Source organism: Oryza sativa, chromosome 8 (assembly GCF_034140825.1).
Source record: "Oryza sativa Japonica Group chromosome 8, ASM3414082v1".
In the NCBI taxonomy this organism is placed as follows: Eukaryota; Viridiplantae; Streptophyta; class Magnoliopsida; order Poales; family Poaceae; genus Oryza; species Oryza sativa.
Window position 1 is genome coordinate 21,053,392 of NC_089042.1, and position 57,749 is coordinate 21,111,140.

At 45.5% G+C, this 57,749-nt stretch overlaps 3 protein-coding genes across 3 annotated transcripts; 2 read left to right on the plus strand and 1 right to left on the minus strand.

Annotated features, from left to right (window-relative positions):
* Positions 1 to 15,134: 15,134 nt before the first annotated feature.
* Positions 15,135 to 16,493, plus strand: LOC107277536 (transcription factor TB1). The gene has a single exon (XM_026027486.2). The coding sequence runs from the start codon at positions 15,333 to 15,335 to the stop codon at positions 16,221 to 16,223; it is 891 nt and encodes a 296-aa protein (XP_025883271.1). The 5' UTR covers positions 15,135 to 15,332; the 3' UTR covers positions 16,224 to 16,493.
* A 12,715-nt stretch (positions 16,494 to 29,208) lies between these two features.
* On the minus strand, positions 29,209 to 32,171 carry LOC4345646 (ATP-dependent Clp protease adapter protein CLPS1, chloroplastic). Its single transcript, XM_015793115.3, has 3 exons — positions 31,896 to 32,171; positions 31,158 to 31,308; positions 29,209 to 29,746 (listed from the first exon to the last, which is right to left on the minus strand). The coding sequence occupies exons 1-3, from the start codon at positions 31,969 to 31,971 to the stop codon at positions 29,485 to 29,487; spliced, it is 489 nt and encodes a 162-aa protein (XP_015648601.1). The 5' UTR covers positions 31,972 to 32,171; the 3' UTR covers positions 29,209 to 29,484.
* Positions 32,172 to 33,432: 1,261 nt separating this feature from the next.
* Positions 33,433 to 36,157, plus strand: LOC136351328 (uncharacterized). The gene is made up of 2 exons (XM_066303325.1): positions 33,433 to 35,086; positions 35,179 to 36,157. Exons 1-2 carry the CDS (start codon positions 33,746 to 33,748, stop codon positions 35,827 to 35,829), a joined length of 1,992 nt encoding a protein of 663 aa, XP_066159422.1. The 5' UTR covers positions 33,433 to 33,745; the 3' UTR covers positions 35,830 to 36,157.
* The last annotated feature ends 21,592 nt before the right edge of the window (positions 36,158 to 57,749 follow it).

Sequence of the window (57,749 nt, forward strand, 5' to 3'; positions counted from 1 at the left end):
TTCCTCCTGCAATGGTGAGCCCGTCAGGAAACCGTAGCAGCTGCGCCTCAACGGGGCAGGTAGGATCGCAGAGCATGGACGCCATGCAAACACTGGACGAATCGACCTGTCCCGTTGATGACATCACTCAGCGGACACCATGTGAGCTGCATATTCCTTTCAAGAACTTATCAATAAAGGTAAGATTTAGCCATTCCGCTAGTTCCTGCTTATATATGTTGATTACTAATAAATAATCTCTCACAACATGAAGGTGGCGTCGGGCATGGCCATCCCAACGGACCCTTCAGGTACTTACCACTGCAGGCCGATTCCAGCAGGATACTCGAAGGTCGAAGTTGAGTTGGTCGAAGGCGCGTACGAGGACCTCGAGCTGGATTACCCTGGAGGAGACGGTGAGACGCATCTACGAGACACAAGCCATGCCATTATTCTATGGCGCAGGCGGTACATCATCCTCCCTGGGCGACAAGCGGCGTCTCGTGCACCATCTCCTCCGGCTCCGCCATCTCCTCCTCATGATCCTGCACCGTCTCCTCCTCATGCTCCGCCAGCACCGTCTCCACCTCAGGCTCCAGCATCGACTCCTCCTCAGGATCCTGCACCGACTCCTCCTCGTGCTCCTACACCTACTCCCCCGCAAGCTCCTCTTCCGGCACCTTCAAAGTCAAGGGCCCCCCCAGCTGCACCGCCTGCCCACACAAGGGCAACGAAGAAGGCGAAAGTTGACGCCGCCAAGAACAAGGACCCGGGGTACGATTGCACGCAAGAGGAGCTTGACGCTTACGTTGCATCAGAAGTCAAGAGACAATTCAAGCCTCGAAGTCCAGAAAAGAAGATTCCTATAGACCCCAGTGTCAGGAACTTCTTCAGGGGTATGTCTGCATCTGTCAAGGAGGCCATCAAGCTATCGGACTATGAGCGAACGCTGAAGAAAGCATCTTCTGGAAAGTCCAAACCAGTCCCTCAGCTTGGAGAGCAACCAAACCAGGAGATCGAGCCGTTGGTGACCGGTAAAGAAATGACGATAGAACAATTTATTACTGACACCGGTCTAACTACGGGTCAATTGCTAGGAGTCGCACCAATCGAAAAGGCGGAAGTGAAATACATGTACGAACTCGGTAAACCGCTTGTCAAGCCTGAGCTGCTGCAGTCCCTACCCACACAAATGTACAAGTTCCATCAGCTGTACATGGAGATGAGCGCCTCCGGTAGAGAGATGATCGGAGCGAGGATCAGGGACACGGACTTCTTGCAAGGAGATGACATTCTCTGGATCAATTTCACACATATCTACGAACTATACCAGCTGGACGCCGTCGACGTCTCTATTATGAGTTGCTGGATTTTGTAAGTATATCGTCCAGTTCGATTTCTTACTATACGTCTCCTTTAATTAATTAGGTCCTTGTATATAAGTAGACTATAGAAAATAATATACTCCCTTTTATCGTTGTAGAATGGAGATTCAAAGGGCCCGACGGCGGAGGGTTTTCGATACTGGATTCATCGACCCTCGGAGAGTAAACGTCGCAATGCTCGACCAATATCCACAAGAAACAGAGGACAATCTCGTCCATCTCCTGAAGGCGCAGCATTACAAGACGTTCATACTGTTGCCGTACAACACAGAGTTAGTTTAATTTTACTGTCTTCCTACATACCAAATTTCATTCCCGTACGAACTTGCTAAGTGTTTCATATGTAATGCATCCCACGCACATTGCAGATTCCACTGGGTGCTTTTACTCTTCGACCTGGAGGCCTGCACCGTCAACGTATATGACTCAATGGATAAAAAAGAGTCTACGTTTGACAAGGTTTTCGAACTTATAGACAGGTACCGTCATAAGTTCCTTTGTTAATTAAGAAAATCTTGTTAATTATGTTAATTGCTATTACGAATCATAGCTTTAAACTCCATGTAGGGCTTGGTATCGGTTCCGTCATTTGGTCCGCGGCAAATGGAGAGAAAGACTTAGGCGGAAGTTCAAATTTCCTGTGAGTACACATGCTCTACATTTATATTTCTCCGATTCAAATACATACAAGTGTATATTAATTAGATCTCTCGTTGTTTGTCATTTATTTGTAGTGCGCAAAGCAAAAGCAGGGAAATAACTTGTGCGGCTATTACGTGTGCGAGTATTGCCACTGCCTTGCAAACCAAATCATCACCACAAGAGAGCTCGATGTACGTACAAATAAATTCAAAATTTCAGTACGTAGCGATTTCTTGTTTTATTACTAATCAATTTCATACATTCATATAGTTTATTCGCATGAGGGATAACCTGACCACACACAAGGAATTTATCGCGGCGGTTCAAGAACAACTCATGGGATTCATCAACGAAGAAATCCTTGATCCCAAGGGTGAATTCTACTACGACGGAAACACAATTCACCGGTCCTTAGCTTCTGAGCTAGCAGCGAGTACTACTACTCGCTAGCTAGGACATATAATGGATTGTAATTAATACATGACTACATCTGTTTCTATATGCATGTGTACACATTTTCTACAATGTAAATATATTTTGGTCATATATTTCTATATACATATGCATTTGCATAACATATATATGTATAAATACATATATATTATGCATGTATATATATACATATAATATAATATAATATATATATATACATATATATATGTATGCATATATATGTATTGAAACATATATATGCATGGTTTATATATATATATAAACCATGCAGCAACAGGGCCATGCAAAAAAAAAAAAGGTCAGCTAGATCTTTAGTCCCGGTTGGTAACACCAACCGGGACTAAAGATGGCTCAGCCGGCCACGTGGCTGAGCCATCTTTAGTCCCGGTTGGTGTTACCAACCGGGACTAAAGATCGATCTTTAGTCCCGGTTATCTCACCCGGGACTAAAGATAACGATCTTTAGTCCCGGATTGGTACTCCCGGTTTGGAAACCGGGACTAAAAGGGGGTTACGAACCGGGACTACAAAGGGTTTCTCCACCAGTGCTTGTCCCAAATTAAAAACATTTTACTTATTTAGTATTCATGTACCGGTTCAATTTCTATCTTGGTTGATGCTTCTATTCTTGATGTGAACTTTTTTACCCTTAAAAAGCATATATGGTAAAACGTACTACATGTTACAATTAGACTTGAGTACCTAACAACAATTTACTTTAAATTATACTTGTTTTTTAGATGCATTTAAATTAAGATAGTGGCAGAGCCAGCGGCGTCGTCAAGCCCCGGCGACTAATAGTGTTTTACGATGATTGATTAATTTTTATAGGTGTCAACGGCTATGGACAGTGGAGATGGCAGCGACTCGGACGGTTGCCCGACTTGTCCGGGAGGTGGCTCCGCCACTAAATTAATAGGACTTTTATGATATAATTTACCGATAATATGCCTTGCTAGTATTAATAAGTACACTTTAAAAATTTGCAAAAAATTTAAATAGAAAAACAATTTTAATTTTATATTAAATTCTATTTAATTTAAGTGAGAGGACAAATCAATATAAATATTTGGATCATTTATGCTAGTAGTATATATTGCTTGTAAATTATAAGGTAAACGTTATCAAATTGAGATGCTAATTTAATTAGTCAAACAACCTACTATGTGTTTCCTTTCGCTACCTAGGACGGAAGGATTGGTCTAAACAACTGTGCTGGTAGGTACAGCAGCAAGTGTTTAATTTATAGGGCTTAAGCTGAGTTTGTTTGAGCATATTGGCTAGGCTAAATACTTACATGCAAAACAAAAAAAAAGTAATTAGTATATGATTAATTAAATATTAAATGTTATAAATTAAAAAACAGATTTATTTGGTTAGAAAACTTGTATATAGAAAGTTTTTTTTTTAAAAAAATCACCATTTAATAGTTCACGGAGTGTACTAACAGGTTGAAGCTAGTTGCTCTTTAGAACTGGGCCTATTACGTACTCCATCCGTTTGAGGCTATTTGACGTTTTGACTTTGGTTAGAGTTAAATTGTTTTAAGTTTGACTAAGTTTATAGACAAATATAGTAATATTTATAATACTAAATTAGTTTCATCAAATCAATAATTGAATATATTTTCATAATAAATCTGTCTTAGGTTAAAAATGTTACTACTTTTTTCTATAAACTTAGTCAAACTTAAAGCAGTTTGACTTTGTCTAAAGTCAGAATGTTTTATAATCTGAAACGAAGGTAGTATATATATACACAGGGCTTCGCTTTAATTAATTTGTAAGTAAAAATAGCAATGTCCAGTTCCTTACTCATTACTAATTTGCTTATAAAGCGAAGATATGTAAATTGGGATAACTAGCACATGCACGTTGAATATTACCAGTCATGCCATGAAAGTAAAGAAGGTTTAAGTACGTGTCCTTAATCCACCTTAGAGAATCTGAATAATGTATTTATCGTATTTATATTTTTTTGCAGGGTATTCATAATTTATATAATAATAATCAATCACTACGTAAAAGTATAACAAGTCATGACGCAATATATGCCTTAACCCAAAATCTCTCAGCTTGAACATGGCCAAACGCATGCGTATCTCTGAGCTATACAAACCACCAAACCACATGAACAAGGGCATATATGCCTTTTTACCGTGAAGTTAATACTATTAAGTTGACTTAACGGAATAGAGATAAACTTATGATTTGGTTAAAAGAAAAGCGAGGACAAAATCATAAAGTTGATGCGAAGTGGGTATAGCTCAATTGTTTAGGTTCCTTGTGGTAGAACCAACCCACTCGGGGTCAAGTCCTAGATTTGACACGGGTTATCGTATTTACGACTATTTTTCTTTCAGTGGTAGACGACGTGCTCTTCGACTGCGAGATGTCTGTGGTAAAAAAAAAATCTCCCAATTGCCATGCATATATCATCTAGCTATATTCATATATAACAATAACAAATCTATATATGTTCTATATTCATATATAACAATGACAGAAATTAATTAAAGCTCATTTTTTACAGCTTTTAGACGGAAAACTTCAACCATTACAATGGAGAGATAAGGGTTTAGTGATCACCATATATATAGATGCGGTTGACCAGCTCATCAATATCGGTCATTAAGTTACTTATCATTGCCATTTCTCAAAACATTGCTGAAAAGGTATCTTTTAAATGATTTTAGCCCTTTGTTTTGTTTATCCTATATCGTGATTCGTGGGGATATGTGGTCCATTATTGATTTGTCGTCTAGTTCATATGCATGTGAGGAAACCACTATATTATATCTCTCTCAGGTGAAGTCAATAATACTTCTGAAGTCCAATTCGTAACCGTGAAGCAAGACAATTCAATTTAGTATAATTAAATTAATCACTTGATTTTAAGCATGCGAAATAGTGTATATATTACGTAAACTTAATTACTTGTTTGGGCTTGTCAGTCAAGCTAAAAAGATGAAGTCCAAACAAACAGATAAGTTTTCGATTGGGATTTTCATAACCATAAACTCACTCTCTTTTCCTATTTAAGCTAAAAGCTAGATTTTAATAACTTTTTTTCTTATGTGGATTAGATTAGCTAGAATACTATCCTTGAACTTTTGAGGGGCTTAAAATCTACTGGCTTATGCACCATAAAAACCGAAAAATCAGCTTAAAATCTTAAGCTAATAAGTCTAAATCTAAAGGTGCCTTACTCTAACTTTAAGTTTTGTTCATATATCAAAAGAAACCATCATAGTTAGCGTCTCATATATAAAAGGGTTAATTGGATCCATGCCATTGTAAATTTGCCTATTAGAAGAATGCTATTATAATTCGTCTATTTGGAACCGTGCCACTGGAATTTTACAAAATTAGAACCGTGCCACTACCGTCACGTTTTCCATCCATCTCTTCCTTTTCCATCTTCTTCCTTCTTTCTCCCGTCTTCTTCCCTAGCCTCCTCCGCCGCCAGCCGCACCCTTCCTCACCGGCGGTTGTCACCTCTCCTATTGTCTGGGCACAGCGAGAGTGAGAGCGACGGTGGCTTGCAACGATGAGTTTCGATGGATGAATCGGCACCGGAGGAGGAGGAGGGCGCGCATCCACTCTGCACAAGCACGAGAGGATCCATGGAGCCCGAGCACAAGCCGCACTACATCTCATTCCCCCGCTCCAAACCCTAGCCGCCACCAGCTACTCTTCCGCCCGGGCAAGTCGACGCCCTTCAAGCACTCCTTCGCTCGCCCGCCTGTCCGCCGAGGAGGACGCAGACGAGCAAACACCTGTCCACCGGAGTAGGCCACTGCGTCGGAGTCCACACCGCTAGATCTGAGCCATAGTAGCATTACCCTCGTGCCGTCCAGCGTTTGCTGATCCTCCTCGCGTCGTTGGTGTCGTCCAGTCGTCCTCCTCGTGTCGCCGCTACAATCCGCTCTCCATCCTCGAGCTGCCGGCGGGAGCCCGTCCATCCTGCTCGTGTAGTCGCCGTCGTCCACTTGCCATCGGAGGAGGAGGAGGAGGAGCTCCAGTGGAGGCCTGGGCTTCACTGGACATGAGAGGGGAAAAATAAGAAGGAAGAAAAGGAAAGAGGAAGAAGAGGAAGATGGAGGAAGAAGAAGAAAACAAAAAAAAGAACAAGAGATGGATGGAAAATGCGACGGCAGTGGCACGGTTCTAATTTTGTAAAATTCCAGTGGCATGGTTACGAATAGACGAATTGTAATGACAATTTTCTAAATAGGCAAATTTGCAATGGCATGGATCCTGGTGGTCCTCCTCGCGTCGTTGGCGTCGTCTGGTCATCCTCCTCGTGTCAGCACCACTGTCCTCTCTCCATCCTCGAGCTGGGAGCCCATCCGTCCTGCTCGCGTCGTCGCTATCGTCCACTTGCCATCAGAGGAGGAGGAGGAGGAGGTCTAGTGGAGGCTTGGCTTCACTGGACATGAGAGGGGAAGAATGAGAAGGAGGAAAAGGAAAGAGGAAGAAGACGAAGACGGAGGAAGAAGAAGAAAACTGAAAAAAAAAATGAAGAGATGGATGGAAAACATGACGGCAGTGGCACGGTTCTAATTTTGTAAAATTCTAGTGGCACGGTTACGAATAGACTAATTGTAATGGTATTTTTCTGAATAAGCAAATTTGCAATAGCATGGATCCAATTAACCTATATAATGCCATCGAAATTGTGCAGTTGAAGCATCTGAATTTTTTTTGTGGGGAAGAAGCATCTGAATTTTGACCAAGGCCAACTGATGATGGGAGCCTAGTTAACATAATTTCTCCAACCAACCACTGTGCATTTCGAAATTTAGCCATGGCTACATCATAGCTCATCGCGTGGTAGGCTGGTAAGTGGCGGTGAGTGCATTTTACAATGTAGTAATTTGCTTCGATGTGTAGCCTCAAGGGTCCTAGGATAGGATTGCAGGAATAGGATGAAACCATACTTAAGCCACTCTCCTCTTCCAACGTATGCCTTTAGTTCTGATAAAGGATTTTTTTAGTCCCTAAAATTTTCTAGTCCGCTCCGCACAATGTTCCAATTTATAGGTAAATTCAGAATCTATCTATTACTCTCTCCGTTTCATACTATAAGTCGTTTGACTTTTTCTCTATGTCAAACTTCTTTAAGTTCGACCAAGTTTATAGAAAAATATAGTAGTATTTTCAACACAAAACAAATATATTATCAAACTATATTCAATGTTAAGTTTAATAAAACTAATTGGATATTTTAGATGTTATTAAATTTTATAAAAACTTAGTTAAACTTTTCGATCGGACGGCCGAGCACCGAGATCGAGGCAACGAAACCTTAGCCCGACCTTGGTTGCCACCGAAACCCTAGCCACTTCTCCTCCCTCCCTCGCCGGAGCGGGAGCGCCGGTGAAAGTGGCGGCACCGCCGCACACCCCCTCGCCGGTGTGTGCACTCGCCCGAGGGTGAGTGCGCCACCGTCGAGCAGCCGTGCCGCGGAGCTCCGGAGCCGCCGTGACCGCGTGCCCCTCACGGTGTCGGTGATGTCCGGTGGCGGTAGACTTTCCGCGTGCATCGGCCGGCAATGACCGACAGCTGCGGTTGGACTTCCCGCGTGCGTCGGCGATGGCCGACAGCGGCGGATTTCCCGCACGGCGTCGGTGGACTTCCCGCACAACGTCTAATAACAACAAAAATACTAATCATAAAAAAATTTCAAATAAAACGAACGGTCAAATATTGGATATGCAGAACTATACTTATATTCGGACGGAGGGAGTAAGTTTTAAACTTTTAACATGATTAAAGTGGTTCGGACTAATAATTGATAATAATTGTAGTATGAGTAGTTTAATGGTAAAGTCACCGTTATAAGTATGGGTTGTTATAATAAGGACAAAATTTAAACAATATAAGATGTTATATTTTAGGATAGAGGGTGTAAGGCAGAGGCTATATGATTAGTTTGAGGGCTACCTAGTTTTCAGCCAATTGAAAATACCCCAAATTTCAGTCAATTTTTTTGAACGGCCAAGGTTGCATCGAGATATTTGTGTGAACAGTAAATCTTATCATCTCCTCTTCCCTTTCCACTCCACAACTGCATTCAAGCTCAGGAGCTCCATGCACTCGAGCTCGCTAACACCACCCTTTTTCCATCGCTTGATCATGTTGTCCCTAGCCTCACCAGCAAGCTAGAAGATCACGTCAATGGTGCTGGCGAGCCCTGCCAAACTGGGATCCTCCCCCTTACAACTCCTCGCCTTCCTCCCTAAGCCAGCAGTGACACCATCCCCTCCCCCCCAACCCAGCCATCCACTCTCTTCCTCATCTCTGGAGGCTTGCGTTGTCGGATTCGCTGCCACTGACTGCCACATCCTAACCCATAGCCTCCCTCTCTTCCACTGCCAACCCTGCCCACCGTCAGCCCATCTCCATGGCTCCGGTGGCACCCCTACCGCCTCACCACCTATCCGTCGACACCATCCACCACTGTTCTAGCCACTGCCCAAGGCCATCCCTCTAAACCTGGGGAAACCCTTCTTAGCCCCCCTCCTAACCTGACCTCGGCCACAAACCCTAAACTCTAAACTCACCATCACTGCCACATTGTCAACGGAGAAGAGGAGCTCGCTGTTGCTGTCGCCACCGCTAGGAAGTCATCCTCGGGTGAGTCTCTCCTCCGGCTTCTCCTTCCTCCACTGGCTGAAGCTTTAAGACGTATGATTCTCTGATCGTTGGATTTCAATCTAATGGCTAGGAAGCATTGACTAAGAATTGGGGGAATCACAGTCACCTGAGGAGTATTAGTTTTATTTTTTTACATGGCATGCATGCAATATTATATTTTAACTATTATTTTCTTAAAATTATATGAAAGTAGTTTCAAACACAAATTCAATTGTGTTACATACTAATTATATATAAATATATATATTGTTAACTAAATTATTATTGGTCAGAATCTAGAAATGTTGATTTCTTAGTAAAAACATGCACGGCTTATATTTTAAACTACCCTAATCTTCTTCATAGCGGACTTGTCTCCCACCTCCGCACTGTAGTAGCATTTGATGATTTAATCGTCATGATGAACAATTGTCAAAGGTGAGTGTTTGTTGAAAATATAGTGAATAGTGTTTTTGGTTTGAGAACGATGTTGTCCACTCTGGGAGGCAGTTCAGACCGGACGGGTACCACCGGTCAGACCGGTGGTGATTGGGTGGTCTGACTGGATAGTCCGACAGTCAAACTAGTAGACTCCAGGAGGAAGTTGGTTTCGGGTTGTCTTCGTGGATTGTCTAGATTGCTTTATGTTTATGACTTCTAGATGGTATCTATTTGTATGTGATACTATTGTGTGCTAATGTGAGTGATCAAGTTGGTGCAAACTTATACTCGGATATGGAGTTTCTTTGTTGTTCATGTGCAGGTGTTGCTTGAGGCCATGGGAGTATAGCCAGCGATGGATCGGGACTAGCCACTAGGCTTGGGATAAATTGTGGTCTAGACGGTCAAGGATAGCACACGGGATGCTCAGTCTATAGAACAATGCATGTGGAGATGAATGTTTCCATATGGCATACACGTGGTATTGTGTGCACATGGAAAGATGAGTCAAATTTGGATTGGAGTCCAAGTTTGGAAAGATTGGAGTATGGAGTTGTATGGGGATGTTGTTTCCCTTGTTTGGTAGGTTTCCTATGTGATTAGGAGTCCTAGTTCTAGTTGGATTCGTGGATAGGGGCAATCACATTGAGGGTATAAATAGATGAGGGGTTGAGATGGGAAGATATCGATTTTTTCGGAGAGAAAAGTTAGGGTTTGCCTCAAGGTTTCAACCCTAGTTCGTCAGTTGAGAGAGGAGTGCTTTAGATGCACTTGTAGACACATATTGATGGAATAAAGTTGATCTACTCACAAGAGTTTCGTCAATACGTGTTTTTCTGGATCCCGATGGTTTAGACTGGCTAGGAGGCAGCGGTTAGACTGGCGAGACACCGACGGTTAGACCGGTGACATCAATCTGGTCAAACCGGCAGCGGCAACAGCAGATGACAATAGCTATAAGGGTGGTTGAAATGGTGCATCTACTTCAATCAGACCAGTGGCAAGGGCACGATCAGACCAGAGGAATCACACCGGTCAGACCGATCTCCATTTGCTATACGAAGGTAACTTTTAATTGCACAAAAAGTTTTAGGTTTTTGGTGTTCCAATCATTCAACCCCCTCTCTGGTTGGCTTGATTCTTGTATTCGATCCTTCACGCACCTCCCACCGAGCCTACTTGTCCTTGTCCCACTGAGCGCACCTGTTCTCGGCCATGTCCTTGCCTTCCTCCTCGTTTTGCTGTCGCGTCATTGTCCTTATCATTATTGCCATCGTCCTTGTTGTCCCCATCATCGGAGTCCTTCAGCGGTGGGGAATCGTTAAAAAAACCACTTGTCATCTGAGTCCCACTCATCCCTGAGCAATGGCAGCAAAGAGGGGAGGTCATCGGAAGACGACACCGGTGCCTTCTCCGATGATGGCGAGCTGCTTGTCTTCTAATCCTTGTCTAGAAAGGAGCGATGGTTTGGAGAGGAAAGGATTGCACTGTGTTTTAGGGCTGGCGTCGTTCGCCGCATCTCAACTAACAAAGAAGAGTAGGAGATGAAGCGGCGCATGATCACTGAAGTGGCGCTACAATAAGCTGCGAGAAGATGAAGATTTCTAGAGAACACACGTGGTTATGCAAGGCTCTTGTGAAAATGTGGTTCCAGAGGCAGTCAGCTATGACCTATGGAAATACAACCATTAGTGAAACCGCTTTGCAAAAGCTATTTTCACACTCGGTTGTCGTAAGTAACTACCTTCACTAATGGAACATTAGTGCATGCGGAATTCTTATGTAGCCATGTGTGAAAATGTGAAAAATTACCTGAAGCCTGTACCAATTGTTTCTGTAGCAGTTACAGGTCTTATAAACATCTACAAACCAAGAATACCATATCTACATGCAGTTTTGATGCAGTAAAAAAAAAAGCAACGGGATTGAAATAAGCATGGTGTAGGCTCTTCTCTTCTACTCTGGATGGCTGGTCTTAAACCATTCCAAAATGTTCCATCTGGTTTGCTTGGTGGCTACGTACCTCCTAGTCAAATCTAATAGCTCTTTCTTGGGATTATGTTGTCTAAGTAAAATTGGCGGATTAGATCTGGAGTGACGCTATGTCAAATGGTGCATGACAACCTAGTCTCGCAAACCAAATGATGTAAAAGTCTCTTTGAAAGATAATTTGCTCGAAAGAGAAAGTGACACATTTTATTTGTTTCATACCCGATAAGCAATAGAAGTAAATAACAACCTAAGGGAGTGCTAGTTTTTGAAGATAAATTAACTATTTGCCACTCCTATAATGGGCCACTGATCTCTAGCCAATTGCCACGGTTACATTTGTCACTATATATTTATCACTGGAGAGAGAACTTTTTTTAAAATGTTGTGCCTCTTTCATCCATATGGAGTGACATGCATACATGCCGATATGAACTATTGGTGCAAAATGTCCATTTTGCCCCTAGCCCACATATGTTCCTCTACTTTCATGATGCTATCCACTAAAATGAGTTCTTCATCCAGGGACGCGATGGCTCCAGCACGCCAACCGAGAATAGTAAGAAAGAGACATCGGCCCAACGTCACGCTCTGCATATCAACATTCAAGGCCATTGATGACCTATATTTGCGAATTGCTCGACAAGGCCTGCAATAAGCATGTCATCTAATGCTCTGACATTGTCGCCCCATCATCGATAGTGACTCTGTGCACCTCATTGGAGGGTTGTCGACCAGTTAAAAGTGGCAAGAGGTGGGTAGGGGGGTGTTTCTTATTCGGAATGCTGGACAACGTTAGGGCCTTGTTGGCAGTGGAGTGGGATTTGATGAAGGCATGGAGGTGGCTGACATCCTTGGAGTAGAGCTATAGAGCCTTGATGCCCTACTCCATAGAGACAACCGCGCGCAACACCATTGTCCGCTATATTGCGGAAGGCTTCGGCTTGTGTGTGCTGCCAGCTTGGTGTCTCGATGGTTGGCATGACACCATAGTGCTAGAGGATGCTCCCTGTCGATAGTGTCCACTAGGTAGCACACCACCGCGTGTCGCGCCAGTTCTTTGGTGATCATCCATGGCAGATGCTTCTCGACTTCTGGCGAGTGAGATTGAGATGATAATGATATTAGTTCAAGGTGGAATGGGTATGGTTGCAGGTTGCTTATGCTAGTCCTACCCTTGTTAGTGCTCAAAGATAAAAACTTTCTGGACAAGATAAAGCGACAACAGAAGGAGCAGGGGCCAAATGGACATTCCACATCAGCAACGACACATTGGCACAACACTCTGTTACCGTTGCATGGACGAAAATAGCACAAAATTATAAAAAAAAGAATCATTCCCTCTCTTCGTAAACATTAGCGCAAAATTAAGAAACAGGGCCGATTCTGAGATTTTGGTGGCCTAGGACGAAATTAAAAAACATGGGCCCTTAATTTTACATCTAAACTCCCGCAAGAAAAAAATTACATCTAAATAATAATCAATATAGCGCTAAATAGCACACAACGTTTTACTTATGCATAAATATTTTTTTACCGCTACATATTTAATCTGCATCCAAAAGCAATACTTACAGAAAACATCATAAACATTTCTAGACGCAAAGTCATTATGATAGTATCCATATCAATCTCATCTAGTGGTGTCTCTTTTTTTTTTACGAAATCTAGCATTTCTTTGTCAATGTACAAAGTTGCCAAACCGTTTAACCATTTAATTTATCGACGACATGGTATGTAGAACAAGCTTAGACAATGAAAAGTTGGAATATTAGTGGTCAAACTCATATGGGTTACAAAACTTAGAAAGTGCATAGTTAATTCAAACAAATCTTTATTTGCAAATATGCAAAAGGATATATTAAAAAGAAATCAACATCATGATCAGTTGGAAGTCATCACAAAGAAGAGATCAGAAGCCGGGATAGCAGCAGACTCTTATAAAGAATTTAAACAAGGGGTTGTGGCTGGGCGGATGTATGATGGTAGATCTGTACTCGTTGGCTTGTCAAGCTCGTAGGCTGCCAGCAGGCTTGTGGCGGGATCGGGATTAGGTGCCCCTCCCCCCTCCCCCATATCCCGGGATCGGGATTAGGTGCCCCTCCCCCATACCCCGTGGCTCCATCCTCAGCACCAGGCAAATATTCTCTCTCTTCGCAAACATATTAGAACAAATACAAAAATGATTACAAACAGTTTAAAATTTTCCGTTTTAAAAGACCATATCCAAGCCACAAGGGTGACCTACTGATCGATTATCAACTTGTCCTACTCCGAATTTTTCTATCAGCCCCCTCCCAGATTTTGTAGGAGCATATGCCTCTCACCACGTGGACTTACAGTATCCCGTACCCTGCCCCCCTGCCCTCACGTAATAGGGCCTCAGTGCCTCACCATGATGCCCTTTATCATTCGCTCACCACTAGAGCACCTACACCTTTCCAGTGGGCCCACCACGCCCTGGACACTTGTTAACAGTTTATCAATGTACCATATCCATTTCATCAAATGCCATATCTGAGAGCGAGAGAGAGAGCATAAAGCTATGGGTATGGCCAATAATAAAGAGGCCAAGCAGCAGCTGGTGAAAGAAGAGACAAAATAGAGTACAGTGATGTAAATGTACATGAACACAGTGGAACAGCGACACACACACACACACCATGCACTTTGCTCAGCTTGTTTCAGAGCATCTATCAGCTCTGAGTCGTCTTGAGTCTTGACTACTACTCGTACTACCACTAGCTCTCTTGAGCTTGAGCACCAGCCCAGGCTCTACTGCAGCAGCTGCCATACATTTCTAGTAGCTGATTACATATCGTATACTTAATTAGCACTTTGCACTTGTGTACTAGTATGTGAATGTGACCATGAACACCCCCCCCCCCTCTCTCTCTCTCGCCTGCATCTCATCTCTTCTTTTACTACCTCTGTTTTTTAATATCTAACGTCAACGACGTTTTGGCAACGTTTAACCATTCATCTTATAAAACTTTTTTGCAAATATAAAAAAGTTTAGAGATTTTCTCCGGTCCAGCAAAAAGTACCTCGAGGTACCGGTACATTACGGTACTGAATCGTTTCCGATCGTTGGATCTAGCTGGACAGTATGGACATTGTTAGATCCAACAATCGAAAACGATTTGGTACCGTGAGGTACCGGTACCTCGAGGTACTTTTTATTGGACTATAGCAAATCTAAAAAAATTAAGTCATGTTTAGAAAACATTTGACGATAAATCAAGTCACAATAAATAAATGATAATTACATAAATTTTTTGAATAAAATGAATGATCAATCGTATCTCAAAAAGTCAATGATGTCATATATTAAAAAACAGATGGATTAAGGTTTAGTTTTGCCCCTTCCATTGATCTGGTCATACCACAACACACAATTGCACACATAGAATTAAGAAGAACAAGAAGACGTGTGTACAAGTGTAGTACTCCCTCCGTTTCGTAATGTAAGACTTTTGCTCATATTCATATATATGTTAATGAATCTAGACACATACATATGTCTAGATTTATTAACTTCTATATCTAGATTCATTAACATCTATATGAATGTGGGTAATGCTAGAAAGACTTACATTATGAAATGGAGGAAGTAGACTAGTAGTGACGGCAATGGTAGAATTATCACTATCAGTTATTGCATCCATATTACATGTACTATCACTATGTTGTGTACTTGAGCTAGGAAGAGCATAATTCAGTTTCTGCCTGATATAAAGACACACATAATCTCAAGTGGAGTTGTTATTGGTTGGGGTTAGTGCTATCTTCAGCTTCACTAATGATACCTCCTTACCCTAACAACAACCTTCACCATCACCACCACCATTGCAGCTCAAACCAAGAACCACACTTACCATTACATCCACCAGCTTTCCTCATGTCCGCGCCGTCGTCGTCGTCGTCGCCGTCGACGCTGGACGAGTACGACGCGCGCTTCTTCTTCCCCGGCGCCGACGCGTACACCGCCGGCCACCGGCAGGATGAGGAGACGCTGGAGGCCGTGCTGCGGCAGCCGGTGACGACGACGGCCGCGGCGGCGGCGGCGGTGGAGGGAGGTGGCGGCGGTGGAGGAGGAGGCGCCGGGGGATCCCCCGCGGCGGCGGCGGCGGCGACGCGGAGGCGGCCGTTCCGGACGGACCGGCACAGCAAGATCCGCACGGCGCAGGGCGTGCGGGACCGGCGGATGCGGCTGTCCGTCGGCGTCGCGCGCGACTTCTTCGCGCTGCAGGACAAGCTCGGCTTCGACAAGGCCAGCAGGACGGTGGAGTGGCTGCTCACCCAGTCCAAGCACGCCATCAACCGCCTCACCCTTCCCGACTCCGCCGACGCGGCGGCGGCGCCCGCGTTCGCCGCCGCTCCACCGCCGGCGGATCAGCATTCCTCGGCCATGGCCGCCGCCGCAGCATCGGCTGCGAAGGAGAAAGGGGAGGCGAGCTCGTCGAGCACCACCAATGCGTCGTCGGCGCGGGCGAGAAACAGAGACCACGACGGATCATCGCCGGTGGCGCCCATGGACGAGCGCGGGCGCCGCGGTGTCGAGCTCGACTGGACGGCGGCGGCGGCGGCGAGCACCGAGCAGCCGATGGACGGATTGGAGTACTACTTCCAATACTACAATCATCTGGAGGAGATAATGAGCTGCGACCCAACGACGACAACGGATGAGTAAAGCCAGTAAAGGTGATTTCTTGTGTTAAACAATCAAACAAAAATAGGTATGAAAACTTTGAAGGCTTTGTATTTATATGGCTTGGTTAATTTGGCCTTCCTCTGTCATGATATTTTGCTACTTAATTTGCTAGTTCACTTCTCTATGAATCAATTATCAATACCGGTTTGGCTTGTTATTTGTTGTTTTTTTTATTTTGAGAAAAGACTTGTTGATTTGTTGATAACTTGATATGCTAATTTCGAGTATTTGTTACTTCCGATTTTTGGATATGTGCTATAGTTTTTTTCTGGCTATATTTTCTGATTTTTGGTTTGTTTCTATGTGCTAGTTTTTGGCTGACTTAATTTTGGTTTGTCCATGTGCTAACTTTGAGATTTTTGAAGTTTCTCTAATTAGTTCTCCGGTGATCCGTGGTTGGCCATACGAGTACTCAATTCTTAGGAACATTTTGTATCGAAAGGTTTGAGCTAGAAATTTCAGGTGTAATCCCTGCACCCTAGAATTCTAGCTAGATAGAAGAAATTTAATACTCGATCTTGATGTTTTTATAACAGTAACAGCATGATGACAAACCAATATTTTGTCCTAAAAAATATACCATTGAACAGTAATTGATGTTGTAAAATCATTTCAGTTTCTCTGCTAATGAAAATTGAGGGTTCCTTCCTCGTCATTTTTCTAAAATAATGGTAAAATTTATTGTTTTGCATGAGAAGGATGTTTTTAACTTGCTAGCACTAGATCTGCAATCACCTGCATCAGGATCATAAGAACCATAAGTGCCTAAGTTGAGAAACTCAAAAGCATGCATAAATATATGATATATGATGATGTATGAAACATTTTATGAATTTGGTCATGGTCAGAAACTAACATCAACAGGTAAATGTATATCCTTTGTCCAAATTAAGTTTGGGGACAGAGGATGAACAAGCTAGTTACCTATGGTTTTGCAAGTAATTTCTACTATATAAAAGAACCTAGTGGTGGTGAATCTGCCATCCCCTCAAATAGAGATGAGGTCTTCTATGGATGAATAAATATATCTTTTGTGCATGTGGCTTGGACTTTTTGGATGGATGTTTGCTTGCTAATTCTATATATTTTTTTCCGAGAATATATAATTCTCAAGTTAAAAGATATGATATTTAAAAAAAATCATTGCAATGCATGTAATTTTTGAAACCTAGTACAACATAGGACATCATGAATACATTTAACATATATGTGTTATAGTTGCCTTCACAAATGATAGATGCTTTTGTAGTTGCAAAAGAGTGACTATAATATATACTCCTATATCTTTTTAGTTACCTTCACAAATGAAGTAATACACTGCCAATATAATAGCTTATTTCATCCTAATTCTTCAACAACATCAATACCATTATTTTTTTCAATGACATTAACCAATGCAGTCCTTATTTTAATTTTATTGCACGCACCATACATCCCGCAATGAAGATATAAATTGTGCCTTACTACGCATACCTGAATGCAGATATACAATCATGCTCTTTATATGATATGTACTAATAACTGCATATGTCCACATAAGAGTATAGAAAGCTTTTGTTACTTTCTTACAGACAAAAAGGGTAACTTGATCATGCTCCATTGATTGGTTAAGAATGGCAAATATCTCATATAGCTGTATCATACACAAAGCAGAGCAACACCAGCTGGTTTAGAGTAGGATAATTAATTTATCCCATGCATCAGCAAAATTTATCTAGGTGGTATAATCAGTTTTCTATCTTAAAGTGTATAATTTTTTTTATAACAGATAAATAAGCTTCGGACCACTTTTCATAAATGTTTTTTTTTATGTAGAGGCAGACCTAATTAACTTTAATTTTTGGGGTGTGATTTGGTATTCTTCCACCAGAAAACATTTGAATCTTAAATTGAAATATAAAATTTAAATATTTCCTGCATATTTATTACTGTACAGTATTGACTCTATATAATTTATTGCAATCACTTATGCAATGACAAGGACAAATTAAAAAGTATCTGGAGTCAATTAAATCAATTTCCTTTTTATTGCTCATGTATTTACATACTGCATTTCTGAATTATACAGACTAGCTATAGTAAACGTATGTGTAATTGTCATTTTCATGTCTATAAAATTATATGTATGAAAAGGATATGGTAAATTGAATTGTATTTATATATCATGGATTTTTTATGCATGCATTTTTTTATTCCAGTTCCATGAAATTATGTATTTTTTTGGTTGATTGCATGACAGCATGCAGGGAGGGAATTAAGGTCTTGTTTAGTTCACCCCCAACTTCCAAATTTCTATCACATCACATCACATCCAAAACTTTCCTACACACATAAACTCCTAATTTTTTTTCAAACTACCAACTTTCCCCAAACTTTCAACTTTTTTCAGGAACTAAACATAGCCTAAGACATGCATCCATATCAGTATATTATTATATACCTAATCTTACTGATCCCGCATATACATATAAGCAGGAGGAAATTAAAATTTTGTTTTGTTATTTGTTTTAGATATATCGGTGCTTACACTGAGATTTGTCTATGGTGCACTCTACAACAATTATTATTACTCTGTCAAACGGAACATAACTAAATGTTTGGATGCATTTGTAACTGACCTTTTTAGCTTCATTGATCAAGGTCTTGTGAATATAGAGATTAAAAAAATAACTCAGAATAAAACTAACGGGCTAGGTGCCAACTTTTTTAACTACTAGGTGAAACCTCGCACGTTGCTGCATGAGTTTAGTATGATAACAATAAGTAAAAATAATGTATAAGATAGCTAAACAACATAAACTTATATAAGCACTAAAATCAATTGATGTGATATGGCTTAATTAGAGAAGAGAGAAATAACATTAACGAAGTGAGGATGAACTTACATAGATTATAAAAAGTAATGAAGATATATATTGAAATATTATATGAATTATATGGGATAATGATTTAACATGCTTTCATTTTAAAAGCTCTAAAATGTAATAAATTTTAAATTATAGATAATATAGCATGTTTGTATGATATTAAATGTATTGACTGTTAGTGGATGATGATGTGGCATCTTTGCATGTTAAATTTTAGTAGTTAGTGGGTTATAACTTTATAGTAAGATAGGATTGCTCATCAAGAGTGTAATTAGCATGGATACATTATATTGAACTAGCAAAATCCTCATGCTTTGCTATGGGTAAAAGGAAATACATTATACTATGTCATAGCAAAAAAAATATTTTTTTATTAAATATGTTAGTATCACTTGTTTGCTTATTTAAATATATAGTATTAACTAGTTTGAATTAAATATTGGGCTATTCCATAATATTAATAATATCAAGTCATAATTTATATAGAAACTGCAGTAGTGGGAAGGCAGATTCACTGCCACTAGTAGTAGGTATAGACTATTTGATTTGGTTGTTCACCCTTGTATAAATTAATTAATGTAGGCTTATATCTATAGTACTTGAATATAATTTCAAGAGCTAGCATACTTTAATATGGAAATGATGGCTTAAATATTTCTCCGCTCTTATGGTATGCTCTTTGGCTTATCAGCTGCTACCAGAATTTTAAAACTCAATTTTAGAATTAATTTGATTTTTTTCCATCATATATAATTAATTTACTTTCCAGCATTGCTTTAAGTCACTAAAAACATACATAAAGTTTTACTCATAAATTATTTTTTAGACGTGTATTAGCGTTACAACTTAATTATAATCAATTGTAGGAGTAATGATGTGAATGGTACACTAGAGGTGATTCGATATAGCTAGCCAGCTTGCCATGTATAGCAAAGAAGTTCGGAATAATTCATTCTGTTGAGAGGAGTGTCATTGCATAACTAAATAACTATACAAATATTTCGAATCTTGAGGACATTCAAATTTCTAAAATTAACAACGTGAGTCAATATCTTAATTTCCCCCAACATATATATGTACATGATACTTTCTTTCGAAAAAAAAATATATGTACATGATACTGAAAAGAGATATGCATGTATGACGATGAAAATGCCCAGTGTGCATCTGAATGCTGCATGCATGTGGCATATTTTTTTTTTCGGTGTTCAGAAACTGAATAAATGATGAGTACAAGAAGAGGCAAGGAGGTTCATACATCACCATAGAATTTCGATTGTTATTACTCCCTCTTCTATAATTCTTACGATTTAGACAACGACACGGTTTTCTAAATATATCTTTGACTATATTTTTCTATTATATTATATACTATAAATAGATTTTTTTACTTTTTTTTAAGTACTTTGTAAAACAAATCTATATATGTTGTTCTAGTGCCTTTAAACTAAATGATTTTAAAGTTATTGCTAGTCAAAGTTATAAAAATTTAATTTAAATCTTGTCCAAAACGTCAAGAATTATGGAACTGGAGGGAGTAATTAGCAAGCATATGTGTGTGGCTACGAGAGATTTTGTTGAAGCAACCAACCAAAACAGAAAAGAGAATTTGCTGGCTAGTCTGATCAGTTCAGTGCTAATTAGCATACATTCTCATGAATGGAAGAAGCTAGCTGGTAAATAATTAACAGAGGGAAGATATCTTACAGGTTTAATTACTGTATGTTCAGAGGAGATCGAGGAACGGCCGGGACGATGCAGCTGATGGAGAAGAGCGATGTATACGATCGACCAAGCATATGATAAGAAGGGATGCAGAAAGCACATCGGCGAATTGAAGTTGTTCTTCCAGAGATATCTATCTATCTATATATGATGTAGGGAGAAGGGCTCCAGGTAGGGGCCTGGCCGTGCTAGCCATCTCACTATCTGCAAGCTGAGCTCCTGACAAAATGCTAAGTTTGCCAATGCCATTTGTTTTTTTTTTTCTACCGTGTCAGATCGAGAGCGTGATCGGTGTCAAGACAGGTCGTAGCAGCATGAGCACGTCGCTACCCGCCATAGCATCGTCCTCGTCACTAGGGGTGAAAATTAACGGAATCGGTAACATCTTTTCGAAAACAATGTTCGATCGACTGATAATGGATCATATTTATCATTTAAACTACTCAGTGCCAACATTAATACGATGAAAAATAAATTAGAAAAAATAAACTTTATAAATAGCTAAAACGGTACTCTTTATATACGGAAATAGCGCTCGGTTGATAGGGAATTTCTGTAACCGTTTTGGCCCGTAGTCCTCACGGCCTCACCCTACCCTTCTCTCTCTAAGATGAAGTTCGTGCGCTTGTCTTAATTTCTGATTGGATGCCAAGCTAGCGTGCAATCCACGGATGTTTCCTCTTTCGTGATCTCTCCGTGATTGATTTGGACGGCCACGGACGGTTCAGATCGATGTCCGGTATTACGCGTTTCTCGTTTCAGAATTTGGCTTAGGGCAGCACCAATAGTCCCCTAATCCATTCCCAAAACTGGTTTTGAGATATTTTAGTCCAGAAAACAGCTCCAACAGATCCCTACTCTCATGCCCAAGATTTGGAGTTCCCTCTCCTGAATTTGCCTCTCCCGCTCCCAGTCGTGTGCTCCTCACCTCTCTCTTCCCATTCCCGCGCTTGGGTGCGATCTCTTTCCACGCGGGAGGAAGAAAACGAAAATTTATGTTGGTACGTAGTTTATTTAATAGAAGGGTCCACTTTTAGTTTTTAGGAATTGAATTTAGGCTCTCTTTTAGAGGGAGTAATTTTTTCGCTTCCTATATTTTCAGTTTAGGAAATGAAAAATTAAATTTTGGGAAGCTAATCTATTGGTGATGCTCTTAGCTGGATTTACAGATGGTAGGGAATTCATTGGCTATCTTGGATGAGTAAATTTTGCTTTGCGCCACCCTTTATTATCGTTGTTTCGATTTGGTCCACCTTTTAATAAATAGTTTCACTTTGAACTGGGTAATTTATTTTTATAACAATTTGGACCACACTCAATGATTTTATCTATCTGCGGCTGTGTTTAGTTCGTGTGCCAAAATTTTTTTCAAGTATATGGACACACATTTGATGTATTAAACATCTTGTAAACCGCGAGACGAATCTATTAAGCCTAATTAATTTATCATTAGTAAATGTTTACTGTAGAACCATATTGTCAAATCATGGCGTAATTAAGCTCAAAAGATTCGTCTTGTGATTTACATGCAAATTGTGCAATTGATTTTTTCGTCCACCTTTAATGCTCTATGCATGTGTCCAAGCATTTAATGTGACGGAAAAGTTGAAAATTTGAAGAAAATAGTTTGAATCTAAACACGGCCTGCATCAACTTGTCATAATATAACTGTGGGAGTTTATTAGTGTGTAGGTGTTGACGTCGCACTTTAAATCATTAGTATGCTTGAGAAATGAGTTGGGATGATCCTAAAATTACCTGATCCAATTCAAAGAGAGAACATTTGTTAAAGGTTAGCATAAAATAAAACATCTGGTACTAAAAGATGATTCAAAATAAAATTTACTTTTTATATGTACAGTACGTGGCTATAGATCGAATTGAATTGGGCACAGTGCTGGCTGGCCGGTTGCGGATGGAACGTTTTGTAGGTTTTGGCGGCACGTCGTCGCAGCAGCAGCAGCGATTGGACGCGCAGGACATTTGTTATTAAAAACTGGCTGCCGGGGCCGGGTATAATGTACAGTCCGCTGCTAGTAGCTGACTGTTCAAAGCGCACTAGTAGCAGCTGGCAGCAGCATGCAGCAGGCCAGCAGCTACTAGGATGGATATGATGCAGATCTCTGAAGTCTACAAACCTGATCTCCGAGAGCATTCACCGTGTGTAACAGTGGCATTTAACTATTTATCGCTTTTAAGATACGATGATAATAGATTTGCCACTTGTTATCTGACATGTAGACCCTTATATGTGTCTATGATATATTAAACCGGTGACAAATCTGTTATCACCATTTATAAGAGTGGCAAATAGTTAGTTATTCCTATGTAATACGGTAATAAGATAAGATCCATCTACTATGCATAAAGCAATAGAGAGATATGTGTAATGTATAGAACACATCAACTCTATAATGGGACACATACCTATGAGTATCAAGATGGACTCATGCCATACTTATAATAAAATATTATTTTTTTATTTAAAGTACGTACCTGGTCTTAAGGGAAGAGCACTACTTTTGCTATGTTAGTGCTTGAGACCTGTGTTTGCAATGTGTAGAACTTTTGCTACATTGAAAAGATTTTCTCAGTTACAATGTATAATAAAGGTTAATTTATAATGTGGGAATTAGCTAGACATGTGCTTGAGACCTGTATTTGCAATGTATGGAGGCTTTGACGGCACCGAAGAGGGAGGGTTCGACAGTCGCACTGATGGGCCAATATGTGGCTGCTGCAGCAGCTTCCAGAGCCAGCACGTTGGTGAGAAGGGAAGCAAAATCCCCGAGCACGGCTAGGACGACCTCCATGAGCAAGCGCTAGCTACTCCTACCACTCCACCGCTGCAAAATCCTCCCCCTTCTCAAGGAGCAACCTGAGCATGGCTAGGACGTCCTCCACAACCGCCACCTCCAGAGCACCGCTTGCTGCCTCGGGCACTAGAAGATCTTGCCACGGCTGTTGTAGTGGTGCGAGGGGAATTCTTGGTGGTGTCGGCATTGAGGCCGGTAATGGTGGGAGGTATGACGATAGGTGTGGCAATTTCCTCGATGAGGATGGGGACCCAGTGGTTACCCGCCCCTACGGGGCCGGCGGCAGTCCCAATTCCTACCCCTCAAGTGAGTTGGGTCGAGGTTTAAGGGTAAAATTTTTTTGTCATGTCACATCGGATATATGGACACACGTTTGAAGTATTAGACATAGTCTAATAACAAAACAAAATTACAGAATCTGTCAGTAAACTGCGAGACGAATTTATTAAGCCTAATTAATCCGTCATTAGCAAACGTTTAATGTAGCACCATATTGTCAAATCATGGAACAGCTAGGCTTAAAAGATTCGTCTCGCAAATTAGTTGCAATTTGTGCTATTAGTTATTTTTTAGCCTATATTTAATACTTCATATAGGTATTTAAGCGTTCGATGTAATAGGGTGAAAAATTTTAGGGTGGGATCTAAATAGGGCCTTAGGACCGGAATGATACAATTTAACAAATTCTAAAACCCACATCTATGTTAATAAGATTGCAGTCCTGAGTTTAAAAACCGGCCATACGCTTTATTCGAAAAATAAAAAAAAAACACTAACGAAACACTTAAGGCGGCCATATATACACGAGACTGTGAAGACCAGTACTGTGGCCACTATAGCTAGTAGGAGTATGTTGGATGTTGCTAGTATAGCGCTAGTACAGTACTCGATCGTACGTAGCTGGTCCGGGCTAGCTAGGTGAGGCGGGCGGCGAGGTAAGAGCTGCGGAGCGATCCCACCACCGGTGGGGCGGCGCCAGACGCCGCGACGTGCGTACAAGCATATGATGATCATCAACGCGCGCGCGCGGTGTGAGGGCCGGCCGGCCGCCAAGAAATTTAAGGTGCGTGCGGCGCCGGTGGCGAGGCATGGCATGGCGTACGTGTGGATTGCGCGCGGAGTTCGATCGTGCGCGCGTCGTCGTCAGAGAGGTGCCGCAGGTTCGATCGTGCGCGCGGGCCGGCTGCCGGCCGACGGGGCTCGCCCCCGCGATGTGAGAAAGTACTCTGGGATGCCAGCGAGGATGTTGCTAGCTCTCCTCGAGCAAAGAACACGCAGGATCGCAGTGTCTCAGCAGCACGAACTCGTTGCTATGGGTTAATATGGAATCCATGTCATTGCAAATTTATCCAATTAAACAATTCCACTATTTTCGTGACATCAATTGGTTGCCATCAGAATTACGTAAAATTTAAACCATATCATTACAGGGTGGATCCAGAATAAAATTTAAAAGGAGACTCATCTCCTTCTTCCTTTTAAGTTCCCCTACTCTTCATTTTCTCCCTATTCTTCCCCTTTCATCTCCCCTTCTATCAATGGTGATCCAGCGGGCCGGGGTAGGGGGACTCAAGTCCCCCCAGCACCCACGCTGGATCTGCCCCTATATCATTATATACGTCGTCTCGGACACAGCTGGACCAGGTTTTTACCTACCATACCCGGCCCTAGCCTTTAGAGGCTGGCAAGTGGGGCCCACCTTGGCGAGGCTGGTCCTTGCATGGGAGCTCGAGGAGGACAGCGACAGGTCTCCAAGTCTTATTCATGCCACTTTGGTCGTCATATTCGAGAAGGATGGGGATGGAGCTCACCGTCGTCTTCGAGTCTTCGTCATTGCTGCCACCTGGCCTCCTTGCAACACTTCGCTCCAAGCCGCTGTTGAACCCGTCTGTCACTAGCATTGGCAACTTTTTTTGACAAGTTGACAAGCACGATTGCAACACCTAACGTCTTGCGGTAATCCTAGAGTCGCCAACCACCTCAATCTAGTAAAAACTAGACCAAGATGGGTTTTGATAACTAAACCGACTAGCGAAGCCGATTTCTAGATAACTACCCGTCTCATGGGCAAAATGGAAGGTTTTCAGGACAAACCTACAAAGAGGTGTCGCACTCTCGCAGTGGCGGCGGACGGTTTACAGCCCAAACCGACAAAGATGGACAAACTAAAAGAAAACTAAAGCAATATGAAAAACGATTCGATTGATTGATTGTAGATTGATTAGTTACAATTAAACCGGCCATGTCCCTATAAGGGGTTGGTCTTACCCTCTACAGGCCCTCCTCCACGTTCAACTCGGGGTAGAAACCAAAGGAAACCTGAAACATGCCTTCTCGAGCAAGGAAACTTCGAGACCCGACAAAACACACTCAGACTCGGACCCTGCCGGTCAGACCGGCCACACACCGCCGGTCTGACCGGCCAACACATGGCGGTCAGACCGGCCCACTTCAGAGGAAATCGGCAGACTTCCAAACTTTGGCAATTTTTTCCTATTTTAATCCTAGGTGCCAAATTTGGGTATAAACAATTGGATCTTCTCGCGCTACTACTAGACCCTCCACCACTGCGAGAAGCTCGCCGCCACCACCAGATGTGCTCCATCCACTACCAAACGTGTGTTGACGAAAAATCTGCACTCGATCGATGGTGCTAGATCTGTGTTGGCGCGAACTAAGTTGACGAACACAACAGCCTGGGAGTTCTGCTTAGCTCCAGTGCAGGTTCTAAAATCGATGAGATGTGGGCGTGCCAGTCAATTTGATCCAGCAACTGGTAAAATAGATAAATATGTTGATCACCAAAGAGTCGATCGGCTAACGAGCCGATAGAGCGATACTAGCCGATATGGATACCAGCCAATGCTGATGGGATTTTGAGCAATCGGATATATGTCCAATGTAGAACCTGACACTTGAGTAAATTTTTTTTTACGGTTAAACAATACGAGAGGCTCCTACTGTGCTATATTAATAAAAGAATGGATGTACAAAGGGTGGATATACAAGGGGGGAGGAAGAGGAAGCAAAAAATAAAGAAAAACAATTAAACAAACAATTAGATCAGCTAAAGTTTTGTTTCTATGATTGCCAGCTGGGTTTGTCTGCAACCTTTCTTCATGGAAGTGCTAGGAATTGGATGTTGGAATATCTCGAATAGAAGAAATGATCTCATATTCAATAATGTGCCCATCAACCTTAGTAAATGGAAATCCGACTTCAGAGAGGATTTTACTCGGCATATGCACAGAGTAAAAGTTGCAGACACTTGAGTAAATAATGGCATAAAGACAATCGGCTGATGATAATGTAATAAAACAATAATATAATCCAACATAAACCAATCGGCTAATAATGGTATGATACAATAAGCATTGATCCAAAGGTTAAAGCATATATCGGCTGGAAGTTTGATGTTGTTAAATCCAAACGAATAGATAATCAGTGAAACCTTTATTGCGATTGGCTAAAACCAATTTGTATGTAATCCTTATAAGTTGATGCAACATCCAGATAACTCATTGGCTGAAACCCCGATGAAACCCTTATTGGTAATCAAAAAGTAGTCTAGAGACTATGGTTCTAAGCACGACTTAGTAGGTCAAACCCAATTGATACAACACTAAGTATAAAAAGAAATATAATATCTTGACAATCAAGCCTTTGATTGATTTTCAAGGTGGTGGATACCTTAGCTAATCTAGATCAACAAAATAATTTAGCTGATACTGGCAAAACCCTAGAAAAGATCTGACGGATACAAGTAAATTGAATAATCGACTTGGATTAACTAAGATATATGATAAACAGGTAGGCAAATATATCAACCAAACCATAGCGATACAAGAGGTCGAAGCGATGTAGTCTTGAACAACGCCAATGTAGCCGATACAATTACTAAAGCTGACGGACGTAGGACTTACCCCTTCGCCGAAGATCGAAAGCCAATGCAGCCCCGTGTGCAAGGTGCCAAATTCTGCCGGTTGGTAAAGAAAACCTCAAAAAAGAGGGTAGCGATGCGCCAAGAGTAGTTGTATTGATATGTGAGATAAATCCAGCAACCCTGGGTGTACATATTTATACCCATGGGTAGATAAGAGTCCTTATGGGACATGACACAAATTTTCTTAAAGATAAAAAGAAAAACATAAAAGCCTTATCGGACACTAAACACATTTTCCTAACAATTAAAGGAAACTAATAGACATTTACTAATTAATAAATAAACCCCCATACCGCATTCTCCTTGAACTCGGTTTCTTTTAGATAAACTTACTTTAATTGATTAATTTTCTTAACCAAATCTACCCAGAATCTGAATTGCATGTTGATATGACACACTTGCATGTTAAGTTTTAGGAGTCAGTGGACATCAAATGTATAGTAAGATAGGATATGGTATGTAAAAACTTGATCAGCCTATAGATCTAACAAGGTTTTTAATTGTGCCGCATATTTCACTTTGTTGGATCAGCCTGCAATATTAAGAGCATTTGCAATAAAAAAATTATCATATTATGGTATCTTTCTCTATGCGAGTAGTTTGAGTAGACCCTAAAAAGATAGTACTGTCATACTATCTCGGTCGACTGAATTACCCCCCCTCTCAAATACTATATATTTTACATTCTCAACTATTTAAATCGGACAAATAACCCCCTGACTCGATTCATAGTGGTTCAGATCCTACGTGGCAGTCCAATCAGTGCTTTTTATTAAAAAAATATGGAGCCCACCTATCAGATAGAAGATAGAATCTAACAGGTGGGCTCCACCGATCATAGTGTTGTGTTTATATAGTTAATATATTTTATCTATATCGGTGGGCCCCATAATAATTCCTAGGGATATTTATACATTGTAGGAATTTTCACTACTTGGTATAGTTAATATAGGCCATAACTCTAATAATATCCTACTACGAGCGCTCATAAAACAAATATACCGCGTGAAAACTACTCTTTGGGTATGTTTAGGGGAAGCTTCTAGCTGCTGTAGCTTCTCCTAGGATTAGAAGCTCCTCCAAACAATTCAGCTTTTGATCCAGATTCTGAGAAACTGTAGTTGTAGAATATAGAAAATAAACTAGAAGCCAGAAGCTGGGAAACCCAGCTTTTCCAAATTCTCTGTGCATATGCCGAGTAAAATCTTCTCGGAAGTTATTTCTTCGAATTTTAAGCTCCCGAGAGTCACTTTGATTGAGTGCTCATAGGCCACATGTACCCCTTGTTGAGCTGGCAGGTCAAATATGACGTGGAAGTATGAAGCACTCGCAAGTCACCGTACTGTCCTCATGAGAAGCTGCTCAGCAGGCGTCACCTCTGCGCCTGTAGCTTCAGAAAGCTTGTACACAAAAGCAGCGACAGACGGGGTAGCAGTAGTAGCACGTCATACCTGTTTAGAAGCCGAGCAACACATGTACCATCACAAAAGTCTCTAAACAAAAGCATCATATTCATACCACTTATGTAACACCTTTTTCTTAGGCATTCCTATTGTTAATCACTGGACTATGCACGGTATCTCACAAGCAACATAGAGGAACACAAAAACCAATTAGCTAGAAGTAGCAGTTTACTACCTCAAACAATTGCAAGATGCTAGCTGTGATAAAGCTCCAAATGTACAAGTATGTGACCAATGTTTCATACTGAAAAATGCTACGTTTAGTCTACGTGACTTACATGATTTACATCTTCAAAAGCGGTATACCGTGTTCATCCTGATGCATGACAGCAATTTTTTTTTACTGTAATTAATTCGTTGCGGTTTATCTAGATTTGATGGGGGCTATCTACAAGCTATAAGCATCGAAACAGCAGAGCCTCTTCTTCAGCAGCCACCACTCGCAGGTTCAATCGAGCTCCGGAGGCCATTGCCCCTGAGCGACGTGCAGTGCTCCTCTGCCTCCGACTGAGAGCAGATGATCACCACTGACAGCCCGTTTACATGAGCCTCCTGCATGATGTTGACGGCATTGTCGACGGTCATCCCGGGGATAACTTTCATCAGGACTTGGACGACGTACTCACGCCTGTTGTAGTTGTCGTTGTGGAGGAGGACTCGATACGGAGGCGTCATTTTGCGGGATTTTCTGCAGATCAGGGGAATTGTGTTATATCAGTATTGACCAACAAAAACTATTTCAACAGGTACAAGACATCCGATGTGAAAAAATATTACTCAGTCCGTCTGAAAACCGATAGAAATTCCATGTAGCCTTTCAACAAGGCAATGCTTTTGTGTAGGGACACATGTCTTGCTAAGGCACAATGAGCAATATTCAAGAATAGCAACTATGTCTTTAGCCAATCTGCTGGTCTGGTCAGACTACAGAACATCAGCTACATGACATATGCTCACAAGGATAAAATGATCAATGTATCAGAAGCCACTTAATTCAGAAACTAGACAGCGGGTCCAGTAATCATTGAAAGTAAAACTCAAGACATGTCACTATGGTTTCAAACAGATTAAAGCATTGGCAAACAAATCATTGTAATGGTACTTGTGTACAACACATAATAAAAATCAAACATGTTTAAGGAAAATCAAGCAATGATGACAATAGAACATCTAAACCACCTTTAAAAGAAAAGAACATCTAAACGAGCTAATCTGAATATAGAATTGGTTCATAATGTGCTGCAACAATCAACTTTGTTTATGCCTGAAAAAGATAGTAAATGTAAAATGCGTAGCAACAAAGGTAATCCTATCTTCCTATATATTTGGTACCCACTAAGGGGCATTTACTCTTATAAAGCAAGACATGCAAGAAGCCACATCAACAATTTTAAACCATCAGATCACATTAGCACAATGATAACAACCTTTGGATCAAGAAGCTACTTATTCATCCAATTCAATTTTATTTAACCCTTCCTCCCAAAAAAGGCAATCAACGGACATATCAGTATATCCCCTACTAGGAGAAAATATGCAGAGATGGTTCTGACACCATTTAAAGGAACGATTATGTTCCCACACTAGCAGTTGATTTTGATGGCATGCCCTACTTGACATAACTCTGATAAGAGCAAGAGGGTGTTTCTGAAAAGATGCAAACTGAAAATTGCGAAACAGACATGGCTAGAAAACACTTCAGTAGTTCAGTTTCAGTCAAGCGGGATCCTATGACTCCTGAATATTTTTGTACATGTGCAATTCCACTATGCCTAGGAAGAAATTGGCTTTATTTTGCAGGAGGGCTCTCCCTTTTACTGTTGTCCTAACAAACTGGAATTTGGCTAGATGACTTTTATAGTGGTTTGGTCCAAATATTTGAGTCATAATGAAAATCTTGAAATCCGTTTGGTAGCACTTAATGAAAATTCTGTAATTACAACTTTCCATCATTATCTGGGGTAAGTTCACAAGCTCAGACCTCAGAGCCTAGTATGAAATTTTAGTTCACATCGTACCATTTCTTTTCAGAATCCTAGAGAATCTGTACTTTACACAAGATAGAGAAAACAAATGAACTGTAAATAGCACATTGTTACCTAACATCGAATTCAGACTGGCGACCAGGAGTAACTTTCTCTATTGGCCGATCAAGCACGCCACCACCTTTCCCTGGTGCAGCTGCTGCTGCCAGAGCCATAGGAATGGCAGGATTCGGGCACCTTCCCCTGTAAATCGCATATCTTTCTCCTGCACAACATGTACAGAAAAGATGAACAAACAATCCTGCAACAGCAACCACCGACCAAAATGACATAGCAAACACACCTTCAATCTAATTAAAATCATCAAATTTCTTGCACATAATTCTAAGGAGGGTAATTTGAAAGGATAGGATGATCTCCCATGGAAAATAAGAGCAACCAAAAAAACATATATAACCAATTAGGCAGGAAGTAACTTTGGTCATGGCCACAGCATATGTTGCAAGAATTAACAGGCACAGCCTATTGGTGAGCAGAACGATGTCAACATTTACTAACTGATTTCGTCAATTGCCACTACCAAGAACCAATTAATTGCCAAGGACACACACGCCAAGGCCCCCCTTCCTTCCAGGCCTCCAGCCAAGTGCCAACCCACCCAACAATTTCCAAACCGACCGAATTTTCGGGCAATTTCCAACAGGAGCAACCCTAAGAGCCCAATTACGCCTATTTCGGGTCAGTGGCAGTGCCAAACTAATATCTCCCATACTTGTAGCGAAGAACTAACTTGCCCCCATCATCCTTATCCAGCTACTAGAACAAATAGACAGAGAGGAGAGGGGGGGTTACCTCCCACCGCGTGGTGGTGGTGGTTGGAGAGCCGGCTCGCGGAGAGCGCCACACGGCTGGGCACCGCCGCCTCCATGGCTGCCTCTCCCTCTCTCTCTCTCTCTCTCTCTCTCTCTCTCTCTCTCTCTCTCGCCGTCGTCGGAGTGTGGTGGCCTCGCGGCCGCGGCGGCGGTGGTGTGGCTCGGTGGGCCGTGTGGATGCAGCGGGTGGGCGTGCGTGCGGCGAGGAGAGTAGGGGGGAGTATTTGTGGCCCAGTTGGGTTGTTGGGTTGGCGTCGCCGGAGCCACCTGTTCGGGGTCCGGACTCCTAGGCCACTGATCCTGATCCCCCCCTCAGATTTTTTTTTTAATTTCCTTCTTCCTCTCGCCACAAAGCATTGCAGTAGCAGGTTCAGGTTGTTGATAACGATGGACTAATAATGGACATGCGTCTGCAGGGAGATTGGGAGAAAACCCAAGGAGGAAAAAAAAAGAAAATGCTACTTAATGGTATTCCGTTCGGACGGAATGATACCTCACATGTATTATCTGATACCTGATAACCTGGTAGATATCGGCTGATACTCTATTCGAACGGGATGATACCTCTGAGACAGTCGATATAGCTCATCCGTCTGAATAGAATACCGTCCTCCCAAAAGAAGTTGTGAAATGAAATGATAATGAGGTTAATTAGACAGTGATGAGGATTGAGGGGGGAAATTTACCTGGTTAAGAAAACAGCCCCTTTGGGCGATGATTCATCTCTAAGATAATAATACGTTTTTCTTAGGTTTTCGTTAACTCACTTTTTAAAATGTTGAAGGGTGCATTTTGTGTAAAAACTTTCTATATAAAAACTGCTATGAAATATCAGATAATTTTTTTGGGTTTTATAATAATTAAAATTTAATTAATTTTATGCTTTAATGGTTATTTCTTTCCTCTTTCTATGCCATAACTTCATTCTTTGTAGAAACGAACAGTCGAACACCAAATGCGACATTGATTTGTATGGCAAAATAGCCATTTTCGTCCCTAAACTATCGCCCGAGGCTCAGTTTGGTCCCTGAACTATCAAATTGTCCAATTTCGTCCTTCAACAATTGATTTCGAACTCAATCTCGTCAGTTCCCCTTGATAGCACGCCACGTGGCCAGCTAGACATGCGAAATGTCCGTCCTGCCCCTCGCTCAATTCTTTACATGTTGGATGGCTGATGGCGTTTCAGGCTCCCCGTTGCCTCCCTCTCATCCTCGTCTTCTCTGTTCGTCATGGCAACTATATAGGTAGGTTAGGGTTTTGGCTTGGGGGCTGGGGCGGAGATCAGTACAGGACGACGGCGTGTTCGAAGGGGTGGAGGCGCACCCCTTCTCCTGGTGGAGGCGTGCCCTTGTCCTTGGGCAGACGGACTGCTCATAGGCAACCAAGACACAGGAAGAGGAGAGGACGTGCTGCAAAGGTAAGATGAGTGGCACTTCACTAGTTTTGCACTTGAGTTTGATTTCCTTGTAGAATGTTTAAATTTGACCATATAGTTGATCTATAGGGCCACGAAGCAATGTCTGAATTTGAGGTACTGGAAGTTCAATTTCATTTTAATGGGGAATTTGTTCTTGATGAGTCAAAGATGTCGTATTGCAATGGGGATTGTGGAGTGTCCCACATAGAGAAGGACAAGATCTCTATCCCTGAACTTGAAGGCCACCTATTGGATCACACAACTTTTCCTCAATCTGTTAGGATGTACTGGTTGCCATTTGGTGCAGAATTGAATAGTGGTATGAGGTTACTTGTAGATGACAAGTCATGTTTGGACATGATTCATGAGCTGGGAACTGCTACAACAGTAGATACACCGAATCAGTTGATATGGGTGGGAATGAAGAATCTGGAACACAGTATGCAGATGAGAATGTATTTGCCCTATTTCAAGATGATAATATCATGGATTTGGATCATGCAGAACCTATTGTCAAGGAACAAACTGTCCAAAATAGGGACAAATTTGTTCAGGGCGATAACATGCTGTGTTTGGAAGGTCCAACCCATGGTCAGGATAGTCCGAATGAAGAAGCAGCAGAAGATTTAGAAGCAGAGAGTGATGGCTGTGATGCTACAGGTTTCACAAGTGATGAAGATGATGAAGTTAGAGAGATAAGAACCAAATACAAAGAGTTTATGTCAGAAGTAAAGAAGAGAGGAGATATTCCAATAGACAATCCAATTGAGGTTGATGGCATACAAGGTGGAGATATTCCATTGGGTAATAATCAAGTCTTAGAAGGTGGAGATGGTGCTGAATACTTTGATTCAGATGGTGATGCATCGTACGATGAGGACAGTGATGGTGTCTTTACAAGAAGGAAGTGCAGGTTCCCAATATTTGACAGTTTCGCTGATACTCCACAGTTTGCAGTTGACATGTGCTTTAGAGGAAAGGACCAATTGAAGGATGCTATAGAGAGGTATGCTCTGAAGAAGAAGATAAATATCAGATATGTGAAGAATGAGCAGAAAAGGATTAGGGCTGTTTGTAGGTGGAAAGGTTGTCCTTGGCTTCTATATGCTTCCCATAACTCAAGGAGTGATTGGTTTCAGATTGTAACTTATAATCCCAACCATGCTTGTTGTCCTGAGCTTAAAAATAAAAGGTTATCTACAAGAAGGATATGTGATAGGTATGAGAGTACTATCAAGGCTAATCCATCTTGGAAGGCTAGAGAAATGAAGGAGACAGTACAAGAGGACATGGGAGTGGATGTGCCAATCACAATGATTAAGAGAGCAAAGGCACATGTAATGAAGAAAATAATGGATACTCAGACTGGTGAGTATTCCAAGCTGTTTGACTATGCTCTGGAGTTGCAGCGTAGTAATCCTGGAACTAGTGTGCATGTTGCCCTTGACCCAGAGGAAGAGGACCATGTGTTTCAGAGGTTTTATGTATGTTTTGATGCATGTAGAAGAGGATTTTTAGAAGGATGTAGGAGGATAATTGGGCTTGATGGATGTTTCCTTAAGGGGCCATTGAAAGGTGAGTTGTTATCAGCTATTGGCAGGGATGCAAATAATCAGCTTTATCCAATTGCATGGGCTGTTGTGGAATATGAGAATAAAGACTCGTGGAATTGGTTTCTTGGGCATCTTCAGAAAGACATCAACATACCTGTTGGAGCAGCAGGCTGGGTGTTTATAACAGACCAACAGAAGGTAAATTTCTATCTATTTTTGTCCATTTTATGTAGAGGCTTTTTTAATCATTAAAATAAAATGGTTAAATCATTTGTGTCCATTTTATGCAGGGGCTGCTAAGCATAGTATCTACATTGTTTCCATTTGCTGAGCATAGGATGTGTGCACGCCACATATATGCCAACTGGAGAAAGAAACATAGGCTGCAGGAGTACCAAAAGAGGTTTTGGAAGATTGCAAAAGCACCTAATGAGCAGTTGTTTAACCATTACAAGAGAAAGCTTGCTGCAAAAACTCCTCGTGGATGGCAGGATTTGGAGAAAACAAATCCTATTCATTGGTCTCGAGCTTGGTTCAGACTTGGATCAAATTGTGAATCAGTTGACAACAACATGAGTGAATCATTCAATAGTTGGATTATAGAATCAAGGTTCAAGCCTATTATTACTATTGACGGAGCGTGGGGCTCCTCACCGGGAGACCGCACTGGCCCCCCTTTGCCGGTTCGGCCGGGGACCCTGGGTGAGACTCTAAGCTCCCAATCTGTGGAAGGTTCGCGAGACAGGAAGCACACAAAACGCCGGCGATGTATACAGGTTCGGGCCGCTGAGAAGCGTAATACCCTACTCCTGTGTTTTGGTGGATTCGTGTATGAAGGAACTACAAAGTATGAGCCAGCCTCTCCCTCGTTCTGGGTTCCCAATCTGGAAAAATCCAAAATCCCCTCTCTAAGTGGGCAAGGTCCTCCTTTTATATCTTAAGGGGATACCACATGCACCATCTCCCCCTCTCTTTCTTCCAATTTGACTTCTCTTCATTAACAGACGGAGATTTGCATCGTCGCCGTCCGAATGACCTTCTGACGGGACGGCCCATACCTACCTCCACTTCCGCCGGAGGCAGGCGCGACGTGGGAAGATGGCTGTCTGCTGATGACTTGACCATTGTCAGACTGGTCACAAATCGGTCATTCTTGTCCACCACGTGTCAGTTTAACAATCTGCATGTTCGCCCTTCTTCATACAATATCTTGCCTGTAATGGTTAGGATGAAGCCTGGCATATATCTGACCGGAACCAACGTGCCATCTCCAGGAGCTAACACGCCGGCTCCAGCTAGGGACGAGTGCTTGGAGGCTCTCGTCCTGACGGGATGGGGCGAGGCGTGCGTCAGACCGCCTGTCGCCACCTAACCCATGATCTGACCGGTCTGTGACTGGTCACAGACCGGATAAACGAGCGTGCTGTACTGCGATACATGCGGCGTGACGCGCTCGTCAAAACTGCAATAAATGTGGTTAGGTGAGCCCCGCCATGCTCACCTACCCCATATACGTGGCGCAAAACCCACAAGGGGTCGGGGCGCTTCGGCCCTCGGGGCCGAGACGGGAGCGGCCCAACCCCTTGGGGAGACAAAGAGAAGGGCGGCCGTATCACCCTCGGGCCCGACCCCCCCCCGAGGGAGTTAGGCCACGTGGGTGATCGTGTCTGCCTCAAGTCTCTAAGTCATGATACTCCCGGTAAAGAGGAGGGCGAACACATCACCCTCGGGCCCGACGCCCCCTGACGGTGCCAGGCCACATGGGCGATTGTGTCTGCCTCAAGCCTCTAGTCATGATACTCCCGGTCCCATGTCACCGACAGTAGCCCCCGGCGTTATGCCAGGGCGATCGCCCTCTTTAAGGGAAGCGGTCGGGCGTGACGCCACTCCTAAGGCCTGGTGACAGGTGGGACCGGTCTCCACGATTGGGCAGAAACCCAACGGTCACAAATCACGCACATCGGCAGTGGTAACTCGGCTGTCAATAATGAGCGGTCTCTTCAAGACTGCCACATTACTCGAGTAGCACACGAATCTGGACATGGCGATTCGTTTCGTTTGGAGATATGGTAACGTCGCTTCGGTCGGCGAGCGTAATTAACGCGCGCACGATATGATCTATCTCGACTGCCACAACCGCATGTCCACCTCATGCTCCGCAAGCGGGCGAATGGGATTAGTGGAAGCGTGGGCGCGAGAAACGAGGGGGCGAAATAGTGGGCGCGAGAAGCGAGGAGCCGGGCACAGCGTTGGTAAGAGTATAAAGGCACTGAGGAAGGGATCTGTTTCCTTCCTTTCGCCATTATTCCCCTTGTCTTCGTCGCTTGCGCCCTAACTCCTTCTTTCCTGTGCCCTACCTTCACCACACGCGCTCGCTCTTAATCTTCTCTTCCTCCGGGGCCATGGCACGGGGCTCCGCTCTGCTCGATGGTAGCGTGCTGCCGCCTTCCCGCATCGTGAGCGAGAGGCAGGCTGGGCTGCCGCGCCGCTTCATGCCGGAATCTGCCACCGGCCGGGAGATAGTCACGCTGGGCGAGGGACGCCCGGCACCAGACTACCCGGGGCGGTCCGTCTTCTTTCTCCCCTTTGCAATGGCAGGGCTGGTTCCGCCATTTTCTTCTTTCTTCATGGATGTTCTGGAGTTCTACGATCTCCAGATGGCGCACCTCACCCCCAACGCGGTGATGACATTGGCCATCTTCGCGCATCTGTGCGAGATGTTCATTGGGGTGCGCCCATCTCTTCGGCTGTTCCGGTGGTTCTTCACCGTGCAGTCGGTGTCGCCGCCATCGGTAGTTGGTGGCTGCTACTTCCAGCCACGGGGGCCGGTGCTGAACCGCTACATCCCCTGCGCCCTCCGCAAGAAGTGGGACGACTGGAAGAGCGACTGGTTCTACACCCCCCTTGCCGACGAAGCGCGCCTCCGACTTCCGAGCCAGCCCCCGGCGCAGGCCTCCAGCTGGCGGGCGCCGGTAGATCTGGGGGATGGCTATGACGCCGTCCTCGACCGCCTGGCGGGCCTGCGATCCCAGGGGCTCACAGGGGCCATGGTGTACGGCGACTACCTCCGTCGTCGGATTGCGCCGCTCCAGCGGCGCGCTCGGGGCGCCTGGGAGTACACCGGGTCCGAAGACTTCATGAGGACCCACCAGGGAGTGAGATGGGACTAGGCTCCTGAGGACTTCAAGATATTGGTCCAACGGGTGCTGAATCTCAACTCCGTGGAGGCGTCCCTCATTCCCCAAGGAATCCTCCCCCTCTGCAGCGATCCAGACTGCGCCTCCATCCTAACCATTATGATGGCGGTCGGGGCCTCAGAGGAGCGAGCTCCAAAGGGCCACGACGACGCAGGCGGGAGCCGCAGGGGGGAACAATCTACCCCGGGAGGGGGTCGTACTTCTGGGTCCCGCGACAGGGGCCCGGGGAGCAGCCGCCCTGCCGACGCCCGGGGGAAGAGGAAGCAGGGAGGAACACCTCCCCCATCTCCTCCCCGAGGGGGCGGGGCGGTGCGCGCCAGCAGCAGGCGGCCGGAGGGGGCCGTGCCGACATCGCAGCCCGAGGGGGAGCGCAAGAAGAAGCGGTTCCGCAAGATGGGGGAGACAGAACCATCTCGGGGAAACCTCATTTCCCCTCCAAAGTGGTCGTTTAACCGACCCCCTCGCAGGTTCGTCTCTCACCCATCGTGGCTGTATTCATTCTCTCAACGCGAGTTTTCACTCACCCATCTTGTTCGTCTTCTGGTCTTTTCTTTTGTTTCAGCGAGATCCCGTCGCGTCCCTCCCGCCATTCCAAGCCCGGCCAGTCTGAGGCCGAGGATCCGGCGGCCGCAGAGGCCCGGAGGCGGGAATCTGACCGGCGAGAGGCCGCGGATCGCCTACGGGAAGCCGAGGAGGCCGCCCAGGAGGCCGCCCGGGCTCGCCAGGCCGAGGAAACCGCTCGGGAGGAGGCCGCCCGGGCCCGCCAGGCCGAGGAAGCCGTTCGGGAGGAGGCCGCCCGGGCCCGCCAGGCCGAGGAAGCCGTTCGGGAGGAGGCCGCCCGAGCCCGCCAGGCCGAGGAAGCCGCTCGGGAGAAAGCCGGATTTCGCCAGGACGAGGCGTTGGCGACTTCCGAGGCAGCTCGCGACGAGGCCGCGGGCGCGTCGCTTGGGCCCACTCCCTCGGGCGACGCTCAGGCGACAGCTTCCGGGGCAGCTGGCGACGAGGCTGCGGGCGCGTCGCTTGGGCCCACTCCCTCGGGCGACGCTCAGGACCAACCGGGTCCGGGGGACATCCCCGAGTCCGGCACTTCCATCGGTGGCCCGAGCCGCATGGCATCCTCTCCAAGGCGGCTCTTCCCCACGCCTTCTATCGCCCCACTGAACGCAGAGCCCCTTCTGCAGGCCTTGGCCGCCGCAAACACCACGGTGTTGGATGGGTTAAGTGCCCAGGTGGAGGCCCTGCAGGCAGAGCGGGCGGAGCTCGATGCCGCGTGGGCGCATGTCGAAGAGGGGCGACGCTCGGTGGAGGCCATGGTGGAGGTGGGCCGTAAGGCTCACCGCCGGCACGTCTCGGAGCTTGAAACCCGTAAGAAGGTGCTGGCGGAGATCGCCAAGGAAGTGGAGGAGGAGCGGGGGGCTGCCCTCATTGCCACCACCGTCATGAACGAGGCGCAGGACACCCTCCGCCTTCAATACGGGAGCTGGGAGGCGGAGCTAGGGAAGAAGCTCGACGCCGCCCAGGGGGTGCTTGACGCTGCCGCTGCCCGAGAACAGCGGGCGGCGGAGACCGAAGCGGCGTCCCGGCGGCGCGAAGAGGCCCTTGAGGCGCGCGCCATGGCGCTGGAAGAGCGCGCCTGCGTCGTGGAGAGGGATCTGGCGGACCGCGAGGCCGCCGTCACCATCCGGGAAGCAACGCTGGCGGCGCACGAGGCTGCCTGCGCTGAAGAAGAGCTCGCGCTCCGCCTCCGCGAGGACGCGCTCACCGAGCGGGAGCGAGCTCTCGAGGGGGCCGAGGCCGCGGCGCAACAGCTGGCGGACAGCCTGTCCCTCCGCGAGGCAGCGCAGAAGGAGCAGGCGCGCCGTAATCTAGAAGGTGCCCGCGCCGAGAGGGCCGCACTGAACCAACGGGCCGCTGAGCTCGAGGCGCGGGCGAAGGAGCTGGACGCGAGGGCGCGCAGCGGCGGGGCGGCCGCGGGCGAAAGTGACTTAGCCGCCCGCCTCGCAGCTGCCGAACACACCATCGCCGATCTACAGGGCGCGCTGGACTCGTCCGCCGGGGAGGTCGAAGCCCTCCGCTTGGCAGGCGAGGTTGGGCCCGGCATGCTTTGGGACGCCGTCTCCCGCCTAGATTGCGCCGGTCGGCAAGTGGGCCTCTGGAGAGGGCGGACCGTAAAGTACGCCGCCAACCAGGGAGGTCTCGCCCAGCGCCTCTCGAAGATGGCCGGGGCTCTCCAACGGCTCCCCGAGGAGCTCGAGAAGACAATTAAGTCATCCTCGAGGGACCTCGCCCAAGGAGCGGTGGAGCTCGTCCTGGCGAGTTACCAGGCCAGGGACCCCAATTTCTCTCCATGGATGGCGCTGGATGAGTTCCCTCCTGGGACCGAGGACCACGCGCGCGCGCAGGTCCGGGATGCCGCCGACCATATCGTCGACAGCTTCGAGGGCTCGGCCCCTCGGCTCGCGTTCGCCCCCAACTCCGACGAGGAGGGCAATGCCGGTGGTGCAGACGACAGTGACGACGAGGCCGGCGACCCGGGCGCATCGGATTGAGCCCCCAGACCCCCGCCATTCTTCAGTTTTTTCTTCTTTTCTTTCTTCTAAGGCCTTCGGGCCTCTTTTTTGTATAGATCAACTTAATCTGTAATCAAAAATGAAGAAATTTTTGTGTCAATTTCATCTTGCTGTGTGTATAAGATGAGGATGATCTGTGCCGTGGTCCTTTTGTGTCTTAGCTTGATTAAGGGTTCATGCCCAGGTCCCAGTCCTCAAAAGGCGCGGGTCGGGGCTAGTGCCTGGGGAGATCCACATGTCGAGACTGGCCAGGCCGGGAACGTGGTGACCGAGGGTTATGGGTGACCCGATTGTGGGTTTTTGCCGATTCCCCCCCGGAGTTCACCACGCCCCGGGGCACGGCTCGGTTCTGGGCCCCGTTTGGCGATTTTAGCCGACCCGAGCCCCCGAGGGCAGGATTGAGCACGAGTGACCTATTTCAAGTCAAGATTCTTCAAAAGGAAAAAACAGCACAGATACAGCCTTTAGGAAATTGAAACTGCTTTTATTGAAATACTGAAATAAGAGAAATAAGAATGTGCATGTGTGGCAGCCCCCGGCCAACCCTGCACGCCCGAGGGGGTGCGGGGTTGGCCCGAGCCCGAAACCTGACACCCGACCCCCCCTCAGGGGTAGAAGCGACGAAGGTTATCCACGGGTTAGGCAGCTCAGTGCCGTCGCCCGTGGCCAGCCGTATGGAGCCCGGCCGGGGGACGCCGACCACTCGATACGGACTCTCCCACATTGGTGAAAGCTTGCTCAATCCAGCACGCGTTTGGACGCGGCGTAGGACGAGGTCGTCGACGCAGAGTGATCGGGCCCGGACGTGACGCTGATGGTAGCGCCGCAGGCTCTGCTGGTAGCGCGCGGCTCGGAGGGCCGCGCGCCGCCTTCGCTCTTCCAAGTAGTCGAGGTCATCTCTGCGAAGCTGATCTTGATCAGCCTCGCAGTACATGGTGGCCCTGAGGAGACCTCAGGGTGAGCTCGGATGGGAGAACCGCTTCCGCGCCGTAGACGAGGAAGAAAGGCGTTTCCCCGGTTGCTCGGCTTGGTGTAGTTCGGTTTGCCCAGAGCACCGCTGGCAACTCCTCGATCCATGAATCGCCGTGCTTCTTGAGTATGTTGAAGGTCTTGGTTTTAAGGCCTTTGAGGATTTCCGCATTGGCGCGCTCCACTTGGCCATTGCTTCTGGGGTGGGCAGGTGAGGCGAAGCAGAGCTTGATGCCCATGTCTTCGCAGTAGTCGCCGAAGAGTTCACTAGTGAATTGGGTGCCATTATCCGTAATAATACGGTTAGGCACTCCAAACCGGGCTGTGATGCCCTTAATGAATTTAAGTGCGGAGTGCTTATCGATCTTGACGACCGGATAAGCCTCGGGCCACTTAGTGAACTTGTCGATCGCGACATACAGATACTCAAACCCGCCCGGGGCCCGCCTAAACGGTCCCAGGATATCGAGTCCCCAGACAGCAAATGGCCACGAAAGTGGTATGGTCTGCAGGGCCTGGGCCGGCTGATGGATTTGCTTGGCGTGGAATTGACACGCTCTACATCGCCGGACCAGGTCGACCGCATCATTGAGAGCTGTCGGCCAATAGAAACCCTGGCGAAAAGCTTTACCAACCAAGGTGCGCGAGGCGGAGTGGGCTCCGCATTCGCCTTCATGGATATCGGCAAGAAGCACAACGCCTTGTTCCCGAGGAATGCACTTCAGGAGGATTCCATTAGCCGCGCGCCGATAGAGGGTCCCTTCTACCAGCACGTAGCGTTTGGAGATGCGATGGACGCGTTCACTCCCTTCGCGGTCCTCGGGTAGAGTCTTATCTGTGAGGTATGCTTGGATCTCGGCGATCCAAGCAATCAATCTAAGGGAGCTGGGAGCACTCCCCTCGGGTCCCGAGGCCTGGACTCCGACGGGCCTCGGGGGCCGGTCAGGCGCATCCGTCTCCCCTAAGGGGTCGGGTCGCGCCGACGGCTGGGCAAGCCTTTCTTCAAAGGCGCCCGGTGGGGTCTGGGCTCGCGAGGACGCGAGCCGTGAGAGTTCGTCGGCCATCATGTTATCCCGTCTGGGCACATGCCGAAGCTCAATCCCGTCAAAATGGCACTCCATACGCCGTACTTGGCGCACGTAGGCGTCCATCTGCGGGTCAGAGCACCGGTACTCCTTACAGACTTGGTTAACGACCAGCTGGGAGTCGCCTAACACCAGGAGGCGGCGGATCCCCAGTCCAGCTGCCACTCTGAGTCCGGCAAGGAGTCCCTCGTACTCTGCCATATTATTGGTCGCTCGAAAGTCGAGGCGGACCAAGTATCTGAGGACGTCTCCACTCGGAGAGGTCAACGTGACCCCCGCACCGGCGCCCTGAAGAGACAAGGAGCCGTCGAACTGCATTACCCAGTGGGCGGTGTGAGGCAGCTGCGAGGGGTCCGTGCTGGCCTCGGGGATCGAGACGGGCTCGGGAGCCGGGGTCCACTCTGCCACAAAATCGGCGAGGGCCTGGCTCTTGATAGCGTGGCGTGGTTCAAAGTGCAAATCGAACTCAGAAAGTTCGATTGCCCATTTCACCACCCGTCCTGTACCCTCTCGATTATGCAAGATTTGACCGAGGGGGTAAGACGTAACCACAGTGACCCGATGCGCCTGGAAATAATGGCGCAGTTTCCTCGAGGCCATCAGAATAGCGTAAAGCATCTTCTGGGCCTGAGGGTATCGGGTTTTGGCGTCCCGGAGGGCCTCACTAACAAAGTAGACGGGCCGCTGCACCTTTCGGTGGGGCCGATCCTCTTCGCTAGGGGCCGCATCCCTGGGGCACTCTTCGTCCAAGCAGCCTCGCGGGGCGCACTTGTCTTCTGTGCTGATGACTTCGGGGTCGGAGGATAACAGGGGCGGCCTTCCCACAGTGGCTTCGGGGCCGTCCTGGGGGTCGGGGGCTCCTGGCATCGTCGGACAAGCGGGCAAAGGGCCAACTCCGGTCGTCAGGAGCCTTAGACCTCCGTTCGGCTCGGGGGCCTCTTCTCCCTGCTCTTTCCCGGGTCGAGTCAGCACAGGGTTAGCCTCGGGGTCAAAGGGCGATAGGTGCGGCCTTCCCACAGTGGCCTCAGGGCCTTCCTGGGGGTCGGGGGCTCCTAGCACCGTCTGACAAGCGGGCAGAGGGCCAACTCCGGTCGTCGGGGGCCTTGGGCCACCGTTCGGCTCGGGGGCCTCTCCTCCCTGCTCTCTCCCGGGCCAAGTCTGCACAAGGTGGGGGTGCGCGGAATGAGGTTTGTCCTCATCGCGCTCCACGACCAACGCCGCACTAACCACTTGCGGGGTCGCCGCTAAGTAGAGTAGTAAGGGTTCATTTGGCTCCGGGGCGACCAGAACCGGGGAGAGCTGAGATACGCCTTCAACTGAGTGAGGGCACGCTCAGCTTCCTCCGTCCAAGTAAACGGCCCGGAGCGTTTGAGGAGCTTAAATAAGGGTAGCGCCTTCTCCCCCAGCCTCGATATGAACCGACTTAGGGCGGCCATGCAACCGGCGACGCATTGCACATCCCTAAGCTTGCTGGGGGGGCGCATTCGCTCTATAGCTCGTATCTTCTCGGGGTTGGCTTCGATGCCTCGGGCAGAGACCAAGAACCCGAGAAGCTTGCCCGCAGGTACACCGAACACGCACTTATCGGGGTTCAGTCTTATGCGGGCGGAGCGGAGGCTTTCAAAAGTTTCCGCTAGATCCGAGAGTAAGGTTTCTTGGTTGCGCGTCTTTACAACCAAGTCATCGACATAAGCCTCAACATTACGTCCTATTTGGCTACCCAAAGAAATTCGAGTAGTACGTTGAAAAGTAGGACCTGCATTTTTTAACCCGAAGGGCATTGTTGTATAACAATAAGTTCCTATGGGGGTAATGAACGCAGTTTTTTCCTCATCCTCCCTAGCCATGCGAATCTGATGGTAACCAGAGTATGCATCTAGAAAACACAAAAGGTCGCACCCCGCTGTGGAGTCGACAATCTGATCTATGCGAGGCAGGGGGTAAGGATCCTTAGGACATGCCTTGTTAAGGTCGGTGTAGTCGATGCACATCCGAAGCTTGCCGTTCGCCTTGGGAACGACCACCGGGTTCGCCAGCCACTCCGGATGGATGACCTCGCGGATGAATCCGGCCTCCAGAAGTCGCGCCACCTCCTCGCAGATAAAGGCTTGACGTTCCGGGGCCTGCCGCCGCACTTTCTGCCGGACCGGCCTTGCGCCCGGCCGTACGGCGAGACGGTGCTCAATCACCTCCCTGGGGACCCCGGGCATATCCGCCGGTCTCCATGCGAAGACGTCAGCATTTGCCCGCGGGAAGGAGACGAGCGTGTCTTCCTATTTGCCGTCCAGAAGACCACCGATCCGTGTGGTCTTGGACGGGCCGTCGCCCAGGGCAACCTCCTTGACCGGGACCTCGTCGCATGTGATCATCCGCTGCCTCGGGGTGGCGGGGGCGGAGGCGCCAAGCCTCTCGTCGCCACCCTCGGGCTTGGACGCAGCGGCGAGGCGGTCCGCGCGTTGCTCCAGACAAGCGAGCGTGACTTTGAGGTCGCCATGGACAGAGATGGGGCCACCGGGGCCCGGCATCTTCATCTGTAGGTAGGCGTAGTGGACCGCCGCCATGAACTTCACCAACGCGGGCCTCCCCAGGACCGCGTTGTAGGGCAGACTGAGGTTCGCCACATCGAAGTTCACCCGCTCCGTGCGGAAGTTGGCGGATCCACCGAAGGTGACCGGTAGGTCGATGTGGCCTAACGGCCACGTGTGCCCCGGCGTCACACCGATAATCGGCTGGGACGGCCGGAGCACCATCCCCGGGGCCTTGCTGGCGTCAAAGGCCGCAGGGGAAAGGATGTTGAGGGCCGCTCCCCCATCAATGAGGACACGCCCCAACTTTACGTTGCAGATGGTGGGAGAAACCACCATCGCAATCTGCCCTCCCCGGGCAACGCACGGTGGGTGGTCGGTCTGGTCGAAGGTGAGAGCAACCCCCGACCATCGCGCCCGACGCGTCGCCTCATGAGTAGGGGCCGCGGCCAGAAGCTCTCGCTTCATGGCCTTGAGGCTCCGGCGAGAAACGTGAGCACACGCTCCCCCATCGACGGTGGCAATGGTGGCCCCAGGCTCTTGGAAACCTAGGTCATCATCGCCATCATCGATGTCCTCGGCGGGGGCCTTCTGCTTGGCCTCACTTCGCCGATTACCGGAAGGAACCGCCGGGGACTTGCCCTCTCGGCGCTCCTGCCTCCTCTCCTCCTCCCACTTCCTCGTCCGCTCAGCCAAACTTTTGACCGCACGGCAGTCCATGAGGTCGTGGAGGGAGGTGTTGTGGACGGTGCACCACTTGCCGGCTGGGCGCTCCCTGCTGGGAGCGCCGGCCTTTTTCTTTTTGTCGCTCGCAGGCCTCCCCTTTTGGGTGGCTCGCGAAGCGCCCTCGACGGCGAGGACATGACCCTCGTCGTCGGAATGGACTGACCTCTTCTTCCTCCTCCTGTCACGCCGCCCTGTCTGAGCGGCGGATCCGGGGGCGGCCGAAGCTGCCACACCGGAACCGGAGGGGTTCCAAGTCCAGGCCTCCTCCTTGCGAGCCACTCGGTCCGCGAGCTGAAAAAGCTCCGCGGTAGTCTGGGGCTCCTTGGAGGCGATCTTTTCGAGCATGCGGTTGTGCCGCACGCCCCCCCTGAACGCGTAGATTACCGCATGTGCAGGGATGCATGGTATGGTGTTGCGGACTTGACAGAACCGCTGAATGTACGAGCGAAGTGACTCATCATCCCTTCGCTGTACTGCGTGTAAGTCCGCTTCTTCACCTGGGCGCGGATATGTGCCCTGAAAGTTCATGGTGAACTGTTGGCACAAATCCTCCCAGGAGTGGACTGACGCGGGTGGCAAGTTCATTAGCCAACCCCGCGCCTGCCCCTTCAGGGCCATGGGAAAGAAATTCGCCATGACCCTGTCGTCACCCCTGGCGGCCTCAATCCCGGTCGTGTAGACCTGGAGAAACTCGGCGGGGTTGACGCTGCCATCATATTTTTCGGCGATGGTGGGCCGGAACCTTGGGGGCCAACGGACATTCCGAAGACTCGCCACAAAGGCTCTACAGCCGACACCACCAACCGGGGGCACGGAGGGCTGATTCCCGTGTCCGTGTTGAGGTGACACTCTGGACGAGGAAGCGCCCTCCGTTGCGTGGGTAGCACGTCGGTCATTACGCCGCCGCTCGATGCTGGTGCGGGCGTCCGGCCCCCCACGCAGATCTTCCCGGGTCGAAGGAGTCGACGAAGGAGTGGTGGCCGAATGGCGAACAGCGGCTGCCGCTCGCCGCGCCCTTCGTCTTGACGACGCGGAGCCGGTGGTAGCAGCACCAGAGGCCTTGGTGGCGGAGGACCGCCCACCAGCATCTAGACACTGCCGTGCAGTCATGACCAATTTGGCCACATCGTCCAGCCAACGTTGGGCTGGAGACTCCGGGTCATGGGCGACGGGCGGGTGACGTAGGAGCGCGCCCGCAGCTTGGAGCGCGCCCTGGGGCGTGCTGCCGTCACCATAGACGAGGAGGCGACGCTCCCCATCTCGCCGCCCTTTTTCACCTCCAGTGGATGTCGAAGTCGCGGATCCTTCGGCCCTCTCGAGCGCCTCCCCCCGCTTAGGACTTTGGCGTGGAGGGGGCGGTGGAGTACGAGCTCGACGGCGTGGGTTCGGCTCCCCGTCGTCGCCACTCACACTCGGAGAGAGGTCGTGCGCCTTTGCTTGCTCAGCCATGAGGCTGAACAGGAAAAGCTTGGCGCACACGAAAGAGTGCAAGAGCTCAGAAGATCACTCGCAGAGTCCCCTACCTGGCGCGCCAGATGACGGAGCGTGGGGCTCCTCACCGGGAGACCGCACTGGCCCCCCTTTGCCGGTTCGGCCGGGGACCCTGGGTGAGACTCTAAGCTCCCAATCTGTGGAAGGTTCGCGAGACAGGAAGCACACAAGACGTCGGCGATGTATACAGGTTCGGGCCGCTGAGAAGCGTAATACCCTACTCCTGTGTTTTGGTGGATTCGTGTATGAAGGAACTACAAAGTATGAGCCAGCCTCTCCCTCGTTCTGGGTTCCCAATCTGGAAAAATCCAAAATCCCCTCTCTAAGTGGGCAAGGTCCTCCTTTTATATCTTAAGGGGATACCACATGCACCATCTCCCCCTCTCTTTCTTCCAATTTGACTTCTCTTCATTAACAGACGGAGATTTGCATCGTCGCCATCCGAATGACCTTCTGATGGGACGGCCCATACCTACCTCCACTTCCGCCGGAGGCAGGCGCGACGTGGGAAGATGGCTGTCTGCTGATGACTTGACCATTGTCAGACCGGTCACAAATCGGTCATTCTTGTCCACCACGTGTCAGTTTAACAATCTGCATGTTCGTCCTTCTTCATACAATATCTTGCCTGTAATGGTTAGGATGAAGCCTGGCATATATCTGACCGGAACCAACGTGCCATCTCCAGGAGCTAACACGCCGGCTCCAGCTAGGGACGAGTGCTTGGAGGCTCTCGTCCTGACGGGATGGGGCGAGGCGTGCGTCAGACCGCCTGTCGCCACCTAACCCATGATCTGACCGGTCTGTGACTGGTCACAGACCGGATAAACGAGCGTGCTGTACTGCGATACATGCGGCGTGACGCGCTCGTCAAAACTGCAATAAATGTGGTTAGGTGAGCCCCGCCATGCTCACCTACCCCATATACGTGGCGCAAAACCCACAAGGGGTCGGGGCGCTTCGGCCCTCGGGGCCGAGACGGGAGCGGCCCGACCCCTTGGGGAGACAAAGAGAAGGGCGGCCGTATCACCCTCGGGCCCGACCCCCCCTCCCCCGAGGGAGTTAGGCCACGTGGGTGATCGTGTCTGCCTCAAGTCTCTAAGTCATGATACTCCCGGTAAAGAGGAGGGCGAACACATCACCCTCGGGCCCGACGCCCCCTGACGGTGCCAGGCCACGTGGGCGATTGTGTCTGCCTCAAGCCTCTAGTCATGATACTCCCGGTCCCATGTCACCGACAACTATGATGGAGGACATTAGGATCCAGGTGACTAGAAGAATCCAAGAAAATAGGAGTAACAGTGAGAGGTGGACTATGACAGTGTGTCCTAACATTATCAGGAAATTCAACAAGATTAGGCATAGGACACAGTTTTGTCATGTCTTGTAGAATGGTGATGCTGGATTTGAAGTGAGAGACAAAAAATGGAGGTTCACAGTAGACCTGACAAGCAAGACATGCTCCTGTAGGTACTGGCAAGTCTCTGGGATTCCATGCCAACATGCTTGTGCTGCCCTATTCAAAATGGCACAAGAGCCTAACAATTGCATACATGAGTGCTTCTCACTTGAGAGATATAAGAAGACATACCAACATGTACTACAGCCAGTGGAACATGAGTCGGCTTGGCCTGTGTCTCCGAATCCCAAACCATTGCCTCCTAGAGTAAAAAAGATGCCAGGCCGACCAAAGAAAAATAGGAGAAAAGACCCTTCAGAGCCAGTGAAATCTGGAACCAAGTCATCAAAAGTTGGTACTAAAATTAGATGTCGTCGCTGTGGAAATTATGGTCACAACTCGAGGACATGCTGTGTGAAAATGGTGTTTACTGAATTTAATTTTTCCCCTTGTTGCACTATATTCATTCCTTACTCATTTTACTAACTTGGTATGTACTGTACAGCAGCAAGAACACGCTGAGTCATATAATCCTCCCGCCACCAATGCAAGTCACTCAAGCCCATTGCAAATTGAACCTGCACAGTCGAAGCAAACTAAAGGAAAATCCATAGCGACATCATCAAGTAAGAGTAAGATGCCTGAGGGTTCATCATTTATACAGGTTAGTAATAATTACGACATGTCCATGCTATAGCCTAAGTAATTTGTATATTTGCCTAAATTGGCTTTGTTGTTTACAGTCTGGCCATAAGAGAAGACTGGTATCTTTTGGAAAGAGTGCTCAAGCATCTGCGAAGTCAAGTGCTCAAGCATCGGCGAAGGCATCTGCTGGAGGGAGTGCTTCTGTTGTCATTGAAACCAATGCTGGGACTGCTAGCTCATTTGCAAAGGCAACAATCAATGTAAAAGGTGGGCATGCCTTTGCAAAAATCCATTCAACTTCACTTGGTCGTGGATCAGTATCTGCCCAAAGCAGCTCATCACAGAAAAATGGGCTGCTGAATTCCAAGAACAAGATGATGTAGCTTGCCAAATATAGTCCCAAAGCAATAATGCTTTTGTATCAGTTAGTCATGATGTCATGAACGCTTGCATTTGTTATGTCAAAACCATGAGCATAAGACATGTTAAATTTGTTTCTGGACAAGAGCATAAGACATGTTAAAATTGTTTTTCAATTCATTCCACATTGCCTCAAATAGTGGTTACACAATGAGCCATATACCACAAGCAATTACAATGCTAAAACAAATTAAGATTACAATGCACTCTCTTTGTTCTCTAATAGTACATTTTAGTTCATGAATTTGTTGTTTTACTCTCTGTCGATCAGCATACATATCATCCCATTGTCTAGATGAATGTTCGTACAGCTCCGACATGCTGTGCCTCATGGAAACTAGGTCCTGAATCACCCTTTTCGCTCTACCTTCAAATTGTTCATCGATCCAATACTTGAAATCACAGGGCTGCTCAACTTGGGAGCATGCCAGGAACCTTCTTCCAGTGTCTGGACCAGACCAACAACAACACAAAATTGGGAAGAATCCATGCCGACATGTAAGCCCTGTCCTCACCAGCATCCCCTCTGAATGTTCTTCAAGCAATGTTTCAAGCTGCACCAAATCGACGAATTTTTATCAAAAAACAAATCAATCTCCAATTCAAATCAACCCTAGCCCCAGCGCCAACAGCTCTGTACTCACCTCCACCGCGCGCGCAGCTCCATGAGCGCCAGAACTCGATGCTCCGGGATTCGGCGCTACTCCCATTCTTGGCATCGACCTTCTCACTCTCCCCTCCCTGGACCCATGCTCCATGGGGATACAGGCACAACGGATGCCGCCTCCACAATGGAGCGACCAGATCGGGGAGGAAACGAGGAGCGAGTAGATGGGGGAGATGGACGAGATGGAATGGATGAAGCAGATGAGGCAAAGAGAACTGGGGACCGGCGGCTAGTGGGTCTTCCTCCCCGGCGGCGACGACGACGAACAGAAGCCGCACCAACACAGAAGACGAGGACGACGCCGTCAGCCATCCAACATGTAAAGAATTGAGCGAGGGGCAGGACGGACATTTCGCATGTCTAGCTAGCCACGTGGCGTGCTATCAAGGGGAACGGACGAGATTGAGTTCGAAATCAATTGTTGAAGGACGAAATTGGACAATTTGATAGTTCAGGGACCAAACTGAGCCTCGGGCGATAGTTTAGGGACGAAAATGGCTATTTTGCCGATTTGTATTGTAGGAGTAAGATATTTATAAACGGATAAAAATAAGTCGTGTTATGAAATTGCTTGGGAGACGAATTTGTGCATATGATCTGCGTGCTAAGGAAAGTATAAACATGAAGTGAACAGTTTGAAATCGGACTTCTAAAACTCAAACATACCGAGTAGATGTGATCAACTTCCATGTACCCCTCTCAAAATTTAAAACTAAATAAGGCTTGGCAACCAAATTTGAATCCAAATATATACACGTCAGACATGGTCACCTAAATTCAAAATCGTAACCTTTCTTTAGAAGATTCAGAGTGCTGACTGGTGGTTGGGCTTAAAGATCTGTACTCCATACCCTTCAACTTATAGGGAAAATATGTGGTGGAAACCACAAATAGAGCAAACCTGGAAACTATAGTTGGAGCGAAAAATGGACGTCCGAGATTCGTCCACGTCATCACGAGTATAAATTTTACTCACAGATTTACTCATGAATACTCATGATGACGTGCACGAATTTCGGACGTTCATTTTTCAATCCAACGGTAGTTACCACGTTTCCACTACATATATGGTTTTCACAACATATTTTTCCCAGCTTATAAGCCACAATTAAAATTTAATTTCAAAGTTCTTTCAATCACAGTTTATTTTTGAGTATTTGTGTTTTAAATGATTAAGAATATAAATATAAAATAATATTTACAAATTATTCTCTCCGTCCCATAAAAAACCAACCTAATACTGGATATATATGATATATTCTAGTACATTGTATCTGTACATATCTCTATTACGTCTAGTTCTAGTTTTAATTTTTTTTTGGACGGAAGGAGTATGCTGTAGTGGCCAATAAACCGTACAAGCCCATCCTTCTTTTCTTTTTATTTTTTCTTGTTCCTTTCCTTTCCTTTTTCACTGGGCTGTCCCTCTCTGCTATAGCCCAGTTAATACAGTCCATCACTTATCTCCTTCAGCCCAACTAACCAGCCACCTACCCACGCTAGCTTGCATCGAAGAGAGATATACACACAAGCAGGTAAGTACCAGGGTTCACCTTTTCAATTGAGTTTCAGATCGTGACATACGTATCCCTGGTGGCACGATGGTTTTCACTGAATCTTAATTAAATTTTGGTCAAATTCACAATTCTATATTTGAATTCTCAAAAACAATTTGAAGTTTTACTAAAAATCTACTTTCACTCTATGTTGAAACCTCGAAGTTACTCCCTCCATACTTACAAAGGAAGTCGTTTAGGATAATGTTTAAGTCAAACCTTGGGAATATAAATCATGAATAACTCTCAAGTTGTTGAGTTTGAAAATGTAAAACTTATATGAATATATTTGTCTTGAAAAATACTTTCATAAAAGTATACATATACCACTTTTCAATAAATATTTTTATAGAAACAAGAAGTTAAAGTTGTGTTTTGGAGACCATATCGCTGTCCTAAACGACTTCCTTAACAAATATGGACGGAGTACATTGCTTTCAGTCAGTTTACATCGAAAACGTGAACCTGGTAAGTACTCCTTTCGTCTTAAAATTTGCCTCAGATCAATATATCAACTTCCTAACTAGCTCTCTCATCTCAACCAATCACAATTGTCTCTAATCTAATTCTCCTCTAACTACTTCTACATCTCAACTAATTACAACTATAATTTATCCCTTATTTTTTTAATTCATTCTACTTTCAATCACAATACAAAACTCTAAAATATCCTTGCAAATTTTTGGGAGAAGGAGATGGTAGAAACAGGGTAGCAAACAAAATGTCAAAATAATATACTCCATATATCCCAGAACAGAACTGAATATGCTACTCTCTTCATTTCAAAATATATATAGCGATATTTAATTGGACGGAGCCTATTACTATCAATCTAAATAGAGGGTTGTCTAATCTAATATTTCCTTCGTCCCAAAATATAACAACTTCTAGCCTTTATAATTTATCCCAAAATATAACGACTTATCCACCAACATTCTTTTCTCAACCAATCACAACCCTTCACCATTCAATTTTCCCACTTACCTTCACTTCTCCTTCAATCACAACACTCCCCCATTTAATCCTACCAACTTTCTTAATAACCGTATCCAACCCTAAAAATCACTATATTCTAGAATGTAAGGAGTACTAGATTACTATAGTTTATAATATTTTATGACGATGGAGCATTAACCTAGATCTAACTCAACCCTACTAGTACTTATAACCAATGATTGCCATGTAAACCCTTCACATGGATCAATTAACCCTGTTCCCAGGTGGATCAGACAAAACCAAGGCTCCATACCCTACTAATATAATCATTTGTTCTTTTTTTTATTTAGAGCATGTAGAATAATAAAAGTTAACTTTTAGCTATGGATCAATAAAGTTCATATCACCTGCAGCTAATTTAGCTACGTTTGTACAATAATTATCTGATAGTGCCACCTTAGTTCTAAAAAGAGTTTACTTTTCTATACGAATTTGAGCAGTCATTTGTCCAGACTCCATAGAAGAATTAAGTCTTTATCTATTACCTATCCAAAAGCCACAAAATATTGTAGCTCATCGTGTGCTCTATAATTCGGCGACAAATCTATATTCTCTCTTTGTTCCTTCGTCACTTCTTCAAGTATTCCTTCGATATGAATCTCTCTATAGAGCATGTTGTTCCCTCGTTGATCTGCTCTTATCATTTGGGCCACTAACACAATCTTCAATGCTTGTGCTTTATCACTGTCTTTTCTAATCATACATTTACAAAATCTACATAAAAACCTTTTAATGATAAATCTAGTAAATCATTCTCAGCACATCAAATCTTAACATTTTCATATGAGTAAATTTTACAAAACTAAATATATTTTCAACAAACTATCGTAAAATTACAGATTTAAGATGTTGTATTATAAAATTACGGATTTAGAACCAAAATTATCGCAAAACCATCTATTTAAGGGCAAGTATCACCATACTATATTTAATATCGAAGTTATCACAAAACTAAATATTTTTACAGTTTAAATCCCTAGCACTACCCTTATGTTGGAGCTATAAAGATTGTAATTTTGTGATTGAATTAGCGCTAAACTTATAGTTTTTTTGGGTGACATTGAACCTGCAGTTTTCTAATACAATACTTTAAATCTAGATTTTTTCGATATATTTTGATACTCCATCCGTCCCATAATATAAGGGATTTTGACTTTTTGCTTGCACTGTTTGACCACTCGTCTTATTCAAAAAATTTGTGCAAATATAAAAAATGAAAAGTTGTGCTTAAAGTACGATAGATAATAAAGTAAGTCACAAATAAAATAAATAATAATTCTAATTTTTTTTGAATAAGACGAATGGTCAAACAGTGCAAATAAAAAGTCAAAATCCCTTATATTATGGGACGGATGAAGTATATAGTTTCGTCAAAGCATCTATAGTTTCATGAAATTTCATATATATATATATATATATATATATATAACAGCCCATATATATTTATAAGTACGAGTAGAAGCCAGTAGTAACCTATGAAGTTGATGGTGGTAATGATGCGAATGCTGCATGCATAAAGCTAGGGGGCCGAGCCGGGGCGGGCAGCCGCCGGTGGGGATCATATGAACAAGTGGAGTGGAGGGGCAGGCAGGCATGGTCCACCACCGGCCGGCCTCGGTTCATGCGCCCCCGTGCTGCATTTTGTTGGGGCCTTGCCGCCCTCCGCCGCAACAGCATGCACCACCCTTTTATCCTTTACATGCACATGCATGCTATATGCTACCCTCCGGCTTCTAGTTTTGTCCCATATATGTTGATCTTGCACCCAATTTGTTCATACCTTCGATCGATATATATATATCTCCCCTCCTACTTGCGAGCAAATTAAAGACTCAGCTTAATCTGGAGCTCACATTGGGCCTAGCTAGCCAGCTAGGTACGTACGTAGGTAGTCTTTGGATCCAGAGACTTAACTTTAGTCTCTATATTTAGACACTAATTTAAAGTATTAAATATAGATTACTTACAAAACTAATTACATAAATGAAAGCTAATTCGCGAGATAAATTTTTAAGCCTAATTAATCCATAGTTAGAGAATGTTTACCATAGCATCACATAGGCTAATCATGGATTAATTAGGCTCAATAGATTCGTCTCGTGAATTAGTCCAAGGTTATGGATAAGTCTTATTAATAGTCTGTGTTTAATATTTATAATTAGTGTCCAAACATCTTATGTGATAGGGACTAAAAAGTTTTAGGTCGTAGTATATGTAACTAGGTATGTAAAATAAGTGAGACAGGAGCTAACATAGCTAGATGGATGTATGAGGTATCATGTATGTAGCATCATATCAAAACATGAAAAGGATCTAGCTAGCTAGCTACTCCCTCCGTCCAAAAAAAAAAGGGCAAACCATGGGTTTTCGTGTCCAACTTTGACTGTCCGTCTTATATGAAATTTTTTTATAATTCGTATTTTTATTGTTGTTAGATGATAAAATATGATTAATATTTTATACGTGACTTGTCTTTTTAATTTTTTTTCATATTTTTTGGAATAAGACGGACGGTCAAACGTTGGGTATGGAAACTAGGGTTTATTTTTTTTTAAGGACGGAGGGAGAGTAGCTCGAGCAAACTGTAGGTACAGTTCATGCTACATGTATATAGTACACAGTTACACACTGTGTCTGTATGTCCACTCTCCATGATGGATGAAGTGAAATGTTTGCCTTTGCCATGTTACCATTTTGTAACATGCCATATGATCTAGGCCCACATGCAGGTGAGCATTTTGTAATGCACGTGTCCCTCGTCTCTCAATATATAACAGATTAAACATTCCTCTCCAACCAAGTCCACCCAATTTTGGCCACATAGATGTATTTATGGTTAGAATCTAAACCAGCTATGTGATAACTAAAGATCAAGTTCTTTTCTTCAACTCAAAACTTCAACTTTCTTGTTTTTCATAAGTATGTTTTCAAACTATTAAATAATATGTTTCTAATAAAAAGTTATTCTATATAAAATATATTTGTTTCAAAAATTAAATAAAATCATTTTCAAGTTTATAATAATTAATATTTAATTAATACTTCCTCCGTATTTTAACGCCATTGACTTTTTGATAAACGTTTGACCTTTCGTCTTATTCAAAAAATTTATGTAATTGTAATTTATTTTATTGTGACTTGATTTATCATCAAATTTTCTTTAAGCATGACATAAGTATTTTTATATTTGCACAAAAATTCTGAATAAGACGAGTGGTCAAACGTTAGTCAAAAAGTCAACGGCGTCATACATTAAAATACGGAGGGAGTAATATATAATGAGCTTTCTCGTTCCATGTGTGCTCAAAATCTCTCCCCAAATGGAGAGAACGAACACAGCCTCAGATGGTACTGGTCTCAAGTCTCAACTATCAACCTTCTTCCCGTTTATCCTTCTCTTTCCCAATCTTCTCTCACTCTCTCCTTTTCACCAGCAAGAAATGGAGGTTCCATATAGTGAATAGCGATGCACTAGCAGTGGCTGAGCTAGCGTCACCATCGTTCCTAGGCAACTAAGTAGCTCTTTACTAATGAATATGAATTTGCCTCAATTAATGTTTATTTTTAGCAAAGTTGCTTATTCGAGGGTTGACCACTATGACAATAAAAAATATTTCCTTAGAGAAGGGCTGGGCTTGAGTTAACCTATGATCCTTATATGACCCCTTTTTTATAAACGCATACAAGAGTCAAAGATGATAGACTTGTACCTGCTCTATTGCTCATAACCTTTTTTTCTCCCATCCTTTCGTCAAAACAAGCAGGTCGAGTTTCGAGTGCAAAGCCTATCGCCTCTAACTTTTAGTATGTCGATGGGCTATACCCAACAATGGTATTTCTATAGTATTGGGGATATTAGGGGGTGTTTGGTTGATTGCTTCACTTTGCCACGCCACACTTCAGTCATGCCACAGTTTTTTAGACGTGTGTTTGTTTCAATGCGACAGTTGTGTCATGCCACACTTTCCTACCCTTAGGTCCCACATGTCATACTCAGATAACTAGAGCTAACATTGCCACACTTGTGACTAACTATTTCTTGGCCATACTTTTACCACATGCCACAACTTGCCTAAGCTTAGTTATGGCAAGCTTAGGCATCAACCAAACAACCCCTAAGACTATAGGTATACATGAGATTGTAGTAAAGAGATGGAAGACAAGGATTATTATATAGATTCGAGCTCTCTACTAATGGGTAACAGCTTTACTCTTGTTGGCTGAAGCCGGTCGTATTGCTATTATATATCACAATCTCTCACAAGTGCAATAGAGAGGAGAACCTAATCTAGTATGATAGTATAGCAGCGTAAAGCTCGAACAGGTGGTCGACGGCTAAGCTGTTGTTGGCTACACAAGTACTCTTGTATAGTGTATCCCGTATTTAAGACACTGAAATAATCATATTTTCGTCGAGAAGAACGTGCAAGGAACGAATCGTACATTGAGTTCACTAGGCAAAATGGCATCCATGCCAACGACTAAGGAGAAGAGTGTTTGACCAATGGCTATGCAGATTGATGTCCAATAAGCTAGAGAGCCTTGTCGGAGCGATTGCATGCCAAACTAGCTAGCCTAGGAACTGGCTGATTTGCCACTGTGCACCAGGCCACCA

What these genes read in the sequence shown, in the direction of transcription:
- LOC107277536 (XM_026027486.2), top strand. Translation starts at nt 15,333, where the DNA reads ATGATACCTCCTTACCCTAACAACAACCTTCACCATCACCACCACCAT.
- LOC136351328 (XM_066303325.1), top strand. Translation starts at nt 33,746, where the DNA reads ATGGGTGGGAATGAAGAATCTGGAACACAGTATGCAGATGAGAATGTA. An exon ending in TTATAACAGACCAACAGAAG is followed by an intron (nt 35,087 to 35,178) that starts GTAAATTTCTAT and finishes CATTTTATGCAG; the next exon opens with GGGCTGCTAAGCATAGTATC.
- LOC4345646 (XM_015793115.3), bottom strand. Translation starts at nt 31,971, where the DNA reads ATGGAGGCGGCGGTGCCCAGCCGTGTGGCGCTCTCCGCGAGCCGGCTC. An exon ending in CCACCACCACGCGGTGGGAG is followed by an intron (nt 31,309 to 31,895) that starts GTAACCCCCCCT and finishes CATGTTGTGCAG; the next exon opens with GAGAAAGATATGCGATTTAC. An exon ending in CAGTCTGAATTCGATGTTAG is followed by an intron (nt 29,747 to 31,157) that starts GTAACAATGTGC and finishes CCTGATCTGCAG; the next exon opens with AAAATCCCGCAAAATGACGC.